We start from the raw sequence: 72,089 nt of genomic DNA, 5'->3' as shown, positions 1-72,089 counted from the left end.
ATGTAAGTCAAAATCAAAGGCAAAGTTATGAGCTGGGGACAATTGGAAAATTAAACGATTCGAAATTACAGAAATAAAAGTTAACTATTGAAACCAAAGCATTTTTTAATCAGATCTGAGAGGAGACGATATGCCCAAAATGAATAATTAGTTGTAGTAAGATGTTTACATCAAAGATACTTTTAAACTATCAAAGTGAAACAAGCCCATTTACAATAAAGTCGTTAAAACTTAATAACTCTCAGAAAGAGAATATAAACCCAGGGAGCAGCAACAGAGGACAGAGGACAGGAGAAACCAGCAACAGGAGAGAAGGGGAGGAGAACTCAGAGAGAGAGAGAGAGAGAGAGCTCGGTCATGGGAAAGACAAGGCAAGCAGCCGAGTTTAAACAGCTATACATCTAAGGAAGGCTAGAATTTAAACAGGAGTCAGAGTCAGCTTAGAGATAGCTAGCAGAGCCAGCTCTCACAGCTCGGTGCATGGGAAGAACAGGACACAGCAACCGAGTTCACCAGCGAATACAACTCAAGAAGACCAGATTTTAAGAAGATCGATTGCCAAGGTGGGCCTGAAGCAGCCAGAAGCAAGATCTTTTTTCCTTTCTGTAAAGAAAGTGTTTGCAGCTTTTAAAAGAAAAAATATAATAATAAAAATAACTTAACCTGAAAAAGTGGTTATTAGCTTACTTCACTTCCTTAATAACGCAGGACCCAGGACATCAATGCTATTAAGGGGTAAGTAGGTAAAATTCTTCGGTGAAGGTATGGGTTATACCGGGGGATAACTTGAAAAGATAGTTTGACCTGAATAGCACCCACAGAAGCCTGCACTGGAGTCAGGGAGGGAGAATCCCTGTTCACCATTTAGAATATCAACCTTTTTTTTGGTATAGGGGGAATTCTAAGAATAGGGTGGTCTGCTGATAAGTATGGGTACTGTATTGTAATGCCTCTGGGACTCTGAGTGCTTGTTTGAGTCTGTTGAAGACGATATGTGGTGGTCTTGCCAGCACTATTCAACATCCTGATGGAGAAGTTGACAAAGAGATCCAGTGACTTCACTATAATCAGGGATCGAGCTACATTGCCTCCAACACTCTATTGCAGTGTTCTTCAAACTTTTTTACCAGAGATCCATTTTTACCAACCGGCCAACCTTCGGGACCCAACCCAGCCGACCTTCGGGACCCAACGCGGCTGACCTTTGCGACCCATGCCGGCCGACCTTCATGACCCATGCCGGCCGATCTGAGCGACCCACCATTTTCTCTTACCTTGTTTGCTGCTGATAAAAATGGAGGAAATGGCTTTGGGTCCCTTTGGGCCCTCGTACACACTCTTCCAATGGAACCTGTTGGAGGAAGGTGAAGCCTTCCGGTGTCGGAAAGTATGGAGTCTCCATCTGTCCAAAGTTCTGCACTTTTTTCCTGTGAAATTTTATCAAATAAACCCCGCCCGAACTTGAAAAAAAAAAATGAATAAAATAAATGAAAAAAATAAAAATTAACTGAATAAAATGAATGAATAAAATGAATAAACCCCCCTCCCGAACTTGTAAAAAAAATAAAATGAATAAAATAAACGAAAAAAAATAAAATGAATAAAACCCCCAACAACTTGAAACAAAAAGCTGTGACCATTTAAAAAAACAGCAGCAACACTGTGCATGCGTGCCCGATCATCGGCGGACATGCGCATAGTTTTGCGCATGCGCGCCGATGATCGTGCGATGCGGCCGAATTTTTTTTACATGTTTGCGGCCATTTTAAAGGCCGCTTGTAGCCGGCGATATTAAAAGCTGGCTGCTGTGCGGGGATTTACGCGATCAGGATCGCCGCAAAGGACGCTCCGCCACCCTCCTGACACCCGCCTGCGACCTACCCTCGGGTCGCGCCCCTGACTTTGAAGAACACTGCTCTATTGTAACAGTGTTGTCAACGTCACAGGAAAAGTTCACCACCCTCAACATAATTAGCAGTAACCACAGACTTAAAGTCAGGATTAACACTAGAGTCAAGGATAACGTACTATCCAACCAAAGGTAACGAGAAATAGACCAATATGCAGATAATCTGAGAAAGATAATTTGAACTTTGACCAACTTTGATCATCGCTGGGGCAGCATGGTGGCACTGTGGTTAGTACTGCTACCTCACAGCACTGAGGACCCGCTTTAGTCACAGCCCCGGGTCCCTGCTCGTGTGGAGTTTGCACATTCTCCCTTTGTCTGCGTGGGTCTTACCCCCACAACCCAAAAAGATGCAGGCTAGGTGGATTGGCCACACGGAATTGCCCTTTAATTGGAAAAAAAGAATTGTGTACTCCGAATTTTTAAAAAACTTTGATCATTGTTGAAATTTGATAGGTTGCTAAAACTGAGCTCAACAGAGATTTGTGAGGCTCCAATTTGAGGTTGCTTAATCTTCATCAAACAAGTACTACATGCCAGAATGGAGAAACAATCAACAAGGAGCTACATTATGCTCTGTGCCCTGTGCCAGCTAAAACACACAGAGCCACTGATGGCAATTATGTGTAATTCAGTCGTGAAATGAAATTTGGCTGAAGAATAAGATGAAGGAGCCATGAAGAAAATATTTTTTTAAATGTTAGTAGCACTATATCAAAGGATGGTGGACAAAGGTGAAGAAAGTATTAGCAGGTACTGAAAATTCAAAGATATACTTACATCAAAATCATAGTAAAATGCAAGTAAAATAAAAATTGAAGCCTGACAGTCATATAATATGAAGTAACTTGACCTTTTGCACACAGACCTCAAAGAAGAGATATGTTACTCATGTTCACTCAGAAAACCAAATGCAAATAGCAGCAGTATCAATTTCTACAACACAGTGATAAGATGAATAATATGCACACATTAGAAACCACAACCTTTACAATGTTCTCATGATGCAGTGTTTACCACGGCCATTTCATATTACACAGCAAACAGATCAGAATACTCATCAATACAGACTTAACATTTATAAATAAATGTATATCTCTTTCAATTATTTTTTTTATTTTATACCAAATTAACAGCACTTAATAAGATTGCAGGGGAAGATATGAAATGTGCATTTTTTTATTATTCATTTTTGCGAGATGTGGGCATTGATGGTTAGGCTAGCATTTGTTGCCCATCCCTAATTGCCCTTGAGAAGGTGTTGGTGAGCTGAGGTGAGGTGTTGCCTTCTTAAACTGCCACAGTCTATGTGGTGCAAGTACACTAACTGTGCTATTAGGGAGGGAGTTCCAGGATTTTGACCCTGCGACATTGAAGGAACGGTGATAGAACATAGAACATAGAACAGTACAGCACAGAACAGGCCCTTCGGCCCTCAATGTTGTGCCGAGCCATGATCACCCTACTCAAACCCACGTATCCACCCTATACCCGTAACCCAACAACCCCCCCTTAACCTTACTTTTATTAGGACACTACGGGCAATTTAGCATGGCCAATCCACCTAACCCGCACATCTTTGGACTGTGGGGGGAAACCGGAGCACTCGGAGGAATCCCACGCACACAGGGGGAGGACGTGTAGACTCCACACAGACAGTGACCCAGCCGGGAATCGAACCTGGGACCCTGGAGCTGTGAAGCATTTATGCTAACCACCATGCTACCCTGCTGCCCCATAGTGAAATGCAAGTAAAATAAAAATTGAAGCCTGACAGTCATATAATATGAAGTAACTTGACCTTTTGCACACAGACCTCAAAGAAGAGGTGTATTTCCAATTCAGGATGGTGAGTGATTTGGAGGGGAATTTCTAGGTGGTGGGGTCCCCATGTGTCTGCTGCCCTTGTCCTTCTACCCGGTAGAGGTTGTGGGGTTGAGAATGCTGTCAAAGGACCCTTGGTGAGTTCCTGCAGTGTGCTGTAACCTGAAAGGGCCGAGCTTTGAGCCTGATTAAATTGGATATTTTAAATTAACGAAGTGGGCGCTTCAAATCAAACTGCAGTCAAACCTCAGGCAAGTCGTTGGGAATTCACACTTGACCAAAGTCAAACACATAACCGACAGATAAACTGCCAGAACATGTCTGGAACTGCCTTGTCAATCATCCACCAGGAGATTATCGCACCCTATTGATATACACCAGTCTATAGTCAGTAGCCCAGATGGAGCCAGACTCTGGGGGCGGGTTCCAGTGTCCTGTCAAGAGGACATCAAGAATTCCACTGGGTGTTGGAACCCCCTCCCGAGACCTCATTGGCAGGAAGCCAGACTAGTTTCTGGAAAGGCAGGGAGGGAAGGTGGATAATACAAATAGGTGCCCAAGGTACACCAGCAGTGAAGAGTCCATGCAGAGACAATCGAGACATCTGACTGGAGGCAGAAGGAAGCAGTGTGCAAGACCCACCTTCGCAACGACCGACCTGAGAGACTCAGAGAATCGGACCCATGGCTCAACTGAAGCCATCTTTACAGGTAGCATAACAAATCTTGGGAACCTTCAGTAAATATTGTTGTTGTTAAATAGAGTTAGTTTGATTTATACTTGTGTTGTTCTTTGTTCTCTTCGCTATGAAAGACATCTGGGTAAACTCTTTGAGTAAATAAACTGGTCAAAGTATCTGAATTGGGCAGATACAACAAGTGCACCTTGTAGATAGTACACGCTGCTGCTACTGTGCACTGGTGGTGGAGGGGGTGAATGTATGTGGTCGGGGTGCCAATCAAGTGGGCTGCTTTGTCCTGGATGATTTAGAACATTTAGAACAGTACAGCACAGAACAGGCCCTTCGGCCCTCGATGTTGTGCCGAGCAATGATCACCCCACTCAAACTCACGTATCCACCCCATACCCGCAACCCAACAACTCCCCCTTAACCTTACTTTTTAGGACACTACGGGCAATTTAGCATGGCCAATCCACCTAACCCGCACATCTTTGGACTGTGGGAGGAAACCGGAGCACCCGGAGGAAACCCACGCACACACGGGGAGGACGTGCAGTCTCCGCACAGACAGTGACCCAGCCGGGAATCGAACCTGGGACCCTGGAGCTGTGAAGCATTGATGCTAACCACTATGCTACCGTGCTGCCCCAATGTTGAGCTTCCTGAGTGTTGTTGGAGCTGCACTCATCCAGACAGGTGTGGAGTATTCTATCACATACCTGACAAGTGCCTTGTAGGTGGTGGACAGGCTTTGGGGAGTCAGGAGGTGAGTTACTCGCTGCAGGATTCCCAGCCTCTAACCTGCGTTTGTAGCCACAGTATTTATATGGCGAGTCCAGTTCAGCTACTGGTCAATGGTAACTCCCAGGATGTTGATCATGGGGGATTCAATGTTGGTAATGCCCTTAAATGTCAAAGGCAAAGTTTTGACTATTTTTATTGGAGATGGTCATTGCCCGGCACTTTTGTGGCACGAATGTTGCTTGCCACTTGTCAGCCTAAGCCTGGATATGGTCCCGATCTTGCAGCATTTTCATGTGAACTGCTTCAGTGTCTGAGGAGTTACAAATGGTGCTGAACATTGTGCAATCATCAGAGAACATTCCCACATTTGACCTTACGTTGGAAGAGATATTGTTTTTTTTAGAAAATAATTTTTTTTTAAATAATTTTTATTGAAAAATTTTGATTTTATACAACATTGACACACCTTAGTAAAATACCGAAAATAACAATAATATTAACAATCATATACATTTGCCCCACCCCCATGAACACCACAGCATTTTAACAACAACGCAAATTAATACACTATAAAGTTACAGAATAGACACTACAATAGTGCACCCCCCCCCCCCCCCCCCCACCCCCTCCCCCCAGTTGCTGCTGCTATTAACCAAGTTACCTATCTCTGAGCCAGGAAGTCCAGAAAAGGCTGCCATTGTTTATAGAACCCTTGTATTGATCCTCTCAGGACAAATTTGACCTTTTCCAATTTTTAAAATCCCGCCATGTCACTGATACAGGTCTCCACGCTTGGGGGCCTCGCATCCTTCCACTGCAGCAAGATCCTTCGCCGGGCTACTAGGGACGCAAAGGCCAGGACGCCGGCCTCTTTCGCCTCCTGCACTCCCGGCTCTACCGCAATTCCAAAGATCGCGAGTTCCCACCCTGGTTTGACCCTGGATCCAACCACCCTCGACACCGTCTCCGCCACCCCCTTCCAGAATTCTTCCAGTGCTGGGCATGCCCAGAACATATGGGTGTGGTTCGCTGGACTCCCCGAACATCTGGTGCACCTATCCTCACCCCCAAAGAACTTACTCATCCTGGTCCTGGACATGTGGGCCCGGTGCAGCACCTTAAATTGGATGAGACTAAGCCTTGCACATGAGGAGGACGAGTTAACTCTCTCCAAGGCATCCGCCCAAGTCCCGTCCTCTATCTGCTCCCCGAGTTCCTCCTCCCATTTAGCCTTCAGCTCCTCCACTGACGACTCCTCCACCTCCTGCATTACCTTATAGATGTCAGACACCTTCCCCTCTCAGACCCACACCCCCGAAAGCACTCTGTCCATCGTCCCCTGCGAGGGCAGCAAAGGGAATCCCTCTACCTGTCGCCTAGCAAACGCCTTTACCTGCAGGTATCTGAACATGTTCCCTTGGAGAAGGCCAAATTTATCTTCCAGTTCCCCCAGGCCCGCAAACCTCCCGCCAATAAACAGGTCCCTCAATTTGCTGATGCCCGCCCTTTGCCACCCCCTAAATCCCCCATCCTGGTCTCCAGGGTGCACCACAAACACCTCGCTCTTGCCGAAATTTAATTTATAACCTGAAAAGGTCCCAAACTCAGCTAGCAACTCCATCACTCCCGGCATCCCTCCCACCGGGTCCGCCACATACAATAACAGGTCGTCGGCATACAACGACACCCTATGTTCCTCTCCACCTCGCACCAAGCCTCTCCACCTCTCTGAATCTCTCAATGCCATCACCAGCGGCTCGATTGCCAATGCAAACAACAAGGGGGACAGGGGGCAACCCTGCCTGGTCCCTCGGTAAAGCCGGAAGTACTCCGACCTCCTCCTATTCGTGGCCACACACGCCATCGGGGCCTCATATAGCAGCCTTACCCATCTAATGAACCCTTCACCAAATCCAAACCTCCCCAACACCTCCCATAGGTACCCCCACTCCACTCTAACGAAGGCCTTCTCCGCATCCAGCGCCACCACTATCTCTGCCTCCCCCTCAATCGCCGGCATCATGATGACATTCAGCAATCTCCGCACATTCGTGTTCAGCTGCCTTCCCTTCACAAAACCTGTCTGGTCCTCATGCACAACCCCTGGCACACAGTCCTCTATCCTGGTGGCCAGGATTTTTGCCAGCACCTTAGCATCCACGTTGAGGAGAGATATGGGACTGTATGAACCACACTGCTGGGGGTCCTTGTCCTTCTTTAAAATTAACGAGATCAGCGCCCGCGACATCGTCGGGGGCAACGTCCCCCCTTCCCACGCTTCATTGAGTGTCCGCAACAGCAAGGGGCCCACTAGGTCCACAAACTTTTTATAAAATTCCACCCGGAACCCATCCGGCCCCGGTGCCTTCCCTGACTGAGAAAATATTTTATTGAAGTATTTGTAATTTTCAGTTAAACAATTTAACATTTCTTAAACAACCGAGCGGGTCGACACATGCAACAACATTAAAATAACATACCCTACTAGCCCCCCCACCCCCCCCCCCCCCACCCCCCCCGCCCCGCCCTATCTCCTGACTACCCATATATTAAGTTCACTGTCCTTGTCTTACACTACCATGCCTCCCATGTTCCTCCCCACCTTATCCCATCCCGCCCCACTTACTGTTGACGTTCAATCTTCCTTAAAGAAGTCGATGAACGGCTGCCAACTCGGCGCGATCCCCTGGGTTGATCCTCTCAAGGTGAACTTAATTTTTTCCAGACTGAGAAACCCTGTCACGTCGCTGACCCATACGCCTGACTTTTGAGGCTCCGAGTTCCTCCATCCCAATAAAATCCGTCTCCGGGCCACCAGGGAGGAGAAGGCCAGGACATTGGCCTCCCTCCCACCCTGGGCTGCTGGATCTTCCGAATCCCCAAATATTGCAATTTCCAGACTCGGAGTCACCCTCCCTTCCAGGACCTCTGACATGACGTCTGCAAATCACTGCCAGAATCCCTTAGATTCGGACACACCCAGAACATATAGAACAGTACAGCACAGAACAGGCCCTTCGGCCCTCGATGTTGTGCCGAGCAATGATCACCCTACTCAAACCCACGTATCCACCCTATACCCGTAACCCAACAACTCCCCCCCCATAACCTTACTATTAGGACACTACGGGCAATTTAGCATGGCCAATCCACCCAACCCGCACATCTTTGGACTGTGGGAGGAAACCGGAGCACCCGGAGGAAACCCACGCACACACGGGGAGGACGTGCAGACTCCACACAGACAGTGACCCAGCCGGGAATCGAACCTGGGACCCTGGAGCTGTGAAGCATTTATGCTAACCACCATGCTACCGTGCTGCCCCATATGTACATGGGCCGGGATTCTCCGATATCGCGGCCAAGTTCTGATCTCGGCTTCAAAACCAGCGCGAGTGACTCAGGCATCGAGCCAAGCAAAAGTGCGCATAGTCTGCACCATGGAAGGGGCCAGCACGGGCGTCATCGGAAGCGCGACCGCGCAGCCCAGAACAGCATCACAGATGCGCGCGACATAATTGGCGCCGCACCGCATTGTTGTTAAATAGATGACCAACACAGACACAAGCTGGAAGAGGACCGCCCGCCGCGCAGGGCCGAGGTTCCAGGACCGTGACATGGAGATGCTCCTGGATGCCGTGAAGCAAAGGAGGGTGGCCCTGTACCGCGGACATAGCCGCAGGTTCGCAGCCAACACCGTCCGGCCCTTGTGGAGGGAGGTGGGAGAAGCTGTCAGCGCCGTGGGCATCCAGGACCGGCAGCCAGTGCCACAAGAAGGTCAATGACCTAGTCAGGGCAGCCGGGGTGAGTACCTCCCACTGTGCTCATGACACCAACCCCCTACACATGTGGCACTGCCTCGCCCCCTCCGCATGGGGGGTGGTACAACCCTAGCTGAGACCCACGTGGTTGCACCCACCCATGCAAGCTGCATTGGTAGGATGGCCTGTGAATCTATGCCACATACACCCAACTGCTGGGCTGCAGATATATGTCCGCCGAACACTGTTGATCTTTTTGTGCCCCCCCAGGACAAGTGCGGCCATAACAACCGGGAGCGTGCCAGGACCGGTGGGGGTCCACCTGAATTGCGCCCCCTCACCGTGCATGAAGAGAGGGCCCTGGACCTCGCAGGCGGACCTGAGGACCGGGAGGTTGATGATGCCAAGACCGGGGGCGCACCACCAAGTGAGACTGCCCCCCTGCCTGGCCGCCATCTCCTCCCCCCACCCCGTCCCCCATCTCCTCCCCTCCCCCCTTCCCCCACCCTCTCCCATTCCCCCCTTCTCCCATCCCCCCTTCCCCCAACCCCTCCTATTCTCCACCTCCTCCCACCACCCCCTCAGTCCTGTCTGCATGTCTATCCATGCATGCCGTATAGTGTATTGCAGGACCACACGCCGATCCATCCGTCCCAGCGGATGCCGGCCACCCTAGGTAGTGTCAGGGTGACCACAAGCTGGGGACCAACCCGGGCCATCAGCTGTAGCCCGCCCCCAGCCAGTGGCAGGGCAGCAACAAGGCAGCGATCAACCAGGGCCATCAGGCATATGCTGCCCCCATCCAGTGCCAGTGCGGCCACGCCGTAGGGACTCATCCAGCAACAGGGAGGGCAGCCACACCAACCCCATCTCACTCGAGTCACGATGCCACAACACAGGGGACGGAGACACAGGGGTCAGATGGGCGGGACACCATGACACAGGGGACCTACACCGATGACACCGACACACAGGACACCCAAACACAGGGGACGGACGGACAGGACACACCACCCCAGGGAACCCCGGACTTCGTTTCTGATGAAGACCTCCAAATGACGCCACTGCTATCTCCTACACCCCCACTATCGCAGAGACTCTCACCTCAGTTGGTCCCTTTAGCGATGAGGCTTCTGGGACACTCACTGGTGTGCACAACACAGCTGTCCCGGTACAGCAGGTGGAGGTTGGAGCAGCCGACGGGCAGGACAGAGTGCAGCCCGGCCCCAGCATCCAGCTGCCGCCCAGACAGGTCCCGGGATCCTGGAGTTCCCACACCCACCCATGGACCCGATGCAAGGGACCCTGAGACAAGTGGAGGGGGTGACAGCTGGCTTGCAGCACCCATGCATGCCACCCAGGCCGAAACCACATCTGTGGCTTCCGGGGTGGAGGCAATGGGGTGACAGTTTTGGACATGGGTAGCAGTATGCAAGGCCCGGGGCTTTTTGTGTAGGCGGGAGCCATAGCCCGCGACATGTTGCCCCTTCACAGGCAGCCATGAGCGAGAGCCTACTGCAGATCGCAGAGGCGCTCAACACCATGGCCCAGTCTCAGTAGGCCATGGCCCAATCTCAGCAGGCCATGGCCCAGTCTCAGTAGGCCATGGCCCAGTCTCAGCAGGCCATGGCCCAGTCTCAGTAGGCCAGGAGTCACAGCAGTCTGCCTCCAGGTCTGCTGTACCGTCTGGGGAAGCACCTAGACATAGTAATAAGGCCCATAAGGCCAGAAAATTAGACACTGAGTAAGTTGGCACGGGTGCAGGGCACAGACATAGGGGCTAGGACACGTGTATGAACGCTTTGTCATTAAACTCACTTTTACACCTGTGGAAGCTGCCTCTGTGCTCTGTCCGATGCGTGCGGGGGGGGTGGGAAAGGTGGGCCAGTGTGTGTGAGGGGTGATAAGACGTCGAGCTCAGGTGAGTGTGGCGTGTGCTCCCCACCTCCCCGGGTCGCCCTCGCCACCTCACCCCCAGGCAAAAGACGGGTCCGTGTTCTGCAGTGTCCAGGCCGCATGCGGGGACCACCCAGGTGGACGGTGGTACTCTGGCCATGAGTCAGACATTGTCTAACGATGTAGAGCCCGGAGCTCATCGCAGAGTGGGTTGTCATCATCCTCCACGCCATGCAATAGACCCGCTTCCACTGGCGACCGTGTGAGCCCGGCCCCTTATGCCGCAGGTGGATGTGCAATGGAGGGGTGATGTGCATGCGGGTGGTTGGTGGTGGGCGGGGTGAGGGTGGTCGGTGGTGGGCAGGGTGAGGGTGGTGGGGTGGTGCCGTACTGTGCCGTCCGTGTCCATGCTCAGGGAATCCCCTTCCCTTAGTCTGTGAACCGTGCGGCTATCAACTCGTCCCATGCCCGCTGGCCCAGCCGGTATCATTGGGCAGCCTCCCGTTCCTGTCCAGCTCATATGTCCCGTACATTGCCCTGCCCACATCCTCCTCACCTGGGGAGGAGTGCCCTTCGTCATGATCCTCCCCCTCCTCCTCCTCCTCTACCTCCAGCACATCGCCCGTCTGCTGGGCTATATTGTGCAGGATGCAGCAGACCTCAACGATGTGGCCGACCCGCTCCAACGGGTACTGGAGGGCCCCTTCAGAGTGGTCCAGGCTCCTGAAGCACATCTTCAGCAGCCCTAAGCACCTCTCGACCACACCCCTGGTCGCTGACTGGGCACCATTGTAGCGTGTCTCTGCGTCAGTCCATGGCCTCCGTATAGGCGTCATCAGCCATGACTGCAACAGGTCACCCCTGTTGCGCAGCATCCAGCCCCTCAGCTGGGGCTGCGGTCACAGACCACCTGCACGTTTATGGAGTAGGACCCCTTCCTATACATGATCATGGTCCTGTAATCCGATGGTGCGCATATGGCGATGTGCACCCCATCAATCACACCCTGGACCTTGGGAACCCTGGCAACTGCAGCAAGGCCTGTTGCCCGGGTATCCTGGTGGGCGTGGCCCACAGTGAACTGAATATAGCGCTCCGCGATGTTGCACAGGGCGTCGGTGACGGTGGATGCACCGGTGCACCAATGCCTGGGAAATGCCGGACAGGTCCCCACTCGGCGACTGGAACGACCCCGTCACGTAGACGTTCAGGGCGACTGTCACCTTAACGGCCACTGGGAGTGGATGTCCACCTCCAGTCCCAGACGGTGACAGGTGGCAGATATGGTCTACGGTTTCCCGGCTCATCCGGAGTCTCCTCCTACATGACCTGTCCAAGAAGTCCTGGAAGGACATGTGGCAGCGATACACACGGGACCTCATCGGGTGCCTCCGTCGCCGTGGCATGCTCCTCTTCCTCCTCGCCCTGTCGGGCATGCGGCCCTTAAGCCTGGGCAGCTGACCCTCTGCGGCATGCTCCTCTGCGGTAGCCTCCGCCCCCTCCCTGGCACGCCTCTGCTCCAGCTCCCATAGGGCTACATGCAGGACAGCGGCCCCCGCCACGGCAGCCAACATGGCTGGGTGATGGCCAAACAAAATGGTCTGCAGGGGGTGGGGGTAGACGACATATCATCATTGCACTTATCCCCCCTCTGCAACCAGGTGACATGGGTTACATTGTCGCCACTGTTGGCAGCTGGCACCTAGCCACGCAAATCCCCCCACCCCCGACATTCCCCACCAACCCCACCCCCCACCCCCCGACCCCCTTCCTGGCTCCCTGCCACTGTTCAAAAGGATTTTTGATTTACGCCGTCGTGAGCCGTGGTCATGTGGTCACGTGGCCCAACCAGCCTGAAGACTCGCAGCAGGCCAGGGACCTGCACGTTGCGCCAATTCTGGCCATCTGCGACCCGCGCGGCGCACTCCCCGTTGGCAAGGTTTTTCCCAGGTCGGAGAATCGGAGTCCCGGCGTCGGAGCAGTGTGGTGGGGTTCGAGTGCCCCCCTAACGATTCTCCAACCCACCACGGGATTGAAGAATCTTGGCCATGATTTGCCAGGCTTCCCCACACTCTTCCGCACCTGTCCGCCATCTCCTCAAAAAACCTACTCATCCAGGCTACAGTCATATGAGCCCTATGAATCACCTTGAACTGGATTAGGCTAAGCCCGGCACAAGACAAGGATGAATTAACTCTCCACAAGGCCTTTTCCCATATTCCGACTTCTAACTCCCCTCCCAACTCTTCCTCCCACTTCCACTTCACCTCCCCGATTGGGACTCCTTCCCACTTCATCAATTCCTTGTATATCTCCAAGACCCTCCCCTCCCCAACTCCCGTTTTTGACATCACATTATCCTGTAATCCCCTTGGGGGGAGGCGAGGAAAGCTTGGAACCTGCCTCCGGACAAAGTCCTGTACCTGCAAGTACCGAAATCTGTTCCCACCCGGCAACTCAAACTCCTCCTCCAATGTCTCCGGGTTCAGGAAACCCTCCTCAATGAAGAGATCTTCAAATCTCTCAATTCCTGCCCGCTGCCACCTCCAAAAACCCCCATCCAGCCCTCCCGGAACAAAATGGTGATTAACACAAATCGGTGACCACACTGACGCCCCCTCCAATCCCATGTGCTGTCTCCATTGCCCCCACACCCTCAGGGCTGCCACCACCTTGTGGAGTACCGAGCCGGCGAGAATGGCAGGGGTGCCGTTAGCAAAGCCTCCAATCTCGTGCCCCTATAAGTTGCCGCCTCTACTCGCTCCCAAACCGACCCCTCCCCCACTACCCACTTCCTGACCATCGATATGTTGGCCGTACAGTAATAGTTAATAAAGCTTGGGTGGCCAAGCTCCCTTCCCCGCGACCCTGTTCCAGGAGTGCCTTCTTCACCCTCGGGGTTTTACCAGCCCACAGAAAACCCGAGATCACCGCATTAATTTTCCTAAAAAAAAGGCCTTCGGGACAGAAATCGGGAGACATTGAAAAACGAACAGCAGCCTCGGAGGACTGTCATCTGCACCCTCTTCGCCAGTGTCAGCGGGAGCATGTCCCACCTGCGGAAATCCCTTTTCACCTGATCAACCGCTTTACCCAAATTTAATTTGTGAAGCTGCCCCCAATCCTTAGCCACCTGAATCCCCAGATACCTGAAACTCCTCCGCACCACTTTAAAAGGTAACTCCCTCAGTCTCCATTCCTGCCCCATTGCCTGAATCACAAATACCTCGTTCTTTCCCGTATTTAGCTTGTAGCCTGAAAACCACGCAAATTCTTCCAGTGCCTCCATAATTCCAGCCATCCCCCCCCCCCCCCCCCCCCCCCCCCCCCCCCCCCCCCCCCCCCCACCCCAAATGGGTCTGTGATATAAAGGAGTAAATTGTCCGCGTAGAGCATGACCCCATGCTCCACCCCCCTTCTCACTATCCCACACCAGACATTCGATGACTTAAGGGCCATTGCCAAGGGCTCCATGGCCAGGGCAAACAGCAGTTAGGAGAGTGGACATCCTTGTCTTGTCCCCCTACAAAGACTAATAATTTTCTGACTGGACCCGGTTGTTTCTTACATTCGCCACCTGAGTCTGGTAGCAGTCTACATAGCAACCGGACTCAATCCACAAATCCCTGTCCAAACCCAAACCTGCCTAGAATATCCCATAGGTATTTCCACTCCACCTGGTCAAAGGTCTTTTCTGCATCCATGGCTACTACCACCTCAAACTCGTGCTCCTCCGCTGGCATCATTATAACATTTAGGAGCCGTCTAATGTCGGACATCAGGTGCCTACCCTTCACAAATCCCGTCTGATCCTCCCCGATTATCTCCGGCACACAGTCCTCTATACATGTGGCCAAGATCTTTGCCAGCAATTTAGCATCTACGTTCAAAAGGGAGATTGGCCTCCATGAACCACGACTCTCTGGGTCCTTATCCCGCTTAAAAATGAGAGAGATCGATGCTTGTGATAAAGTTGGGAGGAGCACTCCCAACTCCTTTGACTCATTGAAAACCTTAACCAGGAGCGCCCTCAGTAACCCAGAAACATTTTTGTAGAACTCCACTAGCTATCCATCAGGTCCCGGGGCCTTACCCGATTATATCGCCCCCAATCCGTCTATCACCTCCCCAAGCCAAATTGGGCCTCCCAAGCATTCCACCAGCTCCTCATCTAACTTCGGGAACTTTAACCCCCCCCCAGAAATCGCTTCATACCCTCCTCCCCGGCTGGGGGTTCCGATTTATAAAGTCGACTATAGAATTCATGAAACACATCATTTACGGGTCCACCACCACATTTCCCCTCATATCTTTTACTTTCCCAATTTCCCTCGCTGCCTCCTGTTTCCTCAGCTGATGAGCTAACATCCTAACATCCTACTAGCTTTCTCCCCATATTCATACACCGCCCCTTTTACCCTCCTCAGCTGCCTCTCTGCCTTAACTGTCGACAGGAGCCCAAACTCCATTTGCAGTCTCTGACGCTCCTTCAGGAGCTCCTCATCCAGAGACTCTGCATATCTCCTGTCCATCTGTAAAATTTCCCCTACCAGCCTGTCCAACTCCGCTTCTCCCTATGGGCCCGAATCGAGATGAATTCCCCTCTGATAACCGCCTTCGGAGCTTTCCAAACCACCCCAGCCACGGTCTCACCCGTGTCGTTGCTCTTTATGCACCCCCGAATGGCCTCCCTCACCCGCTCACAGATCTCATCCTCCACTAGCAGCCCTACATCTAACCTCCAATGTGGACGCTGGGTCTTTCCCGTGCTCACTCGTAGGTCTATCCAGTGTGGAGCGTGATCCAACACCACGATTGCTGAATATTCAGTGCCCGCCACCCCAACTAACAGCGTTTTGTCCAGTACGAAAAAGTCTATCCTGGAATACAACCTTGTGCACATGAGAGTAAAATGAATACTCCTTGCTCCTTGGCCTCCCGAACCTCCACGGATCCACCCCTCCCTTGCGCCTCATGAACCCCCGCAGCTCTTTCGCCATTGTTGACACCTTTCCCGACCTGGAACTCGACCGGTCTAGTCTCGGATTTAAAATCTCCCCCCATAATCAGCCGGTCCGAGTCGAGGTCCGGAATCTTTCCCAGCACCCTCCTGACAAATGTGACACCATCCCAGTTTGGGGCGTATATATTCACCCAACACCACAGCCATTCCCTCCAGCTTCCCACTAACCATAATAAATCTACCCCCCCGGGTCTGCCTCTATCTTTCCCACCTCGAAAGCCACCATTTTGTTAACCAGTATTGCCACCCCCCCTTGTTTTAAAGTCCAGTCCCGAATGAAACACCTGCCCGACCCATCCCTTCTTCAATCTAACTTGGTCTCCCAGCTTCAAATCCTGGAACATGGTCACGTCCGCCTTCAGCTGCCTCAAGTGTGGGAAGGAATATTGTTGATGAAGCAGCTGAAGCGGTTAGGCCTAAGTCACTATACTGAAGAACTCCTGCAGCGATGTCCCTGGGACTGAGATAACTCACCACCAACAACCACAACCATCTTCCTTTGTGTCAGGTATGACTCCAACAAGCGGAGAAATTTTCTCCTGATTCCCACTGACTCCAGTTTTGTTAGGGCTACTAGATGCCACACTTGATCAAATTCTGCCTTGATATCACGGGTACTCACTCTCACTTAATCTCTGGAGTTCAGCTCTTTTGTTCATGTTTGAACCAAGGCTATTAAGAAGCCAGGACCTGAGTGACCATGGTGGAAACCAAACTGAACGAGGGCGGTAATTGTCCAGGTTGAAATATTCCTGCTTTTTGTGTACAGGATATACCTGGGCCATATTCCACATTACCGGGTAAATGCCAGTGTTGTAGCTAAACTGGAACAGCTTGGCTAGGGGTGCAGCAAGTTCTGGAGCACACCCTTCAGTACAATTGCTGGACTATTGTCAGGGTTATTTGAACAACAGAACAAGTTTGAGTGGCTGAATGCTTACAATGGATCCAGTTTTTAAAAAGGTGCTTGGCATGATATGCAGACACACATATAATGATATACAGACAAGCAGCTAATGGACACAGAGAACAGGACATAACCAATAAGCAGGCAGGACACTCAGGGGTGGGATCTGACTATAAAAGACACAAGGCACTCACACTCCGCCTCTTTCCACTGATGAACATCGAGAGAGTCAATCAAGGGTGTTAGACCATAAGACCATAAGACATAGGAGTGGAAGTAAGGCCATTCGGCCCATCGAGTCCACTCCACCATTCAATCATGGTTGATTTCAACTCCATTTACCCGCTCTCTCCCCATAGCCCTTAATTCCTCGAGAAATCAAGAATTTATCAATTTCTGTCTTAAAGACACTCAATGTCCCGGCCTCCAACGCCCTCTGTGGCAATGAATTCCACAGACCTACCACTCTCTGGCTGAAGAAATTTCTCCTCATCTCTGTTCTAAAGTGACTCCCTTTTATTCTAAGGCTGTGCCCCCGCGTCCTAGTCTCCCCTGCTAATGGAAACAACTTCCCTACGTCCATCCTATCCAAGCCATTCATTATCTTGTACGTTTCTATTAGATCTCCCCTCAACCTCCTAAACTCCAATGAATATAATCCACGATCCTCAGACGTTCATCGTATGTTAGGCCTACCATTCCTGGGATCATCCGTGTGAATCTCCGCTGGACCCGCTCCAGTGCCAGTATGTCCTTCCTGAGGTATGGGGCCCAAAATTGCTCACAGTATTCTAAATGGGGCCTAACTAGTGCTTTATAAAGCCTCAGAAGTACATCCCTGCTTTTATATTCCAAGCCTCTTGAGATAAATGACAACATTACATTTGCTTTCTTAATTACAGACTCAACCTGCAAGTTTACCTTTAGAGAATCCTGGACTAGGACTCCCAAGTCCCTTTGCACTTTAGCATTATGAATTTTGTCACCGTTTAGAAAATAGTCCATGCCTCTATTCTTTTTTCCAAAGTGCAAGACCTCGCACTTGCCCACGTTGAATTTCATCAGCCACTTCTTGGACCATTCTCCTAAACTGTCTAAATCTTTCTGCAGCCTCCCCACCTCCTCAATACTACCTGCCCCTCCACCTATCTTTGTATCATCGGCAAACTTGGCCAGAATGCCCCCAGTCCCGTCATCTAGATCGTTAATATATAAAGAGAACAGCTGTGGCCCCAACACTGAACCCTGCGGGACACCACTTGTCACCGGTTGCCATTCCGAAAAAGAACCTTTTATCCCAACTCTCTGCCTTCTGTCTGACAGCCAATCGTCAATCCATGTTAGTACCTTGCCTCGAATACCATGGGCCCTTATTTTACTCAGTAGTCTCCCGTGAGGCACCTTGTCAAAGGCCTTTTGGAAGTCAAGATAGATAACATCCATTGGCTCTCCTTGGTCTAACCTATTTGTTATCTCTTCAAAGAACTCTAACAGGTTTGTCAGGCACGACCTCCCCTTACTAAATCCATGCTGACTTGTCCTAATCCGACCCTGCACTTCCAAGAATTTAGAAATCTCATCCTTAACGATGGATTCTAGAATTTTGCCAACAACCGAGGTTAGGCTAATTGGCCTATAATTTTCCATCTTTTTTCTTGTTCCCTTCTTGAACAGGGGGGTTACAACAGCGATTTTCCAATCCTCTGGGACTTTCCCTGATTCCAGTGACTTTTGAAAGATCATAACTAACACCTCCACTATTTCTTCAGCTATCTCCTTTAGAACTCTAGGATGTAGCCCATCTGGGCCCGGAGATTTATCAATTTTCAGACCTTTTAGTTTCTCTAGCACCTTCTCCTTTGTGATGGCAACCATATTCAACTCTGCCCCCTGACTTTCCTGAATTGTTGGGATATTACTCATGTCTTCTACTGTGAAGACTGACGCAAAGTACTTATTAAGTTCCTCAGCTATTTCCTTGTCTCCCACCACTAGATTACCAGCGTCATTTTGTAGCGGCCCAATGTCTACTTTTGCCTCCCGTTTGTTTTTAATGTATTTAAAGAAACTTTTACTATCATTCCTAATGTTACTGGCTAGCCTACCTTCATATTTGATCCTCTCCTTCCTTATTTCTCTCTTTGTTATCCTCTGTTTGTTTTTGTAGCCTTCCCAATCTTCTGACTTCCCACTACTCTTTGCCACATTATAGGCTCTCTCTTTTGCCTTGATGCATTCCCTGACTTCCTTTGTCAGCCATGGCTGCCTAATCCTCCCTCTGATAACCTTTCTTTTCTTTGGGATGAACCTCTGCACTGTGTCCTCAATTACTCCCAGAAACTCCTGCCATTGCTGTTCTACTGTCTTTCCCACTAGGCTCTGCTTCCAGTCGATTTTCGTCAGTTCCTCCCTCATGCGCCTGTAATTACCTTTATTTAACTGTAAAACCTTTACATCTGATTCTACCTTCTTTCTTTCAAATTGCAGACTGAATTCTACCATATTATGATCACTGCTTCCTAAGTGTTCCCTTACTTTAAGGTCTTTTATCAATTCTGGCTCATTACATAACACTACATAACACTAAGTCCAGAATAGCCTGTTCCCTCGTGGGCTCCATCACAAGCTGTTCCAAAAAGCCATCCTGTAAACATTCAATGAATTCCCTTTCTTTGGGTCCACTGGCAACATTATTTACCCAGTCCACCTGCATATTGAAGTCCCCCATGATCACTGTGACCTTGCCTTTCTGACATGCCCTTTCTATTTCGTGGTGCATTTTGTGCCCCGGTCCTGACCACTGTCAGGAGGCCTGTACATAACTCCCATTATGGTTTTTTTGCCTTTGTGGTTCCTCAACTCTACCCACACAGACTCCACATCGTCTGACCCTATGTCGTTTAGTGCTATTGATTTAATTTCATTTCTAATTAATAAGGCAACCCCGCCCCCTCTACCCACCTCTCTGTCTTTTCGATAGGTTGTAAATCCCTGGATGTTTAACTGCCAGTCCTGAACCCCCTGAAACCATGTCTCTGTGATGCCTACCACATCATACCTGCCAGTCACAATCTGGGCCACAAGCTCATCTACCTTGTTCCGTACACTGCGGGCATTTAAATATAGCACCTTTAATTCCCTATTGACTGTCCCTTTTTGTTTTCTTAGTGTGGTGGACCTTGGTTTACTGAGCCTTTCCATACACTGTGTCATATTTTGTGAGATGGGGACTATCGTAACCTCTCCTGAGCTCTGTCTTTTCGTGATTTTTTGTAATCCTAAGCAGCTACGCTTCCCACTGATTCCTTCACCTCTTGGTTCCCTGACTTTCCCTTCCCCCCCAATCTCTAGTTTAAAGTCCTATTGACCACCCTATTTACTCTTTTTGCCATGTTGTTCACATATGTTGTTCACATATACCTATGTTCACATCCACTACATGTATATATGTTAATATTGGCCTATTCTTGTAAATACGTTCACATATGTCATCCAAACATTAAAAAAGGGAGATGTCATGATATACAGACACACACATAATGATATACAGACAAGCAGGACATGACCAATAAGCAGGCAGGACACTTAGGGGTGGGATCTGGCTATAAAAGACATGAGGCATTCACACTGTGCCTCTTTCCACTGATAAACATCTAAAGAGTCAGTCAAGGGTGTTGTTACAATCTCACACCTCCTCTGAACTGGGTCCAACGCAGTCACATCATTCCTTAAATAAGGCGACCTTAGCTGGTCTGGCCTATATGTGACTCCAAACCCACACCAATGGCTTGGCAAACCATTCAGTTCAAGGGCAATTGGGGATCAGCAACAAATACTGGCCCAGTCAGCGACACCAAAATCCAATGAAAAAATAATTTAAAAACAGAATAGGGGCTTCCTCTGCAATCCTGGATTTCCTCATGGATAGTCAATTCTTACTCCAACCCACAATTGAACATTTCTATGCTTTCCTTGATTTGGCTCAAAAATACTTCACAAATCAGGTTAAAATAGCAGTATGTGAACCGTAGAATTCCCACAGTGCAGAAAGAGGCCAGTCGGCCCATCGAGTCTGCACCGACCCTTAGTTAGAGAAGTAAGTTCTGCGGACCATCTTAAAGATCAAGAATGTTTTCGGGAGGGAATTTCAGAGATTAGGGTCTAGAGGGCTACAAGCAGAGTGGTCAACGGTGGAGAAAGGAAAATCGGTGAGCAAAATACCAGAATGGGAGCAGTGTAATGATCATGGAGGATTGGACAGCTGGAGGGAGTTATAAAGGTAGGGAAGAAGTGAGGCCTTGAAGAATTTTAAAGAAAGGAGTAACAATTTTAATTTTGAGGTTCTACTGACTGGGAGTCAATGTAAGTCAGTGAGAACAGAACAGGAGACTGTGTGATGAATGTAAGAAATTGTCATATTTTATGTTTTTTCCAGTAATGTTATTAAGATGCATACAGACGATATGACTGCTAGAGCTGTGATTAAGGTGTCATAAAAGTGAGGGAGTCATCTATTTGTGCCTGAGGTGTTCTGCTATGGCAGCACAGTGGTTAGCACTGTTGGTTCATCAGCATCAGGGACCCGGGGTCAATTCCCGGCTTGGATCACTGTCTGTGCAGAGTCTGCACATTCTCCCCGTGTCTGCGTGGATTTTCGTTGGGTGCTCCAGTTTCCTCCCACAAGTCCAGAAAGACGTGCTGTTTAGGAGAATTGGACATTCTGAATTATCCCTCAGTGTACCCGAACAGGCGCTGGAATGTGGCAACTAAGGAATTTTCACAGTAACTTCATTGCAGTGTTAATGTAATCCTACTTGTGACACTGATAAAGATTATTGTTATTATTACTTCAGCTCTTAACTCTTCTACCTTGTTTGTAACACTCCTTGCATTGAAGTATGAACAGTTTAACCCCACCATTTTCCCTTGTTGGACACTTTTTAAATTTTGCTTTTTCTGTAATTCCAAATTTATCACGACATCTTTTGCATCATTAGCTAATGTCCATTCTCCTGATCTAAGTTTGACCAATCTGATCCTACTCCAAGGATCCCATCCTCTGGCCACACAAGTTTAAATACTCCCCAACAGAATTAGCAAAAGCTCCTGCAAGGACATTGGTCCCAGCTCTGCCTGGGTGCAACTCATCCCATTTGTACAGGTCCCACCTGTCCCAGGACCGGCCAAGAATCTGAATCCCTCCCGGCTACACTATCCCTCCAGCCATACATTCATCTGATCTATCCTCCTGTTCCTGCTCTCTCTAGCACATGGAACTGGGAGTAATGCTGAGATTACTACATTTGAGGTCCTACAATTTAGTTTATCTCCTAACTTTCTGTATTCAGTTTGCAGGTCCTCATCCTTTAGTTTACCTATGACATTGGTACTAATATATATCATGGCCTCTGGCTGTTCACCTTCCTGCCCCAGAATGCCCTGCAGCCGCTTCGGGACATCCCGGTCCCTGACACGAGGGAGGCAACATACCGTCTTTGATTCATGTTTATGCTCATAGAAGCGTCTGCCTGTGCCCCTAACTATTGAATCCCCTATCACTATAGCCCTGGCAATCATTTTTCTCCCACCCATCTGAGCCACCCACGGTGCAGCTACTTTCCTCTGAGAGGCCTTCCCCGAACAGCATCCAAAGTGGTATACCTATTTGAGACTGGGATGACCAAAACGGACTCCTATACTATCTTCCTGAGTCTTTTACTATTCCTGATGGTCACCTATTCTCTTTCTACCTGTGCAATCCTCACCTGCGATGTGACCACCTCACTAAACATGCTATCAACTACTTCTTCATAATCGCGGATGCTCCACAGTGTGTCAACCCACAACTCCAGCTAGAAGCTGCATTTTGACACACCTTCAGCACACGTGGTTGCCAGGGTCACTGGAAGCGTTGCTTATTTCCCACAATATGCAGGTGGAGCATATCACAGGTCTGAGGACGTCTGCCATGATGGCCCAGTTGATTAAGCTAGTTACTCCCTCAGAAGAAAAATTACATTAGCTAGGGGCCTTATTTAGGTTAGCTAAGAACTATTTCGATCTTCACAATATTTAATTGAGGAAATTTCTTTCTCATTCACAGCAAGCAGTCTGAAATAATTAGATGGTCAAAGGGATCAAGAGAGGTGGTTGCAGTCTGTTAGATGTACGAAACCTCGTGGATAATGAGCAAAACAATCGACCGTAACTGAGAACAGCTCTTGTTGCCCGTGAACAGCATTGATGTCACTGCCCGGCAAGAGAGCCAAAGAGCAGGCGAAGGGCAGTGGAAGGAAGATGACAGTGGTTACACCTTCTTCTGGAGAGGAAAATCCAAGGATCAGCCCAGTACACATGGAATTGGATTCACCATCAAGAACAAACTTGTCCACTGAATTTCAGAGCTCCCTATCAACATCAATGAGCGCCTCACAATCCTCCACCTACAACCTGCCAAGAGAGAGTAGCCAACGGTCATGAGTGCCTATGTTCCTCCCCTTCATGCCAATTATGAGTCCAAAGAAGGCTTCAACCATACTCTGGACCACATACTCACCAACATTCCTAAGGAAGATAAGATCATCCTCCTTGGCGACTTCAATGTCATGGGGGGTTGGAAAGGACTCCCAAATTTGGAAAGGAACCAGTGGGAAGGAAGGAATTGGGAATTGCAGCTCCAACGGGGTTCTCCTGCTCACCAAATGCACGGAACACCAGCTTGTCATCACTAACACACTGTTCTGCCAAAAAGACAAGTTCAAGACTTCCTGGAGACATCCACAATCAAAGCACTGGCACATGATCGACTTTGGCATTGTCCGAACCTGAGACCAAAAGCGATGGTCAGTGCAGTTGACTGCTGGACAGATCACTGGATCATCCATTCCTCTAGATCCATCAAACTTCACCAGAAGCAGCGGAAGATGAAGAAACCGATCACAAAAAGATCAATGTTGAGCAGCTTCAAGAGCCAAGCATGCTAGTGATCTTCCAACAATGTCTTCTCCAAAATCTCCAAAGTGTCCATGCTAACAGAATGGAGCAAAACTGGAAAGAGCTGAAGACAGCCATCATCTCAAGCTGTGAAGAAACCATCAGCTACAAGTCCAGAAAACACCAAGACTGGTTCAATGAGAAAGGCCAAACCATCCAAGACCTCATTGACAACAAGAGGAAAGCTCTCCCCACCTGGCAAAACGACATAACCAGCAAGGCAAAGAGAAGAGCTCATCAATCAGCCAAGGCAGACGTACAAAGAAAAACTAGGGAAATCAAAGCCAGCATTCAACATGTAAAGAATGGAAAAGCCGCAAGAGTAGACGGGATTCCAGCAGAGATTTTCAAACTTGAGGAGAAGAGGCAGCCCGTCATCTCCATCAGCTGTTGCTGAAAATCTGGGACAGAGAAGAAATTCCTGCCAACCTCATCATCGCCATCATCTTCAAGAAAGGAGACAAAGTGGACTGTGGGAACAACCTAGGTATCTCCCTCTTCTCCATCACTGGGAAGATCATTGGCCAAATCCTTGCTAGCCAATTTCTCCCAGTCTCTGAAGAAATCCTTCTGGCTCCCCATGTTTGCGTGGGTCTCGCCCTCACAACCCAAAGATCTGCAGGGTAGGTGAATTGGCCATGCTAAATTGCCCCTTAATTGGGAAAAAATGAATTGGGTACACTAAATTTATTTAAAAAAAGAAGAAAAAAGATTCTTTTTTAAATTAAGAAATCCTTCCGGAAAGGCTGTGTGGCTTCCAACCAAACCGTGGAACAGCGGACATAATTTTCACTGCTCGGCAACTTCAAGAGAAATGCTGGGAGCAACATCAACCACTCTACACGGCCTTCATCGATCTGGCTCAATCAGGAAGGGCTATGGAAGACCCTATAAAAGCCAGGCTGTCCAGAGAAATTTCCATCCTTCAACTCCTCCATGACAAGATGTCATTACTGATGACAGTAAGACAGAAACCTTCAACGTCAAGACTGGAGTCAAGCAGGCATGTGTCATTCACCCCACCCTTTTCTCAATCTTCATTACCACCATCCATGCAGTTGGAACGGTCCGTTGGGAAGGTTGAAAGGGAGTGAAAGGGAACACGTGTTTGGTGGTGGCATCATACTGGAGGTGGTGGAAATGGCAGAAAACAATCCGTTGAATGCAGATAGGCAAACCAAAATGTTGTGAAAGTATTTTAAATGACCTTTTGAGTCATACTTCATTGTTATGAGAATTACTCATTTTGATTCTTAACTGCATTTTCATAAAAAAAGATCCATATCTTTTCTTCACCACATAAAACTGCAAAATGGTATCTGGTCAACAGTAGAATTGAAGTGAAGCAATTGTTAGAAAGTTGGCAAGAAATATCTCTTTTATTAAATATAAGCAGCCTTTTTAAAATGCTTTGTAAATTGTGCTAAGGGTCTTTGCTGTATTTCTCGCCCATTTCTCCAGCGCTCCACTATTTTCTTTTAATTGTTACCAAGCAGCCTTTGGGTCAATCATAGTATTAGCATTTTGAGAAGCTGTGATTGTGGGTTATGATAGTAGTGATAATGGATTTCTCATGGGGGCCTTTCAAATCTGTGCTTTCGGAGGCAGCAAGCAGAGGATTTGTGTCAAATTGGTCAGACTACACTCACTCACAGTTGCCCCCCAGAAATGACAGGTAGAGGGATAATCACTTCCATTTGTTGAGGGTCACAATGGAAACCTTGACAAAAGCAATGCCTTGTGTTCCAAGCAGACCTGTGACAAGCTCTGCAGTATTGCATTTCCAGGTGTTAAGGTTACACAACCCATGATTTTCAAGCTTTGAATTCATTTCAGGCAGCAACTGGCTTTTCACAGTAACTTCATTGAAGCCTACTCGTGACAATAAGCGATTTTCATTTCATTCAATTAACACCCAACTCAAAACAAAATAGGGCAAGCGCCCCTTCCAAAAAGGAAAATAAATCAGCCCCCCCCCCCCCCTCCCCCCCCACTCCACCCCCTGGGTTGCTGCCGCTGCTGACCTCCACCGAATGAGAGAATTCCGCCTAATGTACATCATTTCAACCAATTATCGCACAAATGATATGCAGAGCATAACAATTCAGATTATTTACAATTACAGTGTCCACTACAGATTTTGTCTGTCAGGTTTCTTTTAATGTCTCGTTGACCTTCTAAACTTTTGTTGAAAGGCCAAATCTGCTTGACATTCTAGTGACTCTGAATGTGCCTCTGTTGGAACTGCATTACTCTGTGCATCTTCAAGTTGTACATTTGATTCTTGTTCAGGTTGCGTTGGTTTGGATGGACAGAATTTTTCTCACACATCATCTTCTAAAAGTGAAATAACAGTTTGCTGTATTTTTAACAAAGCTCTTTGGTTCCTCCTGAGTACCTGTCTTTGTTCTGTGATGACTGTGTAGAACTTTGGACCTTTCTCCTGTATCACCTTTGCACACTTTGACCAGCCATCAGGATCCTCCGCCTGTACAATACTGTGTTCTAAAGGTTGTAGAGACCTGGTTGACCTGTCATAGTATCTCTTCTGCTTACTCTTTTGAGACTGCAGTTGATTTATTTTGTGACTTGCTTGTTAATTTGAAAGATGTGGCAACATTGTTTTTATCTTCCAGTTCATCAGTAATTGTGATGGTGACAAACCATTACTTAAAGGTGATGCTTGATAACTGTGCAATGCCAGGTATGGGTCATCCTGGCTGTCCATCGATTTTTGAAGTAATTGTTTTACCATTTGCACACCTTTCTCTGCCTTTCCATTTGACTGTGGACATACAGGACTGGAAGTGGCATGCTTGAAGTCATACTTCTGCGGAAAATTCCCTCCATTTCTGACAACGAAACATGGACCATTGTCACTCATGACAACCTGTGGACTGCCATGACGAGCAAAGATAGCTTCAGTATGCTTTGTAACACACCTGGCTGACGAGCTGGATATTGTGCCACTTCAGGAAAATTGGAAAAGTAATCCACAACCAGTAAATACTCTTTCCTTTCGAGATAAAATAAGTCTATCCCTACTTTCTGCCAAGGAAGTGTCACGATGTTGCCCATCTGCAATGTGTTTTTAATTTGTCTATGTTAGAATTTTTGACATGTCGTGAATTGCTCTACCAGCCTTTGGATATCCTTATTGATCCCTGGCCAAAATATCATGTCACGTACTCTCCTTTTACACTTTTCAATTCTGACGTGGCCCTCATAAATCTTTTGTAAAATTCTGGCTTGCAGAGACTGTGGTATTATTATTCTTTGTTACCATAATAGGAATCAATTGGCTACACTTAGTTCCGCTCTGATGCTGTGGTACTTTGAACACAAGCCTTTTGGTCACCCCTCGTTGAGATTCTTGATTACCATCTGCAGAACTTTGTCCTTTTTGGTTTCTGCCGCTATTAGTTTCGATTTTTATTTTTAAATTTAGGGTACCCAATTAATTTTTTCCAATTAAGGGGCAATTTAGCGTGGCCAATCCACCTAGACTGCACATCTTTGGGTTGTGGGGGCGAAACCCACGCAAACACGGGAACAATGTGCAAACTCCACACGGACAGTGACCTAGAGCCGGGCTCAAACCTGGGACCTCGGCGCCGTGAGGCAGCAGGGCTAACCCACTGCGCCACCGTGCTGCCTAGTTTCGATTTTTTTATCAGACACTAGCCGTGTCTCTCTTATCAGATTGACATGCACTTGCACAGCTTCTTCAATATGATTGTCTTCCAGCACGGCTGTAGCTCCTATCAGTGCATCTGCAACCACAATGTGCTTGCCTGGAGTGTAAATAGATCAAGATCATACCGCTGGAGCTTCATCATCATTCTCTGGATGCGTGGTGACATTTCACTTAGGTTTTTTTTTGACGATGGCTACCAACGGTTTATGATCTGTTTACCAGAAAGGTTCGTAGGCCATATACATAACTACGAAACCTTTCCAAGCCATTGACTAGTCCAAGATATTCCTTCTCAATTTGAGCGTATCAACACTCAGAGTCGATCATGGACCTAGACGCATAGGCAACTGGCTTCCAATCCTCTCCATCTTTCAGCTACAACAAAACAGCACCTAACCCATCCTTCGATGCTTCAGTCGAGATTTCCGTTTTCTTGGTCGGGTTGAAAAATGGTAGCACTGGAGCTGTTGTCAAAGCTGTCCTCAGAGTTGCTCATGCTTATCTGTCCATTCAAAGGCATTCATCTCCGTAATAGGGCAGCACGGTAGCACAAGTGAATAGCACTGTGGCTTCAGAGAGCCAGGGTCCCAGGTTCGATTCCCTGCTGGGTCACTGTCTGTGTGGAGTCTGCACATTCTCCCAGTGTCTGTGTGGGTTTCTTCTGGGTGCTTCAGTTTCCTCCCACAGTCCAAAGATGTGCAGGTTAGGTGGATTGGCCATGATAAATTGCCCTTAGTGATCAAAAAGGTTAGGAGGGGGTCATTGGGTTACGGGGATAGGGTGGAAGTGAGGGCTTAAGTGGGTGGGTGCAGACTCGATGGGCCAAATGGCCTCCTTCTGCACTGTAAGTTCTGTGTTCGGTGTTCTAATAACTTCTCTCAGACACGTTGTCTTGGCTGACAAATTCAGAATAAATTTGCCGAAAACGTTGATCATTCCTAATATCCTCAGAACAGGTTACTTGTCTGACGGTCGTAGCATATTCATTATTGCCTATATTTTCATTTGATCGGGTTGTACACCTTGAGCAGACAACTTGTCCCCCAGAAACATAATTTCTTTAACGGCAAATTGACACTTGGCTTTGTTCAACCTTAGCCCACACTTCTTAACGCCCTGTAGTACTTTGATGAGTCGGTCGTTGTGTTCTTTCTTCGTAGAACCCCATACTATTATATCGTCAACATACGCACAAACTCTTTGAATACGTTCCACCGTGCGCATTCAAAGCATAGTCAGCACTATATACTCTTTTGACTAACTAAAGTATTTCACAAGCTTCCACACCTAGTAACGATTCACGAACCGTGGCTATAATTGAAAATTTCACTTTATGGATTCTATCTTTGACTTGAACTACATGTTTACACAAGCCTAAAGAAATAATCCTTTGACCATTGTAATCTTTTAAAAATACTTGCCTGTTCAAAATCTTGGGCTTGACTCTCATTTCTTCAATATCCATGATGAGATTCGCTCTCGCTCCTGTGTCAACTTTGACATTTCTAAACGTTTGATTTATGAGTAAAGAAACTGTCCAGTTATCTTTATTTACACTGCATACTACTTTATTACTACTTCTTATGTTCATCAAAGACATTTCATTTTGCTTGGCTACCTTGGCCCTGTCTTCTCGTAATGACATCAGTGAAAAATGTATCCTCTAAATTAATTTCCTCAACAGTGTTTATAGATTTTTGTGAGTCAACTTTTTTTGTTGGAAGAACACTGCTTGGCAAAGTGGTTTTTGGTTTTGCATTTTGCACACATTTTCCCAAATGTGGGACATTGCCTCTGTAAGTGTCTATTATCACACCGCTTACACAAAGTGGTAGCATCTGGCAACCACTTAAAATGGCCACCGTTATTGAGACTACATTTTACTTTTGGGTGTGTCACAACGTCTATGGCATCGGCTTCATTGCCAATTTGCGCGGCTAAACTTCTCATGTTTAACGTGTTGATTTTCTGCACAGCTAACTCTCTGGGATGGCAATTTTTTATTGTGTCTTTGAGCTGGGTATCATTCTCCTTCAAAAGACATTCACATACTTTATTGATTCTTATGCCAAACACAATTTGATCCCTGATCATTGATGACTTTAACGTGGCAAAATTTCAAGTCCGAGACTTTAATTTTAGGTCCGTGAGAAAACTGTCGAACGACTCTCCTAACTGCTGTGTGCACATTCTGAAAATGCACCTTTCAAAATTTTGTTCTTCTTCAGGGGACAATGCTGATCGAACTTTTTAACAATGGCATCAAAGTTCTCACCATCTGCCTCTCGCTCAAACATAAACATGTTAAAGATTCTGACCGCCTGTGCACCTGCTACAGTGAACAATACACTATTCTGTGCCTGTAAACCTAGAGCCGCTAGCTGCAAGGGAAACTACGTGCCAATTTGCACCTATGTTACAAGTTAGACAAAGACTTTGTGGTGTTTTCGAGCTATCCATCTTTTTCTTTGGTGACCAGTTGAACGTTGAGATGTGTTCAGTTGATGCTCTTCATCGATTATAGATTTTATTTAGTAGTACCGTTTCCTAAGTTCTTTACTTCAGATCTTCAAATCGTAGATCACCACGTCTGGTACCATGTTACATTCTCATGCATGAAAATGAAAATGAAATGAAAATCGCTTATTGTCACAAGTAGGCTTCAAATGAAGTTACTGTGAAAAGCCCCTAGTCGCCACATTCCGGCACCTGTTCGGGGAGGCTGGTACGGGAATGGTTGCAATGCAATGATTGAGTCAGTGCACCAAAGAACATCAAGTTTGTGACTAGTTAAGATTTCTTAAATTACAATAACATGGATAGAAAACAATACTAATACAACTAACGAACTGTAGACTGTTAACAACTAGAATAGAAGAGCTAATACTAAACACAACTAAGCACAATGACTCCTCACTCAGACTTCCTGAGGTTCACATGGTGTCGCTCTACCGCCACCTGCTAGTTGGAGGTCTAACATATTAACATATATAATTCCTTATGCATATCATTACATGTACATGATTGGCTGTGCCCCTATTTTACTACACTCCTGACTTGTGCCTTGTAGATGATGGACAGACGTTGGGGAATAAGGGGGTGAGTTATTCACCACAGGATTCCAAACCTCTGACCTGTTCTTGGTGCAACAGTATTCATATGGCTTGTCCAATTCTGTTTCTGGACAATGGTAATTCTCAGGCTATTGATAGTGGGGGTTTAGCGATGGTAATGCCATTGAATGCCAAGTGGCAAAGGTTAAATTCTCTCTTGTTGGAGATGGTCATTGCCTGGTACTTGTGTGGGATGAATGCAACTTACCACTTGTCTGCCCAAGCCTAGATATTGTCCAGGTCTTGCTGCATTTGGACATGGACTGCTTCATTATCTGAGGAGTCGCAGGTGTTGCTGAACATTGTGCAATCATCCGCAAACATCCCCATTTCTGATTATATGATGGAATGAAGGTAATTGATGAAGCACCTGAAGATGGTTGGGCCCAGGATACTACCCTGAGGAATTCCTGCAATGATGTCCTGGAACTTAAATGATTAACCTCCAATAATCACAACCATCTTCCTTTGTACTAAGTGTGACTCCAACAGCAGAAAGGTTCCCCCCAGATTTCCATTGATTCCAGTTTTGCTCGGGCTCTTTGATGTCATACTTGGTTAAATGCTGCCTTGATATGAAAGGCAGTCACTCTTCCCTCACCTTTGGAATATGGCTCTTTGTGCATGTTTGAACAAGACTGCAATCTGTCCAGGAGCTGAGTAGCCCTTCCAGAACACAAATTGAGAGTCATTGAACAGGTTAGTGCTGACTACGTGCTGCTTGATGGTACTGTTGATGACTCCTTCCATCACTTTACTGATGATCGAGAGAAGACTGATGGCCCCAGAAGTTAGCCCCATTGGATTTGTCCTGCTTCCTTGTACGGGGCACACCTGGGCAATTTTCCACATTGCCGGGTAGCTGCCAGTGTTATAGCTGTGCTGGAATAGCTTGGCTAAGAGCACGCCAAGTTCTGGAGCAGAAGTCTACAGTAATATTCCAGTAATATTGCTGGAATATTTTCAGGGCCCATAGTCTTTGCAGCATCCAGTACCTTCAGCCATTTCTTGATATCATGTGAGGTGAACCAAACTGGCTGAAGACTGGCATCTGTGGTACTGGGGACCTCCGGAGGAAAAGAGGACCAAAATGGATCATCCACTCAGCAGTTCTTGTTGAAGATCATTGAAAATGCTTTAGCCTTATCTTTTGCACTGATGTGCTGGGCTCCTCCATCATTGACAATGGGGATATTTGTGGTACCTCCCGCTCCTTCAATTACTTGTTTTGTTGTCCAGCAGCATTCATGACAGGATGTGGCAGGACTGCAGAACGTAAATCTGATCTGTTGAATTGCTTATCTCTGCTGCTTCTGCTGTCTGGCATGTAAGTAGCCTGTGTTGTACCCTCAGCAGGTTGACACATCATTTTTATGTATGGCTGGTACTGCTCCTGACATGCCCTCCTGCACTCTTCATGGGACCTGGAGCAGATGTTGAGCACTGATAGGGCAACTCCCTCCTGACTGCATACCACTATGCCACCATCTCTGGTCGGACAGGACACACCCAGGGATTGTGATGTTGGTGTTATTACCTGTAAGGTATGATTCCATGAATACGATTAGTCATGTCAGTTCTCCTAATTTTGGCACTAGCTCCCAGATATTACTAAAGGCCTTTCAGAGTCGACAGGGCTGAGTTTTCCATTGTCATTTCCAGGCCTCTGTCTATGTCAAGTGATCCTTTTAGGAATTTTTATCATCATTGAATAGCCCAATAGGGCCTTTAAGAGTAAACCACATTTCTGTAAGGATGGCAGATTTCTTTTCCTAAAGAGCATCAGTGAAGCTGTGTTTCCAAATGTGACAATGATTTCATGATCATCACCAGACTTTTAATTACATGTTTCAAATTTCACAATCTGCTGTGGTGGGATTTGAACCCAGATCCCCAGAGCATTACCCTGAGTCACTGGATTACTAGTCTAGTGACAATACCACAATGCCACCAACTCCCCATTGCTTTGAAGAAAACACTGACCTGGTAATCTACGAACCAATGAAATAATTCCTTATGACTATCCAATCAACAAGAGCTGATTAAAAAGGACCCAAATTCCTGAAGGATTTTATTTAGTACAAGACCTATCCTTGGTGTCCTCTGATTTTGGAATGGTCAAGTCCAGAGGTAACAGAGGTATGAATGCGTGTTTCAGCAGCAGATGTTGTGGCCTAGTAAGAGTGAGACAAGAGGCATGATTCAGCCACCGGTTTGTGCCCGGCACCAATTTGGGCGTGCCGGATGAGTAGTGTGAAAGACCAAAATCGAGATTCGCGCCAGGGCGTGAGCTGTTTTGTGATTCACCTGGCTTGCTCCCGATGGCGAGTTCCGTATCTCACCCAAAAATGGCGAGAAAGTCATTAAGCCTAATTTGCATTCATTTCAATCTCATTAGCAAGAATGCAGTGGTGTCTCGGGTGTTACTCGATCCTCAGCGTGAAGTCACCCGGGTGTCGTTTAGTACTCCTTTAACAAAACCGTGAAGCTGGCCGATTGGTTACTGATGGGAAGTGAGGAGGTGAGTAGCTGTTTCCATTTACCAGCATGCAGCCGCTGCCCCAGTGATCAGGGGGAATGTGAGGTCCTTCAAGGGTGTTGGGGTTGTTTGAGGGACTAGAGAGGACAAGGTCCGGGTCGCCCTTGGGCCACGAGCGGAGGGGCTTTGCATCTGTGAGGCCTTCAAGTCATATTTAAATATTGTGGAGACCCATAACAGGGGCAACCACAGCTTCTGCATGCCTGTCCTTCCAAACTCTTCCAGGACAGACTGCTGCGACTTTTATTCTGAAAGTCAATTTCACCCCTTGACGGTGAGCTGCCTCTAGCTCCACAGCTGAAGGCTATCTCAAATGTGAGAATAGCTGTGTTAGTTATGATTGCACTTCATGTTCCTGAACTCTCAAGTGCCTCCTCAAAGGCACAGGTGCCAGGTCTGAGAGGTTGGTTAGTGAACTGGATGCCTGAAACCTTTGATGCCTGAACAGTGTGCCTGCACTCCAGGAGCGTCAGCACCACAGAGGCAGCTGCCAACAATCAATCACTAAAGAGCAGAGGTTCACCACTGAGAACCCTCTCATGGCCAAAGGATAAGTGACTGAATGAGCAGAGGACAGCTGAGCACGACCTCCCTAATGTCTAGGGGTTCCTTGTCTGGCTGGGAGTGAGTGTGAAGAGCGAGGTTTTCCAGAACAACTGACTCGCTGGATGGCACTCTGAGAGAAGGCAGGGCAGTCATGGTAAGGGTAGGGGAGGCTTGGGGGATTTGAGAGTCCTGGGATGGAAGCCCTAACTGAATGTTGGTCTCTCTCATTCACCAATTCCTCCCAGATAGGAATATTTTGCTCATATAAATCCCACAGAGGCTGCCCTCGTTGTACTTGTCAGAGACATGATGGGCAGATGCTGAAGATGGTATAACGGGCACCATTGGCTGGAAGCAGCACCACATGTGCAGGGGGCCGCCGCAGCCCCCCCCCCCCCCCCCCCCGCGAAGACCTGACCGCCCATCTGGTGAACATTGCACCTCTTGGAGGAAGAGGACACCTGCTCCAGGTGGCTGTGAGGGTCATAGAATCATAGAATTTACAGTGCAGAGGGAGTCCATTCAGCCCATCGCATCTGCACCGGCCCTTGGAAAGAGCACCCTACTAAAGGGTCACTGTAGCATTAAACCTTTCCGCCACCAGTTCTTTCCAGGGCTCGGGTGGGGGGTCTCTTTGGAATATCGCAGTCTTCAGCCCAAAATTGCATCCGGGAGGTGACGGATATTCTTCATGCCCGGGCATCAGACTACATTGCCTTCAACCTGGACCAGGCCCACCAAGATGTCTGGGTTGCAGGATTCCCCGCCATCATCAGTCTGCCCCAGGTCCAGGAAGCTATCGATGGCATGCATATTCCCTGTGAGCATCGGGGTATCAGGGAGTGGCCTAGATTAACAGGAAGGGGTTTCAATCACTGAATGTTCAGATCGTGTGTGACCACTGCCTTAGGACCATGCACATGTTCATCAGTTACCTGAGAGCGTGTAGGACATCCTGGAGCACTTGGAGATCCCCGGTGCCTTCAAGGACCACCCCACTATGACTGGTTGGCTTGTGGGACAATGGATGCCCACTGAGGCACAGCTGATGACACCGGTGCAGAGGCCTGAGACTGAGGCGGAGACCCATTATAATGAGACCCACACTGCCAACTACGCGGTCATTGAGCGGTGCATAGGGCTGCTCAAAATGCTGTCCCTCTGCCTGGACCGTTCTGGCAGGGCTCTTATAATATGCCCCACAGAGGGCCTCCTGCTTTGTGGTGGGCAATTGTTGCCTCCACAATCTGGCACTGCAGAGGGGTAACATGCTGGAGGAGGAGGCGGAGGGACATGCGGCCTCGTCCGAGGAGGAGGAGGATCAGGAGGGACTGGAGAACAAGCCCAGAGGAGCTGGAGGATGGAGTGGTAAGGGTCTGACATGCCAGGAGGGCCAAAGAGGCCCTCATTGTCTCCACAACAAAAGCAAAGAATTTGACCGTGGATTTTCCCGTCTATTTGAAGATCTCATTACGAAGGAGCTGGTATTTATCCTGTTTCTCCACCCATGCTTGTTCTAATGACTGTGGTTTCATCTATCTCTTGGAGGACTTTAAAGTCCCTCAGGTTCTGCACTTTTACTTTGATGTCCTCCCCATCTCCAAAGGCGGTCGTAGTACTGGATCCGGTGAAAGGTCACTGCCTCTCCTTGAGCAACCCATCAATCTGCAAGGCCTGTTCGAACAATACAGCACAGGAACAGGCCCTTTGGCCCTCCAAGCAAGTTCCTCATAGGGGTTGAAGACTCGGACCTCTGGGACACCTAACCCCGCCTTCGCCTTTTCCATCGTATTATGGGCTAGCTTCTCCTGCGGGAACAAAGAGACGGCATTGTGAGCCATATGGTTAATAGGTCAGGAGGGACTATACCAGGTGGCATGTGTGACCACTACACCTGGGCATAAAGGGTCTGTGCTGGTGGGTGCCAGGGGGATCTGAGGAACAAGTTTGAAGATCGGATACAGGGAAGAGGCGATTTGTCAGCCAGTAGATTGTGGGAGAAGAGCGGATGGTTTGGGAAATTGAGGGAAAGGAGGTGGGATTGATGCCATAAGAGAGGTGATAACTTACCCTTGCAGCTCATTTGTCTTCTTCCAATGACGGTCCTCCTGGTCATGCTGCCCACACGCACTGCAGCTGCCTCTGCCTCCCAGGCGGCATTTCCAACACTGCTGTTGGTTCTCCGAACTCCTCAGGGGAACAGGGTGCCCCACCGCACATCCACAGCGACGAGAAGCCTGGCCAGTTCGGCATCCTCAAAGTGAGGAGCAGGTCTCCGCCCTGCAATCCTCATTTCTTGACTGGGAGTGGATGCTGAGGCAGTGTTTAAAAGCATCTCCCCTGGTTAGCGACAAACAGCTGAGGTGCGAGTCAGGCAAATCAGACACCGAGGAGGTCGAGCATAGCGAGATTCACTTGGGGGCTCATTTTTGGAACTAAATGGGGATGAATACAGGCCACGATCTCGCCATTGCAGCCGGCGTGAAACAGCCACCAATCCGCCCAAAATAACACTTAAAAATATTTGGTTGAACCGTGCCCAATGTTATGGAGTTGGAATTAGGCACTCTTAGTGATGGTGCGATATGTGGCCATAAGCTCCTCTTGGGATCGAGTATGACTTAGAGATCATTTGATTTCACCTCAGACAGTTGCCATGGAGAGCAATTGAAGACAATGACATCAATCTTCCCAATCTTCAATTGCAGGAACTTCTGCTCATTTAGTACTGGATGGCTGACAGTTAGAGAAGGTGGAAGGGTATAGAGGGATGGTGATGAGATCACATTAGGTGTTGTCACCACACATGTGGAAACTTACACTGTGTTTTCAGATGATGGTTCTGAGAGGCAGCATGTTGGGGAGAAATAGGAGCGACCAAGGATAGATCCTATGCCAAATAAAACCTTCAGAACTTTCAGTACACAATATTTAGCTTACATCAAAGGCAAGTCATAAGGAGTTCTTTAATTGGTTAGTTGATGAAATTACTGAGTCAGTGTTTTTCTCAAAACAATATAATAATAATCTTCATTGTCACAAGTAGGCTTACATTAACACTGCAATTAAGTTACTGTGAGAAGCCCCGAGTTGCCACATTCCGGCGCCTGTTCAGGTACACGCATTTGTCTTTGTTATAAGTCAAATTCAGAAGTTTTGCGGTTTGGAGGAATTTGCGGAGATTGGTGTAATGGTCCTGCTGATTGTGGCCACAGATGGTGACATTATCGAGATACGGGATGGTTGTCTGTAAACCGTATCGGTCAACCATTCGGTCCATCTCTCGTTGGAAGACCGAGACCCCATTTGTGACTCTGAAGGAAACCCTTAAAAAGTGGTAGAGCCACCCGGCCGCTTCGAACGCAGTGTACTTGCGATTGCCTGCGCGGATGGGGAGCTCGTAGTAGGCAGACTAGAGGTCCACCATGGAGAAGACCTTGTACTGTGCGATCCTGTTGACCAGGTCAGATATACGAGGGAGAGGGTACGCGTCCAGCTGCGTAAACCTGTTGATGGTCTGACTGTAGTCTATGACCATCCTATTCTTCTCCCCGGTCTTTACCACCAGCACTTGTGTTCGCCAGGGGCTGTTACTAGCTTCGATGATCCCTTCCTTCATAAGCCGTTGGACCTCGGACCTGATGAAGACCTGGTCCTGGCCATTGTATCGTATGCTCCTGGTGGCGACAGGTTTGCAATCCGGGGTGAGGTTTGCAAACAAGGACTGGGGATCGACCTTGAGGGTCGCGAGCCTGCAGACAATAAGGGGAGGTATAGGGCCGCCGAATTTAAATGTTAGGCTCTGGAGGTTACACTGGAATTCTAACCCCAGGCGTGCGGCCGCGCAGAGGTGGGGGAGGACGTAGAGCCTGTAATTTTTAAACTCTCTCTCCCCTGGACCGTGAGGTCCGCCATACAATACCCCGTGATCTCCACTGAATGGGAGCCAGAGGCCAGAACGATTTTTTGCTTGACGGGATAGACAGGGAGAGTGCAGCGTCTTACCGTGGTAGGGTGTACGAAACTCTCCGTGCACCCGGAGTCTAGCAGGCAGGTTGTTTTGTCCCCGTTGAGCAGGACCTTTGTTGTTGCCATAGAGAGGGTGTGGGGCCGAGACTGGTCCAGAGTGACTGAAGCGAGTCGTGGCAGAAGATCAGAGTCGTCATCGGGCAGTGCATAGTAACCCGCGCTGGGGTCCTCGGAGCCGATCCAATATGGCTGCGCCTGTCGGTCGCACATGGCGGGGGGTGGACAAAATGGCGATGCCCGTCCCTCGCACGTGGCGTCGGAAGCACAAGATGGTGGCGCTGCACAGGGCCCTTGGAGAGAGGGGGGTGTGCCGCGGTCGCTGTCCGGGACGGCAGCGACCGTCTTGGCCTGGCAAACGGACAAAAGTGGCCTTTCTTCCCGCAGCCCTTGCACTTTGCCAATCGGGCTGGACAACGCTGTCGGGGGTGTTTTGCCTGTTCACAAAAATAACAGCGGGGCCCAGCGGGTATTTCGGGGCGTCTTGCGGTGCAGGCCTGGGGTGATTCCGAGTCCGTGGGGGAGATGGAGGCTGAATTCCACGCTGCTCAGGGGGCCGCCGGGCGGTCAGGGGCGTATGAGCAGGCGTTTCTGTTCGCAGAATCTAGAGAGTTTGCGAGGGTCCGTGCCTCCGTGAGGCTCAAGGTTTCCCTTTCTAATAGTCTCTGGTGGATCGGTGGGGACTGCATGCCCGCAACAAAAGCATCTCAGATGAGGAGTTCAGTGTGCTCAGTAGCAGACACTTGTGGGCAGCCGCAGTTCCTCCCCAGTACAAGGAGTATACGGTAAAAATCGTCCAACGACTCACCAGGGATCTGCTGCCTCGTAGCCAGTAAGTGCCGAGCGTAAACTTGATTTACCGGCCGAATGAAATGTCCTTTGAGCAGTTCCATGGCTGCGTCGTAGTCAGTTGTGTCCTCGATGAGCATGTAGATCACGGTGCCGACGCACGAGTGGAGGATGTGTAGCTTTTCCTCCCACGTCGGTAGGCTTTCCACCGTACTGAGGTAGCTGTTAAAACAAGCCAGCCAGTGCTTGAATGTGGCTGCTGCATTAGCTGCATGGGGGCTGAGTCGTAGACACTCCAGCTTGATGCGGAGCTCCATCCTTTAAAACTTGTAGATTAAATTGATGCGCGACCAATAACCACTGAAACGAAGGACTAGTCCGAATTGAAGGCTTTAATCTACAAGATGTTTCCCCAGCAGCTCAAGTACAGAAAGAATGATGGCTGCTGGGAGACACGGGTTCTTATACCCCGCCCTCATTGGGCTGAGCTACCTTACGTCTTGACCAATGAGAAAGCAACACTTGGGCCAATGAGCAGCGAGCATTCTCCACCAATGGTAGCTCACACTCCCAGGTACCGTAGTACCTCTAGTCATACTACCACAGCGCGACTGGCTACGAGTGTTTGGCTTCAATTGGCAGCTGGTTTTCCGGATGGGCACTGACTACCTGTATGAGGTCCTCGGTAAATATCCTGAGGTAGTTCAGAAGGACTTGGGCAAGATAAAGAGAGCCAAGGCTCGCACCTACATGGACCCAGAGGTTCGCCCAGGTACTTAAGGGCACAGCCTGTCCCTTTCGCCTTGCTCACCGGGGTGGATTCTGTGTTGCGGTGCTTGAAAAGTTTGTGGAGTGGGCAGTACCAGTGGTCCCGGTGATGAAGTCAGACAAGTTTGTTTGCTTCTGTGGGGATTATAAACTAATTGTGAAAAAGGCGTTCCACCTGGTACGTTTCCCTATGTCTCCCACAGAGGTCTATAAACACCCACAAATGCTCAAATACACTCGCCTCCATTTTGGGCTCTCTTCAACCCCTGCAAGCTTTGAAAGGGCGTTGGAAGGCGTACTCCAAGGATTACCCAAGGTGGAGGTGTATTTGGACAATGTGCTCATTATGGGGGCACCAAAAAGGATCACGTTCATAACTTGGCCACCCTTGACAACTTGTTACGGAAGAACCAGAAATCAGCCTCAGGAGAAGGCATTCACAGGAGTGAAGAAGCGGTTGTCATCCTCCCAGCTGCTCGCCCACTAAGGTCAATCCTGGCCGATCGTCCTTACTTGCAACGCCTCCCCTTACGACATCGGGGTAGTGCTGTCTCATGTATGGGACAATGACATTGAGCACCCCACAGCATTCGCATCTAGAACTCTGGCAGATGCAGAGCGCTGCTCATCCCAGATTGAAAAAGGCGGCTTGGCAGTGATATTCGGCATAAAAAGATTTCATTAGTGTGTTTACGGGTGACACTTCATGATCACCGACCACAAACCACTGCTGTGCCTCTTTAAGGAGGACAAAGGGATTCCCCCATAGCCTAGGCCCAAATCCAGCTCTGGCCATTTTTGCTGGCAGTGTATGAATACTTTTTCAATATTGCCCAGGGGTCGAGATAGCCCACACTGACACCCTCAGTTGTCTTCTGCTGCCAATGAGTCCCCCTTCTCCCCAGTGGTGGACAAAGTCATGGTGAGTTTAAATTTTGTGGATGTGCCAGTGAGAACCATACAGATACGCGCAGGGTCGCAGAAGAATTCCAAATTGGTGAAGCTCCGCCACATGTTACTGCATGATGGATTACAGGGGAACACCCCAGCCCTACAGCCTTATGTCCAAAAGCAGCAGGAACTGTGTCAAAGACAGCATCTTCCTATGGGGAGCGCACGTGGTCATCTTACCGCCAGACCTGCAAGTGATCCTGCAGAATTTACACAACAATCACGCAACCGTCACGCAGGGGCTTCAGAAATGCAGGGGCTTCAGAAATGCAGGGGCTTCAGAAACGCAGGGGCTTCAGAAACGCAGGGGCTTCAGAAATGCAGGGGCTTCAGAAATGCAGGGGCTTCAGAAATGCAGGGGCTTCAGAAATGAAGGTGCTGGCACAAAGTTATGCCTGGTGGCCAGAGATTGATGGGGACATTGAAAGAGTCGTGCAAAGTTTCCCAGCTTGTCAGGTGCACCCGAGGTTCCCACTTTCGGTCTCCCTTCACACCTGGGAATGGCCAAGATGTTCCTGGGTAAGGCTGCATGTGGACTTCGCAGGGCTTTTTATGCGTCCGTGGTTATAATCCTTTTGGAAGCCCTTGTGGGTTCTCAGAGACTCGACATATATAGGATGGCCTCCACCACATCAAGGGCCACCATCGAGATTTAAGGTGCTCATTCTGCGCTCAAGGGATTTCTGAAGTGCTGGTCACCGATAATGGGACATCGTTCACAAGCGAAGAGTTCTCCACATTCACACGTATGAACGGAATCAGACATATCCGAACTGCCGTGTATCACCCATCATCCAATGGCCTGGCTGAATGGGCAGTCCAAACATGTGGAAGCAGACCATGGGCTTCCTGAACACGTGACTGGCAAGAATCCTTTTCAACTATAGGACCACGTCACTTGTCACAACAAGGGTGGCACCAGCGGAGCTGCTGATGGACGGTTGCCTCAGAACCCTGTCAACTAGAAATTCCCAAATCTGGGAAAAGCGCGCTGCAAAAGCATCATGACCAGAGGACGCCAGGGCAGAACTTTCAGCCGTTGATTACATCTGCAACTTCCGACATGGTGCACTCTGTCTCCCAGGGGTCCATATCCTACAAGGTTAAGGTATAAGGAAGACTCTACACAACACATTGACATCCTGAAGAAACGAGAGCCCACACAAGAGGATGCCCGGCCACGGACACCGATGCCTCCACCTCCCCAGGAACCAATCCTTGGCCAGGTGTGCAATCCACCGTGGCCCAAAACCCAGACCATCAAGATGAGGATGACTGAGGCTCTGAGATGGACACTGAAGATCCACACAGACAGGTGATGGCATATCTGGAGCCAAAATCCCAGCAATAACCCTCCAGAGAATATCTGGAAAAAGACGTTCTACCAAACGTTAAACACCAACCGATCATAAAAATCTAATCATACAAATTTGTTTATGGAAAAAGGAGGTGGATTTTGGCTGAAGACAGGATTGAGCTTATTTGTAGGGCCATAAAACCAAATTAGGCGACTCGGCCCATCAAGTCCGCTCCGCCTCATGGTTGATATTTTTCTCATCCCCATTTCCCTGCCTTCTCCCCATAACCCCTAACCTCCTTATTAATCACGAACCTATCTCTTTCTTAAAGCCACTCAGTGATTTGGTCTGCAGAGCCTTCAGTGGCAAAGAGTTCCACAGATTAACCACCCTCTGGCTGAAGAAATTCCTCTTCATCTCTGTTTTAAAGGATTGTCCCTTTAGTCTGATATGATGCCCTCTGGTTCTAGTTTTTACTACAAGTGGAAACATCCTCTCCATGTCCATCTGCCCAGGTCTCGCAGTATCCTGTAAGTTTCAATATCTCTCGCAGTTCAGCAATCACTCAGACATGCTGACAGAATTTAAATCAGAATTTATTATTCAAAATTGGCTTAGCTGTCGGAGACAGAGCGTGATGACAGACGGCTGCTTTTGCGACTGGAGCCAGTGTCCAGTGGCATACCGCAGGGATCTGTATTGGGTCCCCAATTGTTTTTCATTTATATCAATGACGTAGGTGACCATGTGAGGGGTAGGATCAGTAAGGTTTCGGATGACGCAAAGGTTGGTCGGCTGGTTAACAGTGAGGTTGAGTGTCTTGGGTTAGAGGAAGATATAGACGGGATGGTAAAATGGGCAGAAAAGTGGCAGATAGAACTTAAGCCTGAAAAATGTGAGGTGGTGCACTTTGAAAGGAGTAATGTGACAAGGAAGTATTCAATTAATAGCCTGACACTGGGACGTTCTGAGGAGCAAAGGGACCTTGGAGTGTTTGTCCATAGATCTCTGAAGGTAAAAGGGCAGGCTAATGGGTAGTGATAAAGGCATATGAGACACTTGCCTTTATCAATCGAGGCATAGATTACAAAAGTAGGGAGGTCATGTTGGAGTTGTATAGAACTTTGGTGAGGCCACAGCTGGAGTACTGTGTGCAATTCTGGTCACCACATTATAGGAAGGATGTGATTGCACTGGAGAGGTTGCAGAGGCAATTCACCAGGATGTTGCCTGGGATGAAATGTTTAAGTTATGAAGAGAGGTTGGATAGGCTTAGGTTGCTTCCGCTAAAGCAGAGAAGACTGAGAGGCAACCTGATCGAAGTGTACAAGATAAAAATAATCTTTATTATTGTCACAAGTAGGCTTAGCTTAACATTGCAATGAAGTTACTATGAAAATCCCTAGTCGCCACATTCCAATGCCTATTCGGGTGCACTGAGGGCGAATTCAGAATGTCCAATTCACATAACAAGCAAGTCTTTCGGAACTTGTGGGAGGGAACCGGAGCGCCCGGAGGTAACCCATGCAGACATGGGGAGAACGTCACAGACAGTGACGCAAACCAGGAATTAATGAATCTGGGTCCCTAATGCTGTGAAGCAACAGTGCTAACCACTGTGCTACCGTGTCACCCACTGTCCCAACCTTCCATCTCCCGGGGCATGGATAGGGAGCAGCTGTTCCCCTTGGTTGAAGGGTCAGTTATGATTGGACACAAGTTCAAGGTGAGGGGCAGGAGGTTTACTGGAGATTTTTTTTTAATAAATGTTTTTTATTGGATTTTTGAACAGAGTATATTTGCCGTTATGTACACAGGATATGATATATAAATATATAAGTAGGTGTCTGTTTGTGCTGGCGAGACAATTCCAGAGGGCAATCCCCGAATGGGTCTGGTGCCGGTGTTGCCCCTCGCTTCTTCCAACGGATTTTGGCGCTGTTGTCTTCTCGTGCACACTGCCGCTTCAGCCGGCCCTCCCGTCTTACGCCTGTACTCTCCTTTTTCTCTGTTCCTGTGGATGTCAAGTTGGTTAACGTTTCCCTGCCTGCCCCCCACGCACCTACCTCCCTGGTTCTCCTCTATTGTTCCCTGTCTCTTCCCTCCTCCCTCCACCCCCTCCTGTGGTTCGCCTTTCCTTCCTCTTAGATTGAGTTGTCTCCCCCCCCCCCCCCCCCCCCCCCCTCCTCCCACTGCCCCGGTCTGTCTCTCCCTCTCATGCTTTGGCTGCTTTCCCCTGGTCCCTGGTTGCCTGGCTATTCTTCTGCTTGTTTGTTGGCCACAAACATTTCCCAGAACAATTTGGTGAATGGCTCCCACGTTCTGTGGAAGCCGTCGTCTGACCCTTGGATGGCGAATTTAATTTTCAATTTTCTCCATTTGGAGAGATTCCCGAGAGGTCGGACAGCCAGTCTGCAGCTTTAGGTGGTGCTGCTGACCGCCAGCCAAACAGGATTCTACGGCGGGCGATCAGGGAGGCAAAGGCAAGGGCGTCCGCCCTTCTCCCCAGGAATGGCTGGTCTGAAACCCCGAAGACCGCCACTTTCAGGCATGGCTCCACCCTCACCCCCACCACTTTGGATATGGCCTCGAAGAAGGCTGTCCTGTACTCCACAAGTCTGGGGTAAGACCAGAACATGTGGGCGTGATTGGCCGGGTCTCCTTGGCACCGTTACATCTATCTTCCACCTCCGGGAAGAACCTGCTCATACGGGTTCTTGTTAAGTGGGCTCGATGTACCACTTTTAGTTGCGTCAGGCTGAGCCTTGCGCAGGTGGAGCTGGAGTTGACCCTTTGCAGTGCTTTGCTCCAGAGTCCCCACCCTATCTCAATCCCCAGGTCCTCCTCCCATTTCATTCTTGTTGCGTCCAGTATGGTGTTGGCCCCTTCTGCCAGTCGGTCGTACATGTCGCTACAGTTTCCTCTCTCTAATATGCTTGTGTCCAGTAACTCTTCCAGTAATGTCTGTCGTGGCGGTTGTGGGCAAGTCCTTGTCTCCTTTCGTAGGAAGTTTTTGAGTTGCACGTACCTTAGCTCATTCCCCCGGCTAGCTGGAATTTCTCTGTCAGGAAATTTGAGTTAAAACTTTTTTACCCAAAGGGTGGTGCTAGTCTGGAATGCACTGCCTGGGAGGGTGGTAGAGGCAGGTTGCCTCACATCCTTTAAAAATACCTGGGTGAGCACGTGGCACATCATAACATTCAAAGCTATGGGCCATGTGCTGGCAAATGAGATTAGGTAGACATGTCATGTGTTTTTCATGTGTCGGTGCAGATTCGATGGGCTGAAGGGCCTCTTATGCACGGTGTTATTCTGTGAGCCAGACGCAGTGCTGGCAGAAGCACAACCATATGAAAAGCAGTGCCGAAGGCCTCCTCACATGGTTGCAGAGGGGAAACTCGGATTTTGTTTTTGGGGGGTGGGGAGGGTGTAATATGTAATAACCCCCATGAGGCCTATGGGAACGCTACAATTGATTTCCCCATGGGGCCCCGTGGAATACAAGCTTCCCCATTAGTGGGCGAAGATTGAACTTTTAAGATTGAACTTAAAAGCCGGCCCAAACAGGGACCAGTATGTTGGTTGTTCCAACGAGGATTGTGCACGATAAATAGCTTGTTGCGGTGGGCAGACTTAGTTATTTTAATTAAAACCTATGTTCTCCCTACAGCTGGCTTCCTGGTCATTAAACCCTTGACTAAGTCTCACTGAACCTCACTGCTCATATGCAATCCTATATCTTGCTCCTCTCCATCACCATCCTGTCCTTGCTGACCTTCACTAGCTTCTGTTTCCTGCCACTTTAAAATTAAAATGCTCAATCTTCTTTATAAATCCCTCCATGGACTCATCCCACCATGACCCTGCAACATCCTCCAGCTCTGAAGTCCATCATAATGTCTGTGTTCTTCCGACGCGAGACTCCATGTGCCCCCATTCTGCCACTTTATGACGGAGATTTCTGCCATCTTTACTCTACATTCGGGAACTCTTTTCAAAACCTACCTTTCTTGCCACTTCTCTCCACACTTTCAAAGGCATGCTCTAAACATCTACTTGACCAGGCAGCTCTCGTCACCTCCCTTCATTCCCCGAGCACCTGCTCAGCATTCAACATTCTCCATTTATAAAATACCAGGGGTGTTCTTCAACAAAGTAGAAGTTATCTGATGGAATTTTCCTCCATTGTTGAACTATTACTGAAGGATATGGCAATAGGAGGACAAATACTCGTTAAAAGACAAGTATAGCCCTGCAGTCAGAAAATTTCTTTACACCAGGGCTGATCGGTAATTTGAATGATATTGAGGAATCCATACATTTCTATTGAAGGGTGAACTAGAATAGTTAAAGATCCTTATCTTGGTGAAATAAAGCCTCTTTATTCTACACTACAACCATCATGCATGTGTAAAGAAATTCTTCTCAGTGTTTTGAGGATTAAGGCAGTTTATTGGATGGTTGCATCGCACACTTCCATTGACACAGGAGCACGGTGATTGCAATGAAGCAGATTAAAACTGAAACACGAAGAGCCAACAGAATTGGAGAAATCAGGGTGCGAAGGAGCACTTCTGGTACCTGAAACAGAGAAATAGAATCAGAGAACAGGAACTTTCTTTACAAAATGAAAGCCTGTATCCGTGCAAGAAAGACAGCTCAAAAAGTTGTTACAGAACAAAGTGATATTCATTAACTGAGGCACTCTCAATTACGACGCGAGAGCAAGATCAGTAATCAAAGGCTTTAATATACAGAGAACAGGACTGCATTCGAGAGAAGTGTGCTCGCAACGTGGAGCCTTATCCTATATACTATTTCCTGGGGGCGTAGCCAGAGGCGGAGTCCCCCAGGGTTCCAAGCCTCTTAAAGGGGCAAGGTATTAAAGGTAAATACCGATCATCACATTAACCATTGAACATGACTGGAGATGAAGGTGTGACGATAGGTGACGAGGTTTTGAAAATAATTCCAAAGGTCTGTATGAACCATGAAACATTATGTGAGTCAATATCAAATACTTCTCATGGCATGATCACCTGAAATCCACAATGTTCTGCCACCCCAATCACGTTGTTATGGGCAGGATTTTCCAATAATGGGGCTATGTCCCCACGCCCGTGAGAAAACGGCCACTCATCACTCCAAACTTTTTTCTAGAAAGTCCGGGGTGATTCGTCGTTTTTAAGGGGGCTTGCAGTGCCCCGGAGTGCTCTTCACAGCTCCGGCTACCGATACGGGCCTTGCACTTCCGGCCATGGGTCATGCGGCGGCGGCCGCCTATGGTGCCGGCCCCGCGCGACCTTGTGGACCCACATTGAGGGCCGGCGCCAAAGAATTTCCCCCCCAGATCGCGTGCACCCGCCGATCGGTGGCCCTCGTTCGCGGGTCTGGCCATCGTGGAAGCCCGTCCCAGTGACAGATCCTACTGCCCCCCACCAGCACAGCCACCGCAGCCGCGACTCCAAGCTCCCGCCGGTTGGAACCACATTAAAACCACGTCGCCGGGAACTTGGCCGGTCGACCACAGAGAATTGACCGGCGCGCGCAGGACTGGCGGCGATTATGTGATCGCCAGAGAATGGCGGGAAGGCGTCGTGGGCCCGATGCCCCATTCGCTGCCCCCACGCGGGGCGCGCTTGCGGCAAGGAGGCTATATGTCCTTTTAGTATTCAAAACTTTGCATCAAATAAATCCTCAGTCTTTTCTGTCATCAACTCTCCCTCTACTGTTTCTGAAGCAACTGAATAACCCAGAATATATCGCACATCCTTGATCCCTCAGACAGCTCTCACATCATTTCCCAAGGCGGTATAAAACCAAGGCTCAAACACCCCAACCACTCACTTACCATCAACATTTCCTTATCCTACACTGTGTGTGAAGACTGCCCATCAGAGATAGGAGTAACAAGGGGGCAGCACAGTGGTTAGCACTGCTGTATCACAGCGCCAGGGACCTGGGTTCGATTCCGACCTCAGTTAAATATCTATATGGATTTTGCACTTTCTCCCCGGGACTGCGTGGGTTTCCTCCAGGTGCTCCGGTTTCCCCTCACAGTCCAAAGATGTGCAGGTTAGATGGATTGGCCATGATAAATTGCCCCCCGAGGGTGGGGTTGCAGTAATAGGATGGTGGATTGAGCCAAGGTAGTGTGGTCATTCAAAGGGTCGGTGCAGACTCAATGGGCAAAATGGCCTCCGCCTGCACTGTAGGGATTCAATGAAATACAGAAGTAACCAAAACAGTTATATTTTGAGAAAATAGAACTGCTCACCATTGAATGTGGAGTTAGAGTTGAATTTTGTGTCGTTGGTGAGGCAGTCAGAGAGTTAGAGTAAGAGGAAATCTCCTTACCTGAAAGAAACCGACCAAAAGAAGAAATGTTTTAATCGGCCTTATCCAGCAATCCAGAACAGTTGCCACCTTCTCATCCATATAGGTAAGAAGCATCTCTGGAGCTCGGAAAGTAGAAAGCTTACCATGTTATTGTTTGAATGGGATATGGGAATTAAGCCAGAAAGTGGAGAATCAGCTATGATCTTACTAAATGGCAGAGCAGGCTAGAGATGTCGTACTTTCTGCCCCGCTCCTATTCCTTATCTCCTCATGGTTGGGTTTGATGGGACAGCTCTTGTCAACATACCTGTCAACTGACAGGATTATTCTTCACCATTCCAGAGAGCCAGAGTGAACGGATCCTTCAACTCAACCTATCTAGTTAATATGAGCTTCTTCTTGAATGCAGATAGACATGTCCCGGGATGGATCATAGAGTCACATCATTTTAACTCATTGGATGGCCACCGATGCAGCTTTTGGCTGTCCTTTCTTAAAATAATTCCACTTCACAGTTTCACAAGAATGGTCAGTTCTCACTCACGTTAAGTCATTGGAACATTCATCCCTCTGTCCTTTGATATTTCAGCCTGTTCATAGTTTTTCCAACCACAAGATTAAAATTCATGCTATTAATTAACCTCTGACCCAGCAAAATTATTATATCTGGAGATAAATTCACAGGGAGTAACGTCTGGCATCGAAGCAGACTCCCCAAATTTAATGCCTAATTTTGTTTTCATTCTTTGATCAATATCTATTTTTTAAAACTCAAATCAGTGATGGCTGGGAGGTGCGAAAATCGCCATAGGAGAAGGCGGGTCCTGATAGAACCAGCAACACGAGCTCCACACAGATGGGGGCGCTGTTTTTAAAGGGCGCCCTGATCTGCGCTTTAAAGAATTCAGTCCCCCCATATATAGGTAAATATCCCCTGCCACAACTCGGGGCAACCCCCCAACCCCTCCCCCCACCCCATGCCCCATGGAAACCTCCACCCCTCCAACATAGATATGAGGAACACCTCCCGCAAGGATATGGGGAACCACACACAAGCACCAGCAAAGCCACCCCCCACCCCCACACACAAATAAGGGGAACCACCCCAATGGAACTCCCCAGATGGTTCATCCCCAGTACTGTCCTATCACCGAGCAGTGCCAGGAGAGTGACAGGGGCAGTATCACGGCATTTCTCCTCCATGCCACCCTCATCTTGGAGACTATACTTATTTGTATGCCCTGGCGACTTCCCACCAACTGCCTCACATTTTTAAAAAGCAGTTGTAAACTTCACCGAGGTGACATCATGTCGGTGAGGGGGAATTCTAATGTAGAGGGACCATATTCATAGAATCATAGAATTTACAGTGCAGAAATGTTGGCAGTGTTGCCATTTAAAATTTATTCACATCCATGCCACCATCTTGTTTTCTGATTCTCATGATAAATGGGCTGCGGGGTGGACAGTGGGTAGCACTGTTGCTTCAAAGTGCCAGGGACCCGGGTTCGATTCCCAGCTTGAGTCACTGTCTGTGCGGAGTCTGCACGTTCTGTGTCTGTGTGGGTTTCTTTCGGATGCTCCGGTTTCCTCCCACAAGTCCCAAAAGACGTACATCTCCCTCAACAAGCACCGTAGTGTGGCGGCTAGGGGATTTTTGCAGTAACTTCATTGCAGTGTTAATGTAAGCCTACTTGTGACACTAATAAAGATTATTATTATTATTTTGCACTGTTATGGGAGCGGCGTTTTCAGAACCCCAAAATGTATCATGGAGTTCTACCAATCTCTCCCTTTAATGTATTGTTGCTTTTGAGGCACACGGCTTGGTCTCCAGGTGTGGTATTACAATTATGGACACATGGGTTTTTAAAACACAAAACAATATTTATTCCATGAATTCAACTTAATCTTTTTAAATAAACATTAGATCACTTACCACCCCTTACTTCAAAGATAACCCTGAAAATAATACAACACTAAATAATTCCTCAAAATGTTCCTTCAAACCTCCAAAAGACTTAACACCTTTAAACAGAAACACATCAGGTTAAATACATTTCTATTATGAGTTTAAATCATCCAAATGATTCAGAGATAGTCTTTCATGGCAGAGATCACAGCAGATCCAGCTTACTGCAAACACACACACACCCAAGCTCTTTTCCTCAAAACTGAAACCAAAACTCCCAACAAGCAGAAGTGAGCTCAGCTCAGCTCCCCCCACCCTCTGACATCACTTCAGTAATACGAGCTGCTCCATTTCTTAAAGGTTACATTGCTTAAACATCAATTTCTTAAAGGTACTCTCAACATGACAGCACCCACGTTGTCATTTGCATTCTCAGAGAATGCGGGTGCAAAATTCCCCCAATGTATTTGATCTCACTGAAGTTATTATGCTTACCATGTCCGGTAGTATGGGTCACATCAGTAAACGGAGGAATCATGTTGCTCGTTTTGGGTGAGTGTGCTTAACACAAGTTTCAAGGTCAAGTTAAAAGCAATAAAGCTGTACACCAATTAGTAAGTCCAAAACAATTTATTATAACACAACAGTTTATTATAACACAATTATAATAACACTCATGCACACGCTAAAGATTAAACCTACTTCTACCACTAAACAACTAATACTTAGCTAAGAAGGAACTGCGAGGTCAGGGAACAAGGCCTTTGTTCTGGTCTGGTCTACAGGCTTCGGATCACTATCAGTCGGCAAGGGTGTAAGTAATGCCGGTTTCAGTTAGCGGTCGTCGTTAGGCACTTACTTATTAGCGGCTGCTGCTCAACGGCTGATGTAGAAGACAGGGTCTGGAGGCTGGAGTCGGAGGCCGGAGACAGGAGACTGAACCATGTGTGGGACCTTTCTTTTATAGGTCCCAGGGGGTCTGCGCGCCTTAGGGCGGGCTCCCTCACCTGCTGGGGATCGATTGGGCCTCTTCCCAATCAATATGGTTTGAACCCCCCAATCCTAGGGCCGTTCCTTGATCGCTGGGGCGGTTCTTAGAACTTATTGTCCTGGGCTTCTCTGGCTCCACCGTGTCTGGTCTGCTATTGAATGTATCGATTGACACTTAATTTTTGTCCATTGTACCTGGGACTGGCCCGGTATCACCTCATTAATATGCTAACGGCTTTCCATTTACAACGCTGCCTGATCTCTGCAGCTGTCAGGAAACCGGTTTCTGCAATTGTCTCAATACATAATTGCTCTGCAAGCTGTTTGCTCTTAAACATGTCCGTTTTCCCTGCACTCTTTGCAGTCTTCCATTTTGTGTTTGTTAGTGGCCATCTCAGGTGGCTACAATCGTTACTGGGGAAGAACCTGTGATAGATAAAAAATATTATTGCCAATCATTTCAGCAGCAACTTTAAGCTACAGTTCTACCAAAATTATTCATATTTGACTAAAATATGCTGGGCAACTAAACAGGGCAGATGATAGGGTCTGCTGGAAAGATAGAGGAAATGGTGAAGGAACTGTAGTAGCCTTAATATTTATGGATAAAAATCACTCCAATTATAAGGTAGGATATAATAAGAGGCAAACCGGCAGTTTTTATGGCGGAGTTACAAAATTGAAAAGAATTGAAGGACTATAGCACGGGTTGTGTGGAGACCCTCAATTGTGGTTGTGAAGTGATAGCTTGTATTAGGCAAGCATATTGCAAAGGCAGAGTGGTTTTAATGAGGGATTTAAAAAAATATTTGTATTCTCCTCCTTTTTCACATTTTCATCCAAATATAAACCCACCAACAATCAACTATAACAAATACAATGTCAAACCCCTGGTCAACGATCCTCCCCTCCTCCCACCAACCCCCAAACTGCCCCCAACATTTTAAATACAAACACCAAAGAAAAGGAACCAGGAATCCACCATCCACCCATTGATGAGTCATCAACAACATACACAGTCCAAACCCCCGCCCGCCCCCCAATGTTCAATGTCATCCAATTCTTCAAAGTGCATAATGAACAGAGCCCATGAATTGTAGAACCCTTCCATACATCCCCTCAACTCAAACTTCACCTCCTCGAATGTTAAGAACTCCAACAGATCCCCTCGCCACGCCAGGTCACAGGATGGAGAAACTGACCACCACCACAACAGGATCCGCCATCAGCGATGCGAAGGCTACAACATCTGCCTCCGCACCCAACCCCAGCCGATCCGATACCCCTTTTCCACCTATGCAGCCATTGCTTGCGGTGTGACCAGCTTGCTCAACATGTTATCCACAATGTCCTCAGCATCACAGGTGCTCCATAGTGGGTCCATCCACAGCTCCAGGTGTGCAATGTGGTCATTCAGAAGCTGCAGCTGGACACACTTCCTGCATACATAGTCACCAGAGACACTGGAACATAGAATATACAGTGCAGAAGGAGGCCATTCAGCCCATCGAGTCTGCACCAACCCATTTAAGTCCTCACTTCCACCCTATCCCATAACCCAATAACCCCTCCTAACCTTTTTGGACATCAAGGGCAATTTATCAAGGCCAATCCGCCTAACCTGCATGTCTTTGGACTGTGGGAGGAAACCGGAGCACCCGGAGGAAACCCACACAGACACAGGGGGCGGGATTCTCTCACCCCGGGGACCAGCCGGAGAATTGCCGGGACCGGCGCGAATTGCGCCACGTCACCCCGATGCCAGTCCTTCAATTCTCCGCAGGCAATAGGCACCGGCGCGGCCGGCATGCGCCAGTCGGGGACCGCTGTGAGGGGTCCCCCAGTGAATGTCCGCCCGGGATGGGCCGAGCGGCAACGCTAAAAAAGCCGGGTCCTGCCGGCGCTGTCCACACCTGATTTTACCCTGCAGGACCTCGGCATGGATGCATCTGGAGTGGACTAGTTTTTTGGGTGGGGGGGGGTGTCCGACCCCAGGGGGCGCTCCGCTGTGGCCTGGCCCGCGATCGGGGCACACCGATCGGCAGGTTAGCCTCTCATGCTGTGGGCCCCTTTTGTTCTGTGCCGGCCCCTATAGCCCTAAGTCATGTTGCATGTGTGCATTGGCGTCGGTTCCACTGTGCATGCGCAGACCGTTTGACACCGGGGATCGGCAGCTGGAGCAGTGTGGGTCGCTCCAGTGCCCTGCTGGCCCCCTGTAGGGGTCAGAATTGATGCGCCTGAGGCCATGTTGATGCCGTCGAGAAACACAATGGCGTTTACAACGGCATCAACACTTAGCCTCAGGATCAGAGAATCCCACCTGGGGAGAATGTACAGACTCCGCACAGACAGTGACCCAGCGGGGAAATTGAACCTGGGAACCTGGCGCTGTGAAGCCACAGTGCTATGCACTTAGGCTACCGTGCTGCTGGGAGTGTCACGGATTTCCCACATATTTCAGGAGGATCATTCTGCGGGCAGAGTTCTCCTGCCATATCTTTGAACTGAGTTCTTAGTTTCTCCCTTAAATTTAAAGTATTGTAGGACCTTCCTCTACTTTAGACTCTAGCTATTCCAAAAAATAAAGTACCTGAAAGAGTTATGGGAAGAAATACCCACCTGATGGTTCCTCATCAATCAGCTGCCACACGTCACTTTCTGAATAGTGACATCACTTTGAGCTCTGCTGCTGGTTCACCCCGCTGTTTTTGTTCTGCATTGCACTGCTCCACCCTGCCATGCTGCTTTCTCACAGGACAGCTCCTAATTATAATCTTACCAACTACAAGAATGCATCACGTAACAATTGCTCAACCTTACCCACTACTCACCAAATCAGTTCTCTCGCTCCCTCGCAGTGTTTATAAATTCAGCTGCACTCCTCCCCTGCCGAGACTGAGACTGAGTTCCACACTCAATCTTTTCAGTTTCACCTTTGCCCTGTGTTCACCTAACTCCAAGAGCGCTCTTGTTTAGCCAAGCAGCACTCAGGGCAGCACAGAGGCTGCCTCCTTTTTATTGGGCCCCAAAAGCAATGCCTTTGAAACTGGATAAAGCTAGTTGTTCAGTTAACCAGCTTCAGTTGTGAGTGACTCAGCCAACTCGTTTCAGAAATGCAATTAAACTACACCCAATCAAAAGAGCAGCTTTTAGTGACTGTATTAAAGTACTAATTTATCTTGAAATTAGCCCTGAAATGAAGTTGAATTACTACTTATTATTTACAATTTACTCCTTGAACTCCCTGTTTTCACCCAACTCCAAAAACATTCTAGTTGAGCTAAGCAGCACCCAGAGTGCAGGAGATAGATTGCAGTTTGTAGGACCAAAACTCCAAATGCCAACTTCAAATGGGCAGAAACTGCTACTGACTGTCTTAGCAACAAAGGAAGCGGTTTACTTCTCCAGAAGATAAGCTCACTGGGTTGTCAGAAATAGTGAGATGTCCACTTAACAAATAACGCTCACATTTCCACCAGCTAACCACAAGCAGCCCCATTTGACCTAATTTAAAGCTAGGAATACTCTTCAGATTATAAACCGTATCTTGAAGGCCTCATTTATCTATCTAAAATCAGAATGATCACAATCTATGCAAATGAATGGAAATTATTTTTGTATTAGAGATTTTTTTTAAATAACTTGTATGGTCCAGGTGTTTTTCAAACTTTTTATCTGGTGACCCACTTGTACCTAATGGCCAGCCCTCGTGACCCACAATTATGTAATATGGTATTTTGAAAAGATGTTCATCTTCTAAATACTGGTACAGTATGCACTGAAATGAAGATATTTAATATGGTTTGCATTCACAAATAGATGGGAATGGTTGCACATGTTCAATTAGAATGTTGTACTGCAGTGTTATGTTTCAATCAGAAATGGGAATGAATGCAGATGGGTTGGAAGCATTGGAAATTCACTTGACGTTGTCACTAAGAGGTCTCCCACATGGCCCATATTCCCTCAACAACAGAGGGAAGAGAGAGAGGAGCAACAAGCTAGCCCAAGTTTATTTACAAGCCAATGAAACATGTTTCCATTTTGTTTGTCTACTCACAGTTGTGAAGAGGGAGAGAAAATAATTAACAAAACACAGAGCCTTCCGAGGTGAGTTTAAATTCTGCAGATTTAGGCATTGTGTGTTTTGGTGGGGTAGGGATAAGCAATAGAACAGTGGAGACACTCTGAGCCTATCGCCCTTCATCAATTTGCTGTTTTCTGTTTTCACAACAGGGTATGAGAAAGGAGGCAGCGTATTGGGCAGAATGTCGCTCTGTGTTTATTTGGAGGAGTTGTGCCAGTCTGACAGCATTCAGGAAAGATTTGGTTCGTGCAGTATTTTATCGGTTAGGACCCGGGGAGTGGGGAAACATGCATTGCAACTTTAGATATTCAACCGTGTGTGTGGGGGCGGATCTAAACAGTGATACACGCTGGGGATCATTTTTGGGGAACCATTTTCAACATCCCGTGACCCAACCCCAGGGTAGGGAACACACCAGAGGGTGAAAGAGTCATCGTGCGATTCCCTGTAATAGAACAAAGTGTGTCACTTTCTTGTGCTCATGTTGATGAAAACATAGAGTCAGATTCACTCACTACTAGCACGGTAGTACAGTGGCTAGCACTGTGGCTTCACAGCACCAGGGTCCCAGGTTTGATTCCCACTGGATCACTGTGCAGAGTCTGCACGTTCTCCCAGTGTCTGCATGGGTTTCCTCTGGATGTTCCGGTTTCCTCCCACAGTCCAAAGACGTGCAGGTTAGGTGGATTGGCCATGATAAATTGCCCTTAGTGCCCAAAAAAGTTTAGATGGGGTTATTGTGTTACAAGGATAGGGTGGAAGTAAGGGCTTAAGTGTGTCGAGACATACTCAATGGGCTGAATGGCCTCCTTCTGCACTGTAAGCTCTATGTTCTATGTACTAAGCCACATATTATATCATCTCGCCAACAGATTGCATAATTCTGCAAGTCATTGCAATTGATACTCCAATTAGTCCTGAAAGAGTAAGATAAATCAACTTCTTTACCCTCATTCTTTCTTTTAATGTAAGATGCTTGTCTCTGAACTTTGTTTGGAGAAATTTTCAAAATGAAGAATACAATAAATCTCAAAACCACGGAGCAAATCTTGTTCTCTGTTTTCACACATCTTCGGTTTTGAATTTTTTTGCCAGGTGCATTTTCGGTAGACAGGAAATTGTGAAATTTATGCATATTAAGACAGAACACAGTTTGTCATTCATTGCTAAATTGTGCCAACGGGGAGATTTAAGCTGTGCACTAGAAACTGGATTGGGACTTCCTTAAAGTAATATACTACCGATCATTTCTAGCTGTACAAAATGTACACTTTCATCCTATCAGTATGTAATAGATTGAGCCAGGCTAAACAGCAGAAGCAGAACACAATAAACAGAGTAAAGTACTCCCACCCAACAGCTCAGATCAGAGCTCTGCAGTCCTGCCAATGCAGTTGTGCACAGTGGAGGACAATTGAACAACTAACTAGAGAAGATAGCTCCAAAATATCCTCGTCCTCAATGGCCAGGGAGGCCAGCACATTAGTACAGAAACCACGTTGAAGCATTTTCCGCCATCTTTGGCCAGAAGTGTCAAGTGGATTATCCATTTTGGCCTCTGGCTGAGGTCACACCATCACAGATGCCAGACTCTAGCCAATTCAATAAACTGTGCATGATATTATGCTAAAGGCATTGGATGCTGCAAAGGCTATGGAATCTGACAACATCTTGGCTGCAGGATTAAAGGCTTGCACCCCAAAACATGCTGCACCCCTAGCCAATCTGTTCCTATAAAGCTGCAATACTACAATGTGGAAAATTCCCTAGGTGTGTCCTATTCATGGAAAGCAGGACAACATCCATTCCAGCCAATTACCGCACCTCGGTACTCTCGATCATCAGCAAAGTGATGGAAGCAGCACTTAATCAGCCATAAATTGGTCACTGACCGTCAGTTTTGTTTCCACCAGGGCCACTCAGCTCCTGACCTTATTAAAGCCTTGGTTCAAATGTGGAAAAGCAGATGAATTCCAGTGATGCAGTGAGAGTTACAGCCATTTATATCAAGGCAGAAGTTGAACAAGTGTAGCATTAAGGAACTTTAGTAAAACTGGAGTCAATGGGAATAAGGAGGAGGGAAACCCTGCAGCGGTTAAAATCATACATAGTACAAAGGAAGATGGTTGCGGTTGTTGAAGGTTGAGTATTACATCCTCAGGACATCGGTACAGGGGTTCCTCATATACTAGACCCAACCATCATCAGTTGCTTCATCAATAACTTACCTTCCATTAAAAGGTCAGAAATGGGGATGGTCGCTGATGACTGTACAATGTTCATTACCATATGAAACTCCTCTGATACTGAAGCTGTACATGCCCACATGTAACAAGACCTAGATAATATTCAGGGTTGAGCTGATATGTGTATATTTGTCACACATTTGACAGGGAAACAAGTGGTTATATTGATATAGGGCGGCACGGTAGTACAGTGGTTAGCACAGCGACAGGTTCCCAGGTTCGTTTCCCGCTAGGGTGACTGTCTGTGTGGAGTCTGCACGTTCCTCCCATGTCTGCGTGGGTTCACCCCGGGTGCTCCGGTTTCCTCCCACAAGTCCCGAAAGACGTGCTTGTTAGGTGAATTGGGCATTCTGAATTCTTTCTCTGATTTTCGGTTACATCATTGCAGTGTAAATGTAAGCCTACTTATGACAATAATAAGGACAATAATAAAGATTATTAAGGTAACAACATTAAGCCTCACTTGTGTAGAAGAGACCATGAGATTTTGGGTGGCATGGTTCTCCGTAATTCTGTTACAGCCCAACATGGGAAGTGGAGACAGGGATGATTGGCATTCTGTGCAATGTCAAATTGCATGTGAGGGTGTCTATAAAATCATGAGAATTGACAAAATGTCACCATTGTCATGGAGCTGCAATGATTCACCCCTCACATCATGTCTTCTTCGTCATAAAGTTTCCACATGTTCAGAACCCCTAAAGGAATGTCCATCTCCATCTCTGTGTTTGGTATGATTGGAATTCCAACAGAAACTGTGAAAAATTAAGTGAAACTACCAACAAAGAGAGAAACTGAATAATATAAATGGAGGACAAGCCAGCAAAACCAGTTAAAATACATCCGACAGGAAGGAAATAAAACCAAACCCTCAATAACAATGCAAGAGAGTAGAACGGTAAAGAAAGCTTTAATAAGCTAAAAACTAGCCTGATGCCGAGACGGGTGCTTACTGGGTGCCGCCTGCAGGGTGGCCCCTTATATACGACTCCCTGGTGGGCGGAGCCGGAGGCAGAGCCTGGTCTTAAAGGGGACATCACCTTACATGATGAAAAGTGTACAGTAATACAGTAACCATTCATCACATTCACCCCCTGTTTAAAAAAACAAAGTCTGGCGGGGGTGAAGTGGAATCACAAGTCAATTCGTTTCGGCGGCCTGATCGTCCTCATCGACCTCTTCAGCTTGGGCAGTGGTGCGGCAGACACAGACATCTTAGTTGAGGGTACATCTGGGAGCACGGTGGTCGGAGCTTTGGTCTGGGTCGGGGTAAGGGGTTAGGGCGCAGAGAGGATAGCTGGGGCTGGAGGTAGCGGTGCCGGCACCGGCGGGGGGTGTAGGGGGGGGCTAGGGGGCACGCAAGGTCGGTGTCCACCGATGGGGAGGGGGACAGGGGCGGGGGCAGCAGTGGGTGCCAGGTCCCTTGATACGGCCCTGAAGGCCGACCGGGCCTCAGCAGGCAGGGGAAATGTCGTGGTCTTTATGAGTGGCCAGGCTTTGTCCGCATATTTGGGGACCCACTGGGCATAATAGGAGAAAAGCCCCAACCACCGTATGAGGGCCTTGAGGCTGCGGGGGAGGGGAAGTTACATAAGGGGGCGCATGCAGTTGGGATCGGGACCTAGGACCCCATTTTCCACGACCTAGCCGAGGATGGCTAGCCGGGTTGTGTGGAAAAGTCATTTTTACTTGTTATAGGTCAGGTCGAGGGCTCGGGGATCTGGAGGAACTTTTCGAGGTTCGCGTCATGGTCCTGCTGATCATGGCCACAGATGGTGACATTGTCCAAGTACGGGTATGTAGCCCGCAAGCCGTACTGATCCACCATTTGGTCCATAGCCCTCTGGAAGACAGAGACCCCATTTGTGACGCCGAAGGGGACTCTGAGTAAGTGGAAGAGCTACCGGCTGCTTCAAAGGCAGCGTTGTAAACCACTGTTACACCTGTATTAGGTGATGTAAGGTAGGAGTCCACACACCTTATTGCAATAAAGCCACAGTTGTATACAACCTTAGTCTTTGTACAATTGATCGTGCATCAATTTATTGCAGTAAGATTTTCTAAAAGATGGACCTCCGAATAAAACCACATTGCCTGCAGTTGGATCCGCAGTCAACCGACGCCAAAAAGAACTTTAATCACTGGCTAGCTTGTTTCGAGGCCTATATCAACTCAGCGACCACCGCTCCAACAGAGGCTCAGAAGATACAGATCCTGTACTCAAGGTTGAGCTCCAGCGTGTTTCCGCGGATCCAGCCCCCCCACGAACTACGCAGACGCCATTGCGCCCCTCAAAGAAAACTATGCACAGGAAACAAACACACCCTTCGCCAGGCACGTACTCGCCACTCGCTCTCAACTCCCTGGTGAGTCCATAGAGGACTTCTGGCAGGCCCTAATCCCACTCGTCCAGGACTGTGGCTGTCAGGCCATTACGGCCACCGAACATTCCAACCTTCTTATGCGCGATGCATTTGTAACGAGGATTGGGTCGGACCACATATGTTAGCGACTGCTAGAAGGGGCCACACTTGACCTAGCTGAGACTAAAAAGCTAGCACTCTCCATGACGGTCGCCACACGTAATGCGCGGCCCACCCCTCCTATCCCTCGTGGACCCCACAGACGGCCGCCCCATCCGGGGCTTTACCCAGCCAGTACGCCTGCGCCACACGCCAACCGGCGCACCCCGGGGGTCCCCGATGTTACTTCTGCGGCAAGCAGAAGCACCCCCGCCAACGCTGCCCAGCCCACACTGCCACTTGCAAGGCTTGCGGCAAAAAGGGGCATTTGCCGCGGTGTGCCAGGCCCGCGCAGTCGCCGCTATCGCCCCCTCCCTCCTGACCTACACACAATGAGCGCTGCCATCTTCGTCCCGGACCACGCACAGCCAGTGGGCGTCGCCATCTTCACCACCCGGGGCCACGAGCGGCCAGTGGGCGCCGCCATCTTCCGCCCCTCAGTCCACGTGCGGCCCACGAGCGCCGCCATCTTGTCCCCCCGCAACGTGCGGCCCATGGACGCCGCCATCTTGTCCAGCCCCCGCAACGTGTGGCCCATGGGCGCTGCCATTTTGTCCTCCGCAGGATCTTCAGGCGCCGCCAACTTGTCTTCCCCACGGGCCATGGACGCCGACAGCATTCCACGACCTGGGCCCCCCACGCTCTCCATCTTCTGACGCCAGCAATGACCGACCACAGCTCGCCTCAGTGACGATCGACCAGTCACGTCCGCACACCCTGGCCACCGCTTCGACCAGTGTGAGAATCAATGGCCACGTGACCTCTTGTCTGCTGGACTCCGGGAGCACCAAAAGCTTCATCCATCCGGGTATGATAAGGCGCTGCTCCCTCGCGGTCCACCCCGCCAATCAAAGAATCTCCCTGGCGTCCGGGGTTCTGCACGGTCATTCTCACGGTCCAGGGCGTGGAATTCAGCTGCTTCTGCCTCTACGTCCTTCCTAATCTCTGCGCTGCTCTACTACTAGGGCTGGACTTCCAGTGCAATCTCCAGAGTCTTACCCTCAAATTCGGCGGGCCCCTACCATACCTCACTGTGTGCAGCCTCGCAACCCTAAAGGTCGAACCACCCTCCCTCTTTGCCAACCTAACTCCGGATTGCAAACCTGTTGCCACCAGGAGCAGACGGTACAGCACCCAGGACAAGACCTTCATCAGGTCCGAGGTCCAGCGGCTGCTTATTATCAAGGCCAGCAATAGCCCCTGGAGAGCCCAAGTGGTAGTCGTTAAAACTGGGGAGAAACACAAAATGGTCGTGGACTACAGCCAGACCATCAATGGGTACACGCAGCTTGACGCGTACCCCCTCCCACGCATATCTGATAGGGTCAATCAGATTGCGCAGTACCGGGTCTTCTTAACGATAGACGTCAAATTCGCCTACCACCAGCTCCCCATTCGTAAATCGGGACGTCCATACACTGCTTTCGAGGTGGATGGTCGTCTCTATCACTTCCTCAGGGTTCCCTTCGGCGTCACTAACGGGGTCTCGGTCTTCCAAAGGGAGATGGACCGAATGGTCGACCGGTACGGTTTGCGGGCCACCTTCCCGTACCGAGACAACGTCACCATCTGCGGCCACGATCAGCAGGATGACAACGCCAACCTTGCCAAATTCCTCCACACCACCACTCTCCTCAACCTCACCTACAACAAGGAGAAGTGTGTGTTTAGCACGACCCGCTTAGCCATCCTTGGCTATGTGGTTCAGAACGGACTCCTGGGGCCCGATCCCGACCGCATGCACCCCCTCATGGAGCTCCCCCTCCCCCACTGCCCCAAGGCCCTCAAATGCTGCCTGGGGTTCTTCTCCTACTACGCACAGTGGGTCCCAAACTATGCGGACAAGGCCCACTCACTCATTCAGTCCACCCATTTCCCCTTGCGGCCGAGGCACAACAGGCCTTCGCCCGTATCAGAGCCGATATAGCCAAGGCCGGGTGCACGCAGTAGGCGAGACACTGCCCTTCCAAGTAGAAAGTGACGCATCAGATGTCGCACTTACGCCACTCTAAATCAGGCAGGCAGACCCGTGGCATTCTTTTCCCGCACCCTTCATGCCTCAGAAATTCAGCACTCGTCCGTTGAAAAAGAGGCCCAGGCTATCGTTGAAGCTGTGCAGTATTGGAGGCATTACCTGGCCGACAGGAGATTCACTCTCCTCACTGACCAACGGTTGGTAGCCTTCATGTTCAACAACACGCAGCGGGGCAAGATCAAAAACAAAAAAATCTTGCGGTGGAGAATCGAGCTCTCAACCTATAATTACGAAATTTTGTATCGCCCCGGCAAACTCAACGAGCCCCCAGACGCCCTCTCCCGAGGTACATGTGCCAGCGCACAAGTAGACCGACTCCGGGCCCGACATGACAGCCTTTGTCACCCGGGGGTCACACGATGGTACCATCTTGTCAAGGCTCGCAATCTGCCCTACTCCATCGGGGAAGTACGGACAGTCACCAGGGACTGCCAGGTCTGTGCTGAGTGCAAGCCGCACTTCTACCAGCCGGACCGTGCGCGCCTGGTGAAGGCCTCCCGCCCCTTTGAACGCCTCAGCGTGGAGTTCAAAGGGCTCCTCCCCTCCACCGACCGAAACACATATATTCTCAGTGTGGTCGATGAGTACTCCAGGTTCCCCTTCGCCATCCCATGCCCCGATATGACGTCTGCCACTGTCATCAAAGCTCTAAACACAATCTTCGCTCTGTTCGGTTTCCCCGCCTACATCCACAGTGACAGGGGATCTTCATTCATGAGTGATGAGCTGCATCAGTTCCTGCTCAGCAGGGGTATCGCCTCCAGCAGGACGACCAGCTACAACCCCTGGGGAAATGGGCAGGTAGAGAGGGAGAACGGGACGGTATGGAGGGCCGTCCAACTGGCCCTATGGTCCAGGATCCTCCCAGCCTCTCGCTGGCAGAAGATCCTCCCTGACGCACTACACTCCATCTGGTAACTACTGTGCACCGCTACAAATAACACACCCCATGAACATCTTTTCGCCTTCCCTAGGAAGTCCACATCTGGGGTGTCACTCCCGACTTGGCTCGCAGCTCTAGGACCGGTCCTGCTCCGTAGGCATGTCCGAATCCACAAGGCGGACCCGTTGGTGGATAGGGTCCACTTGCTCCATGCCAACCCGCCAAGATACTGTCTTCCTCGGGGACCTGGCACCAGCAGGTTCCACCCATACACACTTCTCCGGCCCGGCGCCACCCTCCCCTCCCCCGGCGCTCCCACCATTAACCCCACCAGGACCATCCCTCCTTTCCCTGCCCACGCCAGCATCGACATCGCCGCCACCGCTACGTCGCTCCCAGCGGAACGTCAATGCACCAGACCGGTTGAATTTCTAACTGGCACCGGACCTTCAAAGGACATTTTTTTTAATTTTCCCTGATAAAACACTGTACATAAATTCACTACTGTATATAGTTCTCCACCACCCCCGCCGGACTCATTTTTAACAGTGGGTGAATGTGGTAAACCACTGTTACACCTGTATTAGATGACGTAGGGTAGGACCTGTACTACAGGTTCGCCGGTAGCCCCTGCCTGCTGGCTCCGCCCAGTAGGAGGAGTGTAAATGTGCTTGTGCTCTGTTCAGCAGCCATTTCGCCAGCTGCTGTGGGAGGCCGCACATCTTACTGCAATAAAGCCACAGTTGTATCCAACCTTAGTCTTTGTACAATTGATCGTGCATCAGGCAGTATAGGGGCGGTCTTTCGGTTGGATAGGGAGCTGGTGGTAGGCGGATTTAAGATCGACAGTGGAAAATACCCAGCATTAAGCGATCCGATTTACCATTTCTGTTATGCAAGGGAGGGGGTATGCATCGAGCAGCATGCAGCGGTTTATGGTCTGGCTATAATCCACGACCATCTGTTTCTTTTCCCCGGACCGGACTACCACCACGTGCTCTCCAGGGGCTGTTGCTAGCCTTGATGACCCCCTCTCCCAGTAACCGCTGGACCTCTGACTTGATAAAAGTCATGTATTGGGCACTGTACCGCCAGCTCCTGGTGGCGACAGGCATACAGTCGGAAGTGAGGTTCGTGAATAGAAAGGGGGGTGCGACTTTAAGTGTCACAAGGCTGCATACCATGAGGGGGGGGTAAGGGTCCGCCGAACTTCAATGTCAGGCTTCGGTGGCTGCATTGGAAATCCAGCAAGAGCAGCAGGGGGCGCAAAGGTGAGGGAGGATATAAAGTTTGAAACGAGTGTATTCGGCACCCTGGATTAAGAGATCCGCGACACAATCCACCTTGATTTGGACCGAGAATGACCCGGAGTGAGGGCTATGGTTTGGGATACGGGATGGGTGTGCAAGGAGCAGCGCCTTACTGTTTCTGGATGCCGGAGTCGAAGAGGCATGGAGTGTCACGCCAGTTGACCTGGACCTGCATCATGGAATTGTGCAGGGCTTTGGCTGCGTTTGGTCTAGGGTGATCGTCCCAGTTGCGGGTAGTCCGAGTCCTCCGCCAAGTCAGATTCGCAAAATGACCACCACCGTCGGTCGCACGTGTCGGGTCGAGAAGATGGCCACCGCCAAGATGGCCGCCCCCATTATCCGCACGAGGCAGATGATGCATCAGAAAGGGGCGTGTCCGGTTGGTGCGCGCAGCCACGTTTCGAGGCCTGCGGGCCTGTGAGCCTGATTTTCAGGCCGCATGATCTTTGTGTTTCTGGGCCTTGGGCCTAACCAGGCAGACCCTCGCGAAATGCCCCTTCTTCCTGCAGTCGCTGCAGATGGCGGAGCGGGCTGGGCAGCGTGGACGTGGGTGCTGGCCCTGCCCACAGAAATAGCATGGCGTTCCCCCGGTCTGGGCAGGTCGCTGTGCGGCGCAGGCCCGTAGCGTGGCCGAGTCTGGGGAAGTGCGAGGGGGCACGCAGGGTCCGCAGGGTACGTGCCTAGATTGTGGCGGGCCACTTCCAGCGAGGTGGCAAGCGTTACAGTGTCCTGGAGGTCTTTTGCTCCATTTTCGAGGAGTCGCTGCCGGATGTATGTCATAAGTAGTAGCCTTCTTGATTGTGGCGGCGATTCTGTGACTCACCCGGGCGTGGAGCTTCACATGGAATTATCAAATAAATCATTAATTTTTACAGAGAATTCAGAAGTCACCCATCGGTAAATATTAATGTGGGAAGAAGGTAAATATCATAGCATAATATGCATCTACCACATAATTTTTGGTATATCTAATGCATTGTTACTTGCAGTTTATAGAATCAATACTGCTCCCAAATATTTAAATCCCATTCCACATTCAGTGTGGAATGCAGAGTACATAGACTCAGGGATTCACTTCACCAATCCCTCGCTGTCCCTGTGTAAAATATCTCCCCTGCCCATGTTCTATCAGTGTAACTAATGCACAAAACTATTTTCTGTAGAAAATCAGCCGCGTCTTCTGCATACGTCACAGATAAACTGCACAGTCTCTCCTTCCGCATTGGCGCGGGCGGGTGGGCGGGAGATTTGACCCACCGTCGATCAATCCACTGACCGCGGGCAGAGGGGCGGCTACCGAAAATCCCGGCTTCAAACGTTTACCATACCCGTCGATATTTAACAGAGATATCAACAATAAATCTAGATTAACTGTTTAGGTGTCAGAAATACAATTGATAAATAATATTGAACTGACTTACCCTCCAAAACCAAGAGATTGAAATGGATTTTCTGATCATTAAAAGGGCCGAGAATCTCTACACGGCAGCAATACCAGCCACTGTCTTCTTCACCCAGATTGTCCACGGTGAGCGATACATCCCCTTCCAATATTTTACCATCAAGGTGGTATTTTGGGGAGGTTGTTGAAGTTACAGCTTTCCCATTTGTTCTAACCAGTGTCTCTGAACAGCCGAATGTAGGACACTTCCCTCTGCCCCAGCACATTTCATATTCACCATTCACTCTGACAAAGTAGTTGCACGGCAGTGTGACCGACTGTCCCAGGAATCCTCGCACTTCAGATCCTCTCACAAAGGTGACTGGACCTGAAACATTTCAAATAAAGAGAGTAAAAATCCAGTGGCCATCGCAGTGGCAGAGAAAGTGTAAATGAACTGGCAGCACAGTACACAGAATACCGCTTACTAACTAGATTAACTGTTTAGGTGTCAGAAATACAATTGATAAATAATATTTAACTGACTTACCCTCCAAAACCAAGAGATTGAAATGTATTTTCTGATCATTAAAAGGGCCGAGAATCTCTACACGGCAGCAATACCAGCCACTGTCTTCTTCACCCAGATTGTCCACGGTGAGCGATATGTATCATAGACTTCCTCAGAGTGGAAGTCTCTGGTGGATTGGCACTCTGGATGGATTTACCCTCGCTGGAATTCCAAAAGCTCCGTCTCGCCCAACCTTCCTCACTCAGGCTGGGTGAGGCTGTGCAGTGAAGCATTGGCGAGGAGCAACCAGGGGGGCCAGGGAAGAAAGGATCGACCCCTTTTCACGATATTGGCTGTCTTAAAGGAGATGTTTCAAGGGTCAATTTAAAGAGTTAAAGGGAGAAGGTATGTGTCAAATGTAAGTGGTTCAGACAACGGAGAGGGAGTTGGGGGGCGGGGGAGTGAGGGTTTGGAGGTGGAAGTTGGGCGGGACCGGGAGGGGGGTCGTGTTGGTTACGGGGGTGGTTTGGGGGATCTGCTGGGGGGGGGGGGGGGGGGGGTCGGATGTGTGCAGGGTGTTCCGTGCGAGGCTCTGTCTGGGTGCTTAAATAATTACTCTGGAGTTAGATGTGATTTTTTTTTCCCTTCTAACTTACAGAGTTGTCATGATGTGGAGATGCCAGTGTTGGACTAGGGTGGGCAAGGTACGAAGTCCTCCTTCAGGAGCTGCACTCCGAAAGCTAGTGATTCCAAACAAACTTGTTCGACTTTAGCCTGGTGTTGTAAGACTTCTTACTGTTTTAGAGTAGTAATCAGGGTAAAACTGACAGAATCACCCGAAGTTAGCGAATTAAATCGCCTGTCGGGTGGTCCCCACCTCAGCGCAATTGTCCAGGGGACATTAGCGATCTAGAGAATTGTCGGATAAACCCTTACATAGGAACTTCCTCGAGGGTACCCCCTAAATGAGACACAGGGTGTTATATATTACCTTCCATAATATATATATTATTCTTTGAACCAGCCAAATTGATGATATGAACAATAGTCTTCTTGTAAAGATGAACTAATTTATTGAGTAATATAGATAATATTTGTGAGTCCTTTGTACTCAATACTCAACTAGTAATAAAATTAATAAAATACAGTAAAATAACTAACTAACTATACAATGTAACGATGAAATAACTTATAACTTCTCTCTCTCTCTAGCTATTCTATGTCTTTTCTGTTCACTCTCCTGAAGCACACTGTCTCAGAAAGCGGGAAAGTCTTTCTTATACCATCTGATAGTGAGACATCTAGTATTGAATTGACTGTACTAGTTTTACGTACATTGATCATGTTTATTGATATGCAGAGATCACTACAGGGGGAACTAGAAAGTTATGGGCCACTGTGACAATATAACAAGGGACACACCTGGGATATTCAGCAAGTGAGTCAGTTCCACCATTCAGTTAGATTGAAGCAGATCTGTACCACAATTCCATTTACTCACTTAGCCCCATATCCTTCCATATTCCTACCTAATGTTACAGAAAGGGGAAATATGGGGGGGGGGGGGGGGGGGGGGGGTGGTTCTGCTGTCTTCACAGCTGTCGACTAGCCACAACAGGATTTGTTTTCAGAGAAGTGTTTTAACCCTCGAGTACTGTAAGTTTTAAGAACAGACACAAGTTAGGCATTCTTATTGGTTTAAATTGAAGACCGGGCAGCACGGTAGCACAGTGGTTAGCACAGTTGCTTCACAGCGCCAGGGACCTGGGTTAGATTCCTGGCTTGGATCTCTGTCTGTGCGAAGTCTGCACGTTCTTCCCGTGTCTGCGTGGGTTTCCTTCGGGTGCTCCTGTTTCCTCCCACAGTCCAAAGACGTGCAGGTTAGGTGGATTGGCCAGGATAAATTGCCCTTAGCATCCAAACAAAGGTTAGGTGGGGCTACCAGGTCACGGGGATAGGGTGGAGGTGTGGGCTTGGGTAGGATGCCCTTTCCAAGGGCCATTGCAGACTCAATGGGCCGAATGGCCTCCTTCTGCACTGTAAATTCTGTGATTCTATGACTAAATATTTATTTTCCCAATACTGGAAAAGTAATCAGGACACCAATTTCTGTCATGTGACCACAATATCATTGTTCCCATTATACACACAAATGGCTTAATGGCCTAAACAATCATCAAACAACAGGGAATGTTTGATATGACTGTCATTACTCCAATAATGAACAGACTAGGAAACCTTTATTTGCATTCCCATCTTTATGAGACCTCTTAGTCTCTTTCAATTATTTTTACTCTCCACTTGAAATGGTGAAGGATAGTTAGTACCTGGGAAATTTGTTTGCCTTTTTAGTGGTTACCCAGCGACATGCCCAGATATGCATTAGTCCCTATTCCTGTACCGAAAACACAAAAGGAGGTCACCTGATATATTGTCTAAATTCTCCATGGTCCAAACTGCTTTTTCAAAGTAAAATGTCATTTTCTTGTTAAGTTCAAGGACATATTACACAAGCGGCACTCTAATAAAAAATAAACAATTTCAATCTTGAAAATGTCAACTGATACAGGATCCAGAACCCTTGGAGGAGACTTCCAGATTTCTACTGCTCTCTGCATAATAAATTCTTCCTAAATACACTCTTAAATGGGTTAGCTCTAATTTAAGATTTCCTTCCTTGTTCTGATTTACTCTCCCAGACAAAAAGTTTCTCTGTATCTACCCTTTCAAATCCCTTCCTCGCTTTAAATATATTGTTCAACTCATCCCTCGCCATTCTAAACTCAAGTGAATACAAACGTAATTTATGCATCTAAAGCCTTACAGCTTAACACACTTGGTGAATCAGCACTGATCCCTTTGGAGGCCAGTCAGTAACAAACAAAACACTTTATATGAACATGATACATACGTAAGAAAATTCACTTTTAAAATTCTAAAACTTACGTAAAAGAATAAGTAGCGCAGTCAAATGAGCGACAAACCCTGTAATAAACATGATCCTGGACACTAAAGGTGAGAATGATCTGAGTAGCAAGCTGCTGTAGAATCTTGTGGCTGGAGTTGAACTTTTGTTTCTAATATTAGATCTGTACTGATGCGAGCGGAAAATGTTTCTTTTTGCATTTACAGGTTCTGCTTACTGTGAATAGGCCCTGTGAAATGAAGAGATGTTTATCAAGAATATATTTTCTCCAATTACTTTTCCATCAGTATCTAACTGCAACAAAATTAACTAGCATTCCAAGTTCATTTCAAGAAAAATATAACAATAATAATTTTTATTAGTGTCGCAAGTAGGCTTACATTAACCCTGCTATTAAATTACTGTAAAAATCTCCTAGTTGCCACACTCCGGCGCCCGTTCGGGTACACTGAGGGAGAATTCAGAATGTCCAATTCATCTAACAAGCACATCTTTCAAATTTTGTGGGAGGAAGCTGGAGCACCCGGAGGAAACCCATGCAGACACGGGGAGAGCATGCAGACTCTGCACAGACAGTGACCCAACAGTGCGAACCACCGTGCTACCATGCCACCCAAATATGTGTCACTCTACGACATTATGGACCTTTATTTTCATTTTGAAGATTTAAGAGGAAAGAATTTTAAGAGGTCATTATGCTGAATTTGGGTAACTGATCTGGAACTTGCGTTACCAATTCTCTGTAATTCTGACCCCACTGTATTCTGCACTCATTATTATATCTGTTGCAAATCTCATGAGAAATTGAGGTAATGTGATGGGTGCGTAGAAATTCGGCTGCACTCTTTTAAAAAGTCAACCTTCACTGAAGAATAGAGCAGCAGGTTGGGGGAGTGATCGGTAAGTGGGAAAATGTTGGGCATATCTGCCAGGTCACTGGTCTGATTTTGTTGCACTTCTGAAGAGTGCCTTCTAATGAGAGGAAAAAGAGGAGACGGACAAAAAAGAAGAGAGTATTTAAGAACATATGAATATATGAAATAGGAGCAGGGTTTACCGTTCAGCTCCTCGAGCTTAATCCATCCTTCAATACGATCATGGCTGCTCTACTTCCTCAATTCCACTGCCCACATCTATTGATTTGCTGAGAAATGAAAAATCTGTCTATCACTGACTTGAATACATTCAATGTAGGAGCATCGGCAATGATCTGAGGTCGAGGGTTCCTACGTTTCACAATCCTCTCACTGAAGCAATGTCTTCTTGTCTCAGTCCTAAATGATTGATTCTTTATTCTTAGGTCGTGCCTCCGAGTTCTGGATTTTCCAGCCAGTGAAATTAACCTCTCAGTGTCTATCCAACAAGCCCCATGACAAACAAATATGGATGATCACAGTTTCAGAGGCTAATGACTGGGACATTATAAAACACAAAATAAAAGCCAGATCCAGACACCAAATCCTTCATTTTTTTAAATAAATATTTTTATTGGGTTTTTGAACAAGGTATAATTACCGTTATGTACTCAGAATAAGAAACACACATATATATATATGCACATATTTAGAGGAGAAGGGCACACCCCAACATAAAAAAAATACAATAAAATATGAAATAGAATAACTGGTGCGGTACTGTGCACCAGCTCGACAGCGGCAGCTCTGCACATCTGGCAAATTTACCCACACCACGTAAGTAGGCGACTCCCTGTGGGGCAGTGGGGTGGGGGGAGGGGGGGGGGGCTGGAGAGGTGGGGACGGGGGGGTCAAGCACACCCTTGGGTGCCGGGGAGAAAATCAAAGTGTGCGATATTTGGCTGTGCTGTGTGTTGTTGTCGCCCGCCCTTCCCGGATGGGTCTCGCTGCCGTCCCACGCTCGCCCCCACTTCTGCCACTCCTTCCGTCCTCCATCTCCAGTTTCCTTGTTCCCCGCTCCTGGAGAAGTCATGCACGTTTTGGCATATCCCGTGCACTCCCTCCGGCTGCCGCTTCCCTGACCCCCGCCGGCCGTCCTCTCCCGTCCCCCCGTCCCCCACCACGGTTCGCCTCCCTCTCCCCAGGTTTAGCTGTTTTCCCCCCTCCGCCCCCATGGTTCGCCCCTCCCTCCTCAGGTTTAGCCGTCCCCTCCCCCCCTCCCTCCCAGTCCATCTCTCCCCTCCATGCCCCGGCTACCTTCCCCGGCTCACGACCATTTTCCCTTGATTCTTGGCCGCCTGGCTATTCTTCCTCTTGTTCGTTGTCCACAAACAGGTCTCGAAACTGTTGCATGAATGGCTCACACATTCTGTGGAAGCCGTCGTCTGACCCTCGGATGGCGAATTTGGTTTTCTCCATTTGGAGAGATTCCGAGAGGTCGGACAGCCAGTCTGCAGCTCTGGGGGGTGCTGCTAACCGCCAGCAAACAGGATTCTTCGGCGGGCGATCAGGGAGGCAAAGGCAAGGGCGTCCGCCCTCCCCAGGAATAGATTTGGCTGGTCCGAGACCCCGAAGACCGCCACTTTCGGGCATGGCTCTACCCTAATCCCCACCACTTTGGACATTGCCTTGAAGAAGGCTGTCCAGGACAACGCAAGTCTGGGGCAAGACCAGAACATGTGGGCGTGGTTGGCCGGGCCTCTTTGGCACCGTTCACATCTGTCCTCCACCTCCGGGAAGAACCTACTCATACGGGTTCTTGTTAAGTGGGCTCTATGTACCACTTTTAGTTGCTTCAGGCTGAGCCTTGCGCACATGGCGGTGGAGTTGACCCTATGCAGTGCCTCGCTCCAGAGTCCCCACCCTATCTCAATCCCCAGGTCCTCCTCCCATTTCTTTCTTGGTGCGTCCAGTACGGTGTCGGCCCTTTCTACCAGTCGGTCATACATGTTGCTACAGTTCCCTTTATCTAGGATACTTGCGTCCAGTAGGTCTTCCAGTAGTGTCTGTCATGGCGGTTGTAGGTACGTCCTTGTCTCCTTTCGTAAAAAGATTTTGAGCTGCATATACCTTAGCTCGTTCCCCCTGGCTAACCGAAATTTCTCTGTCAGTTCATCCAGTGTTGTGATCCTGCCATCCGCGTATAGGTCCCTGACTGTCAGTGTCCCTCCATCCTGCCTCCACCTTTTGAAGGTGGCGTCAGTCAGTGCTGGTGTGAACCTATGATTGTTGCAGATGGGAGCTTTGTCCGGCATTTTGGTCAGGCCAAATTGCTGCCGCAGTTTTTTCCAGGATTGGAGGGTGGCTGTCACCACCGGGCTGCTGGAATGTTTTTTGGGTGGGGATGGGAGTGCTGCCGTGGCGAGGGCCCGGAGGGAGGTCCCCACGCAGGAGGCCTCCTCCGCGCGCACCCACTCGGCCTCTGGCTCCTGGATCCATCCCCTTACTCGCTCGGCTGTTGCCGCCCAGTGGTAGAATTGTAGGTTTGGGAGGGCTAGCCCCCACCTGGATTTTGTTTTTTGTAGGACCTTCTTTGGGATCCTAGCATTTTTACCCACCCCCCCCCC

General features: G+C 48.6%; 1 protein-coding gene across 2 annotated transcripts; it reads right to left on the bottom strand.

The window, feature by feature from the left end:
- Positions 1-45,828: 45,828 nt before the first annotated feature.
- Positions 45,829-68,785, bottom strand: LOC119965114 (hepatitis A virus cellular receptor 1 homolog). Of its 2 annotated transcripts, none has more exons than XM_038795442.1 (4): positions 68,629-68,785; positions 65,212-65,559; positions 47,744-47,823; positions 45,829-46,047 (listed from the first exon to the last, which is right to left on the bottom strand). In XM_038795442.1, exons 1-4 carry the CDS (start codon positions 68,678-68,680, stop codon positions 45,907-45,909), a joined length of 621 nt encoding a protein of 206 aa, XP_038651370.1. In that variant the 5' UTR covers positions 68,681-68,785; the 3' UTR covers positions 45,829-45,906. The 2 variants fall into 2 exon arrangements, with proteins under 2 accessions (XP_038651370.1, XP_038651369.1); XM_038795441.1 differs by lacking the exon at positions 68,629-68,785 and adding an exon at positions 65,837-66,021 and having other exon boundaries at positions 65,212-65,562.
- Positions 68,786-72,089: the final 3,304 nt, after the last annotated feature.

Source organism: Scyliorhinus canicula, chromosome 4 (genome assembly GCF_902713615.1).
Source record: "Scyliorhinus canicula chromosome 4, sScyCan1.1, whole genome shotgun sequence".
Classification (NCBI taxonomy): domain Eukaryota; kingdom Metazoa; phylum Chordata; class Chondrichthyes; order Carcharhiniformes; family Scyliorhinidae; genus Scyliorhinus; species Scyliorhinus canicula.
Note: the sequence above shows the minus strand (reverse complement) of the source record. Positions and strands in the feature narration are given on the sequence as shown.

Coding starts and splice junctions, on each gene's coding strand:
- LOC119965114 (XM_038795441.1), bottom strand. CDS start 65,975: ATGCTTCACTGCACAGCCTCACCCAGCCTGAGTGAGGAAGGTTGGGCG. Junction 65,563..65,836: donor GAGGAAGTCTATGATACATA/TCGCTCACCGTG, acceptor TTTGAAATGTTT/CAGGTCCAGTCACCTTTGTG. Junction 46,048..47,743: donor CTCTAACTCCACATTCAATG/GTGAGCAGTTCT, acceptor TCTCTGTTTCAG/GTACCAGAAGTGCTCCTTCG.